This window comes from Cryptomeria japonica, chromosome 5, assembly GCF_030272615.1.
Source record: "Cryptomeria japonica chromosome 5, Sugi_1.0, whole genome shotgun sequence".
NCBI lineage: Eukaryota > Viridiplantae > Streptophyta > Pinopsida > Cupressales > Cupressaceae > Cryptomeria > Cryptomeria japonica.
Window position 1 is genome coordinate 195579578 of NC_081409.1, and position 72089 is coordinate 195651666.

Here is a 72089-nt window from a genome sequence, read left to right on the forward strand (position 1 = left end):
GATGAAGCTTTAGATGATTTTTTGAACCCTAAAGATGCCAAACCTTCATTTTACCAAAAACTCATAAACATTGTTACTATGCCATTTAGGTGTGATGAGAAAGATAAGTCGAATGATTCCTCTCAAGGGTACATTCCTATCAACTCTTCCACTAAATCTGGTAACATGGTTGTTTTCAATAATCCCCTCTATGAAGAGATGTCTCCTTTTGAATCAAAAGATAAACCTTTTAATAGCTATGATCATGCTTTGTTGGATGATGCTCTTGACGACTTTGTGGCTTTATCAAAATCTTTAAACAAGAACAAGACTTCTAAATTAGTTAACATGATAAACCTAAATGAGCATAATAAGCCTCTCTTTGAAGTCCAAGGTGCTTATCCTTCTCCCACCTTTCAAGTTCCTAAATCACCTCTCCTTACTGTCCAAGGAGGGTATGGTCATGATTCCTTTCTTACTCCAAATAAACCTATCATCACTGTGCAAGGAAGAAAACCTATAAGTCCTTATAGTTATGCCAAGTAGTTAACTGGAGAGAGGTATCATGCAGTTGCCCATACTTATCATACTAGAAATAATAGGCAGCCTAATCCTCCTCCTGTTATTCCAGTTTCTCTTCCTAATCCTCAACCAATTCGTCCACAAGCTCCATGTATTTTGCAAGTTATGGGTAAGGAATATGATCTCATAGAACAACTTAAAGCTACCCCTGCTAACATATCCCTTTGGGATTTGATCCAAACTTCTTCCGCTCATCATGGAATGTTACAAGATGCCTTGAAAGATTTGAATGTGCCTCCACCTAATACATCTAGTAATATAGTGTCTTTGGTTAACTCTGTGATGAATCCTAAAGCTCAAATTGTGTTTACTCAAGATGAATTGCCTACTAGTGAAATTCAACATCAATATGATCCATTGATGATTGTCATTATCATAAATGACACTGCTATAAGACGAACACTGGTAGATAATGACTCTGGTCTTAATGTGTGTAGCATTGATCTATTACATAAGATGAATGTGGATACATCCCTTATTGAGCTTGATTCTCGTCCCATTCGAGGCTTTGACAATGTGGCTAAGTCTTCATTAGGTACTATCACCTTACCCATCACAGTGGGACCTATTACTTTGCCTACTCCTATCCATGTTATGTCAGGAAATCTAACATACAACTTGTTATTAGGGAGACCTTGGATTCACAGTATGCAAGCTATCCCCTCTACATTGCATAGACAAGTTAAATTCATTTATAACAATAAGACATATACCTTGATAGGCGATACTAGTTTTCGAGCTTGTATGCAAACATCTACTTCCAAAGGGAGTTCTTCTGAACCTTCCTCTTCTAGTGATGACTCTTTACCTATGGATGAGTCATCCCCCTCTGATGATCAAAATTCTTTGGATGGGTCTGAAGTTCTTGAAGAAGATTCTCCTCAACTTGAATCTACACATGAAAAGGCTTTTGATCCTGAGAAGGTTCTCGCAGAAGACGATTGGGGATCTCTTGACTTTAATCCCACCTTTGTAGGTGAGTATAGGGTTCCTCCTCGAGAGCTTAAAGTTAAGAAGAAGGAAGAAACTAAAGATCAATCAACCTTACCTGGACCTATGAACAACAATTTTGTGGCCGCTTCTCAAACTTCTTCTCCTCACACCTCTAATTCTGAAGGATTTGATTCTTTGTCCTATGAAAAACCACCTTCTCTTTCTGAAATGGCTGATCGTTATGGTCATGGTTTTCATATTTTAGCTAAGCATGGGTATAATGGAAATGGTTGTGGTGCTCACGAACAAGGAATAAAAGTTCCTCTAGGGAATAATCTTTGTGATGAGACCTTTGGACTTGGTTACAATCCCTACAAGCGCACTAAAGCTTCTAAGAGACCCTGTATTAGTGTTAATGTTATTTCTACATCTCTACCAATGAGAAACCCTGAGTATATTGATAGGGATCCTTCGTGTGCCTATGCTTTGGATGTCTTCCCTACCGATGATGCTTTGGCTGAGTTCTTGGGAGCATATGACACTCTTCCTCGTTATCATCACAATAGGGGATTTCCTTATTGTTTGAACACTGAAGCCTATTTTGGAAAAGAGATTGATAATGATAAGATTGTGGAAGAATTCCCTCAGTTAAAGGATACTCCTCAACAAAGTAATCTTCTCATAAGTGACACCACTGATGTTAAGATGGATCTTTGCAATGAAGAAAAAGTTATTAAAATTGGAAAGTGTTTGGATGAAGAAGAACAAAAACAATATATAGATTTATTGCATGAATTCCCTAAGATCTTTGCTTGGACATACTCTAACATGCCTGGTATAGATCCTAAGATTGTTACTCATAATATTGTCTTAGTTCCCGATGCTAAGCCCATGAAACAAAAGATTCAAAAAATGAATCCTAAAGTGGCTCTGCTTGTTAAGGCTGAGATTGAAAAATTATTGGAGGCTGGATTTATTCGCCCTATTGATTATTCCCCATGGATTTCAAATATTGTCGTTGTGGCTAAACGGGATAATAAAATAAGAATGTGTACCGACTTTCAAGATTTAAATAAGGCTTCTTTAAAAGATGATTTCCCTCTCCCAAACATTGACATGATAGTTGATTCTACAGCAGGACATGCTCTGTTATCCTTCATGGATGGTTTTTCAGGATACAATCAAATTTTCGTTAATCCTCAAGATCAATTCAAAACTGCTTTCACCACTCCTTGGGGTACGTTTTGTTGGGTAATGATGTCTTTTGGACTTAAAAACGCCGGTGCAACTTATCAACGAGTGATGACCCTTATCTTTCATGATTATATGCACAAGATTTTAGAAGATTATGTTGATGATATTTTAGCCAAATCCATTCTTCGCATAGATCATATTAAAATCCTTCGTCAAATCTTTGAAAGAATTCGTAAATATCACATGCGCTTGAATCCCCGAAAATGTGTTTTTGGTGTGGATAGTGGAAAACTATTAGGATTCATAGTTTCGCATCGTGGGATTGAGGTGGATACTAAGAAAATAGATGCTATTGTCAACATGCCACCTCCTAGAAATGTGTCTCAACTTAAAAGCTTACAAGGAAAGATTCAAGCTATCCGTAGGTTTGTATCTCAACTCACGGATCGTACCTTTCCTTTTACTCAACTTCTCAAAAAGAATATCACTTTTCAATGGAATGAAGATTGTCAACAAGCATGCAAAGATTTAAAAGTATATTTGGCTAGTCCACCTATCCTTCAACCTGCCAAACCTTCTAAACCCTTTCTTCTTTATACAGCTGCTTCCTCTCATGCTCTCGCAACATTGTTGGCACAACATGATAAAGATGGTAAGGAATGTCTGGTTTATTACATAAGTCATACCTTACTCGATTATGAGACCCGATATTCTGCAATAGAAAGACAATGCTTGGCCTTGGTGTTTACGACTCAGAAATTGAGACATTATCTTTTAAATTCAGAAGTCCACATCATGGTAAAGTTTGATCCTTTGAAGCACCTTTTCTCTAAAACTGATTTATCAAGACGCCTAGCTAAGTGGGTTATGATGTTAACTGAATTCGACCTTAAATTTGTTTCACAAAGAGCAATTAAAGGGCAAGCGTTGACTGATCACTTAGTTGAGGCCCCTTCACCTTTCTCTTTCCCTAACCTTGAGTCTTTTCCCGATGACTTCCATCTTTGTACAGAGAAAGATGAAGCTTGGGAGTTATACTTTGATGGCTCTAAGTGTCGTACGGGATTCGGGGCAGGTGTTGTTCTAATTTCTCCTACAAAGAAATCCATTCCCTTATCTTATCGTCTCAATTTCCTGTGTACCAATAACATTGCTGAGTATGAGGCCCTTATAGCAGGAATAAAAGTGGCCTTGGCCTTGAATATAAAGCACATACATATTTATGGAGATTCTCAATTGATTATAAGACAAGTAACAGGACTGTATCAAGCAAAACAAGACAAATTATCACAATATAAAGACCTTGCTATCTCTTTGTTACAAAAATTCGATTCTTATACCATGGAACCTATTCCTCGAAAAGATAATCGACATGTAGACGCAATGGCATGTGTGGCTTCTCTTGTATCTTTAGAGGACCCTGTGGTTGATCTTAAATTTGTTATTCATAACCTCATTTCTCCAGCTATTGTAGATGATTCTAGCTTGGTGACATGTGACTTTATAGACTTAGATGAATGGTACTCGCATATCGTAAGATACTTGACTGATGGTACCTTCCCTGATTCCGCCAATAGGAACACTAGGGCTAGAATTTGCAAGTTGTCCGCTAGATATACCATTCTTTCTAATGTTCTTTACCGAAGGGGTTATAATGGTCTTCTTCTTCGCTGTCTTAACAAATCGAAAATCCCTGTTGCTCTTGAAGAGGCACATTCAGGTGCCTGTGGGGGGCATTTTGGAGGCAAATCCTTGGTTCAAAGATTGCTTCATATGGGATACTATTGGCAAACTATGCAGAAGGATTCTTTTTCATTTGTTAAGAAATGTCATCAATGTCAACAACATAATAACCTGATTCATGCTCCTGCCCAAGAACTTCGTTCTCACGTAGCTTCTTGGCCTTTCTCTGCATGGGGGTTGGATCTCATCGGTAAAATCTCTCCTCCTTCATCTCAAGGACACACTTTCATTATAACCACAACAGATTACTTTACAAAATGGGTAGAAGTTGTTCCCCTTCGCTCTACTACTGCTGAAGTGATTTGTCAATTTCTTCTCGAAAACATTATTTCTCGATTTGGGATACCTTCCACTATAATCTCAGATAATGGGACATCATTTAAGAACAAGGACGTGAAGAAATTCCTCGAGAAATATCATATCAAATATCAATTTTCTACACCATATTATCCTCAATCAAATGGTCAAGCCGAATCATCCAATAAGATAATTGAACAAATTCTTCGCAAAACTATGAATAAGCATGGTAAGGATTGGAGTACTCAGCTAATCTATGCTCTTTGGGCCTACCGAACGAGTGTATGAATTGCTACGGGAACTACCCCTTATAATCTTGTTTATGGTGTTGATGCTATTATGTCGTTAGAGTTAGAGATTCCATCACTTAGGGTTTCTCTCAAAGGTATAGTAGACGATGACTCTTACAGAGAACAACGACTTCAACAGCTTGAGATGCTTGATGAATAGCGTATAAACGCTCTTGAGCATATTCAAGCGTATCACAAAACTCTACAACGAAGCTATAATGATAAGGTTATTCAACGTTCCTTCTCAGTAGGTGACTTAGTCCTCTATGAGAATCAGCGCAATGTGAATGCCTTACCTGCAGAAAAAGGAAAATTTAGTCCTAATTGGCTTGGACCGTATATCGTTATTGAAGATTATGGATTAGGTGCTTACAAAATAGCGGATGTAGATGGTATGCCTCTTAAAGAACCTATAAATGCTATGCACTTGCGTAGATACCATGCTTAATTCCTCATTCCTTATCTTTCATTTCATCTAGCTTCTTTTCAGTTCTTCAAAATTGGGTAATATGTTAGCATATCTTGGTTAGAGCAAATAGAATTAAATGATATTGTGTTTAATCTTTATTGCTTCGTTCTTGACAAGCATGTTTCTTTACCTTATAGTTTGTCTTGAATTCAGTTATGTATATTGCAAAAGATTTACATTTCCATTGTGCTGGCATATTATACAATGTCCATATGTGTTAAGTAGAATCGTATCATGTTGTGTTTAAGTTTAAAATTAAATCACATTAGTTATATGATTCTTAGGCTTAACGCATATTTCTTCTCTATCATCAATGTAGTACTTGATTAAATATTTCATTTTAATTAAGTCACACATGTATCAATTTAATCATGGAGCATTGAGAAATCAATCACATGGAAATTAAATTCAGAACATACATGTACATCTACCAAATGTATTAACTTTAATCAAAATACACATTATTTTAGGCATTAAAGATAACACGTTTGAGACAAAGAGAAGCATGTGTGTGTATATATATATATATATATGTGGATCATGTTTTCATATACAAAAGTAGGTCACTATACATCCAAAATGTGACCTATCCTACATCATGAGATCGTCTCCTATCCCTAGGGCTAGTGGCTGGAGAGTGGCGACTAGATGCTCCCTCCTGATCTGGCCGTGAAGGTGGACCCATAGGTGTATAGTGTGAAATAGAGCGTGAATGACTCCGAGAGGAACTCCTACGATCCCTATCCATAAGGATTGTGCGATACGAGGTAGCCTCGGCCTGAGCTGCTACTAGATCACGCTGTGCCCACTGAAGGTTCTCTAATAGAACTCTCTCTCTCCCTCCATATGTCCACCTGTACTCGAAATGGGGCACACAAATCCTCATGCCGACCCGCATTCCCCTAAGGCCTATAAGCAATCTATGAGGAACTAGGGATCTGTGCCATCGTGGAAATATCTGTCACTGCTTGTTGAATCAAGGAACGTCACTCCTGCACATTAGTTGTAGCAATAGAACAGATTTTTGTATTAGTACCATTCTATATCATCAAAACATTAATCAATAAATATAAAACCTACTATACCTAGATCTCCCTCGCACCAATAGGGATCGTGATATGGTAGCATCTGCGACTGGGAACTACTAGGCTCCCCGTGCTCAAATAATTTGTGCACGATGGGTGTAGGCTGGCCCGTACTAGAAACAGGTCTCCGTATCGCCTCGGATTCCCCCTTTTTGGGAACAAGAGGAGGATCCAAGGCTATGGTGTCATCCCCTGAATGGTGGGGAGCTGCATCTGACTCCTCATCATCATCTCTATCCTCCTCCTCCTCCTCCTCCTCATCATCATCCTCATCCTCATCTGCATCCTCATCCTCGTTCTCCTCATCATCACCTCTGTCTGTGTCATCCTCCTCTCCCTCCTCCTCCTCCTCAGCACTAGGCTGATCTCCTATGGGTGGATCAGGATCTCCTGCCTCCTCATGACCCTCTCCCTCTCCTGCCTCCTCCGATCTAGATCCCTGATCCTCATCTTGGTCTCCATGTCTCCATGAACCTAGTTGGCCTATCGGGTAATCTGGTGGAAAGATAGGCCCTGGGTATGACCTCACAAACCATGAGAGATACCTGCGTTGTGCTCCGGGATCTGCAAAGTAATCAGTGACCACATCCTGATCAGATCCCTCTATATCTATAATCTCGATATCATCTATCGTAGGTCTCGCTACTGCTCTGGGTCTGGGAAGGACTCGCGAGTGTCGAGTATAGATAGGGACATCGGCTGGAACATACTGCTTTAGCCCAAACTGCCTTAGTACTCAGTCAAAGCAGAATGGAACTGTGATATGTGGGTATCGTCCTCTCATTAGGCAGTTCCTCTGTAAGCATGCGAGCTGCCTCTCCATCCCATCCCATCTGTGCATCCACAGATATGGTCTCCATACTGTCACCTCAGCTGTCAATCTATCAAATGTCACTCTCCAATATAATAGATCCCCAAATCTCCACTCACTGGTAAGTGGATAGGCAAACACCCTAGGTCGCTCGCTAGCCGTACTCATCGGATATCCAACAGGCCTGGTGCATGTGAAGTGCTCAAATATCCACACCTGCAGAAGTGTGCATGTCATCAAACTACAACATTGTCCAAACACATACTCCTCGAGGTCATGATAGAGATGTGAAAGCATACTCTGACCCCAAGCATACACTCTCCTATGTCTCTCCATAGCTCTGATGCACCATGTGAGACCCCCATGCATGTGCGTACCTCGCCCATTAGGGTAGATAGCTAGTGCAATGATGGAAATCATAAGATGTCTCACAAGGGGCACCTCTCCTATAGGATGTAAGAGCCAACTGACCATGATGCGACCTCTCGTCTCACTCGGCATGACTCTCCCTATGCAGTATACCTGCTCCCTCTGATGGTCCTCCACCGATCGATCAGTCGCATATGTCACAGTGGCTCCTCTGATAGGTAGGCGAAGTATGCGGTACACATCCTCCAGTGTAACCGTCATCTCTCCTACTAGAAGATGGAATGTACATGTGTCAGTATCCCATCGCTCCATAAGTGCCATCAGCATCATAGGATCGAATCGAATGGCCGGCATGAGGATCGCATACCATAAACCCACGATCGATAATGTATCCCTCTTTGCCTAAGTCAACCGAAGAATCTGATCTTGCAGACTGCGAACAATCTACCCCGCAGTGTGCTCTCTCATATATGGAAGACCCTGCAATACAAAAACATAAGTGTAATCAGTACTCAATAATCAAAATCATCTACGCAAACTGTCGAACATTGAATGCTAAACCCTGACATCCCTCGCCAAGTCCTGATTGGGACCATGGCCCCCTTCAGGGACCATGGCGCCCTGAGAGGACCATGGTGCCCCACAGGGACCATGGTGCCCCACAGGGACCATGGCGCCCTGATAGGACCATGGCACCCTGGGTGGGACCCACAGTCAAATTCCAGGGCACGCAATTGATCACATAAACTCAAAGTCAACAGAAATGCAGAAAGTCAAAGTTCAGTAAACTCACCTCGTCCAGTGGCTCGTCATCGATCACGGCCTCTTGCATGATCTCAATCCTCGTGGGACGCTCCGGTCATCGTGAAGGCATGATGATAGCTATGTGGGCTCCGTTGCAATGAACAATGCTCAGAAATCAACAAAGTGACAAATGCAATTGCCGCTTTCAAGGTATATATTGTTATTCCTTTATTTTCAAAACCCTAATTTTCCTCTATCACTCATTTCATCATAACTTGAGTTTGGGAGATGCAATTTTCGAACCGTTTGTTGCGTAGGAACCGTATTTTCATTCCCTTACTCCTGGGATGTTCCAAAATGTGCTCTGATGAAGCCTCTTCAGTGAACATCTCTCATCAATAACCTCTCACACAATTTGTTGTAAGTAAACATGGTATCCTGTTCCACCTCCCTAATAAGCAAGCCGAAACAGGGGGGGCATATAGCTACTCACAAATTTCATCACTTTCCTTAGTAATCATTAGGTGATTTTGTGATCTAAAGTGTGTTTTGTAGGGTGCGGTTCCTAACTGTGTACTGCAGATACCGTTGGGGGCTTCGTCTGACAACTTATGGATATATCCTTTTTCAAATAATGTTTACTTTCCTGTACTTTAGCTTGCATATGCACGTAGTACTCATATGACCGCTAAAGTGGGGGCTAAATGTAGGGTCGTAAATTGTATGCACTTGCTAGGGTGGTACAATTTCACACCTAGTTTAGCACCCGCCTTGGCACATTTTGCATTTTGCATTACATTTCCCCTTTACCACTTAATTAATGAAATTAATTAGGTCTAAGGTTCTATTTCATCATCTTCCACATCATAAAGTTGGGCCCTTTCATTAAAGTGTTCTCTTTTCATTTTATTCCTCCAATACATCATTCAATCAAAAACCCTAATTAAGTCCTATTTTGAACTTGGGGGCTTAATTTCGAGGGTCAAAACATCTCGAAATCACCTGTAACTTCGAGATTCTCTCTAAAATCATCATATCTGACGGCCCTGAAAATTTGGTGAAAAGTTGTCGGGACCGTGGCGCCCGGAGTGCACACAGTCCCTGACATTTTTCTCGAATTTTTAGGAGCGCGATCCAATCATAAAATAAAGCTTAACCCCAAGAAATTGGTGGGAGATTCAATCTCTAGGTCGGCCAAAAGTTGAAATTACGACCTAGGGTTTCATATATAAGAGCTCTCTTTCTTCATTTGAAAGGATCCAGATTTTTTATTTTCAGGACCTTATATGCAGCGAAAGAGCAGATCTTTGAAGACTTCAGCAACATTCAACATCCATCCATCAAGCATTCATCAATTTCATTCATTCATTTAGGGCTTTGAAGACATTGAAGAGTAATAAGAGATTACCGACTGAAGATTGGCTTGTACCTCTCCCTTGGCGTTGGGTATGATTTCATGTTGTTTTCATGTCTTTTGCATAAGCCCCATTATATCATTTATATTCATGCTTTAGATCACTTTGCATCTTGATTTGGAGCATTTACATTATCATTTACAAGCAATTAGGGTTTACTTTCTAGGCTGCTCTAGTTTGCTTACTTGCATTTTAGGATCTTGCACACACACAAGGTCTGCACACACATTACTTTTACAATACAACTTGGCTATTCGTGGAGGTGGAAATCACCGAAGTGGGGGTTTGACTAAGGCAAAACCCTATATAGCTGCCCACCATACCCTTTTTAGATATAAGTGCAGGTTTCAGGATTCGGATGATGCCGCAAGTTGTAGATCTGGGAGAAGCAGGCCGAGACAACACTCCACACCAAATTTCAGAGCAGGAGATCAGGACAGGGGCATGGGGCACCCTGGTCCTGCCAGGACAGGGGCATTGGGCACCCTGGTCCCAGGGACAGAGGCACTGGGCACCCTGGTCCTTCTGACAGACAGCAACTTTCATCAGTTCCGACAGCTTCCCAGGTTGCAAAACAGCAGTTTCAGGAGCAGTTTCCGGGGCAGTATCAGGACAGTGGCACCCGCGCCCCCGTCCCAAACATTTTCACTCAAATTTTGACTCTGAGTACGCATCTGCATTCTTGTTTTGTCCTTGTGCTTTCAGCTTTTCATTGTTTAATCTCAATTATGCAATCTTGTTATTAGTTCATACTTGCATTTTGGGGTTAGGACTTGAACTTGCATCATTTTATATTTCAATTACAACAAAGGAATAGAAATCCTAATAGGTATCCCGTGGCTCTCTCTTTCACAAAAAGAAGTAGCCAATTGTGTGATACCTCTAGGCTCTTTCGTATTCCATAGTGTGTGTCAAAAGGTAGGATTAGGGCATGTTAACCTAGTCTCGCTTTTTCCCCTACACAGGTATATTCATATTTTTCATATTTTCTTTTACCAGCAAATACGTCCAGGGTTACCTAGGGTTACACCAGCAGGATTATCTTTTCTAGATCAGCATGGCACGCTATGGAGATGATTTATTATTATTTTAAATTCATTAAGCTAACATGTTTAATTGGTTATTGCATCGGATATTATATTGTTTGTAAAATGTTTTTATTGTAATATCTTGTAGAGCTGACCTACTAAAATTGGTCTTAGGTTATGGTATAAATGTAAGATCTTATTTGTAAGATCGAATGTGGAATGCGAAAAAGAATTAAGTGAAGGTATATGCGAGATTAAGAAGAGCTATACATGAAGACATCATTTGAAGGTGAAGCTAGGTTTTTGTAGAAGCATATCAGCATTACACCGGTACTGAATCTAGCATATGAAGATGCTATTTTGTGTAGTACATTCTTATTGGATTTAACCATCCAACTGTAGTCAGTGTGACTCCCATTTTGTGTTTGAGCAGTGAGCTGTAGGTTGTTGGCCTTTCTGCATGTGTAGACCCCATTTATGTACACTTACTATCTGCAGTAGTATCATCTGATTATGGGTAAGGTTTCCTACCGTGGTTGTTCCCCTTACAAGGTTTCCACGTACAAATATTGGTGTTATGTGTTGTGGATGACTTTATGTTTATGTTTCATGTATTAATCTTTACCGGTATATTAATTAACTATTAACACTGTCTACTGATATACTTAACTGGTTTACTGGTATTAAGCATTAAGTTGGTTAAGTTGTTTTGAATTTATTTGACAACTGATTCACCCCCACCCCCCCCCCCTCTCAGTTGTCTCCGGGACCTAACAATTGGTATCAGAGCTTAGTCCTCTTTTGCAGAAGTTTAACAACTTGAGGAGATCCAATGACTACTAATTATTTCAAGAAAGACAGTCCTAAACTTGATGGAACCAACTATGGGATATGGAAGATCAGAATGGAAACACATCTGAATTGCATTGGTAAAGACATCTGGGAAGTTACAAAGAATGGTTACACTGCTGTTGTAGCTGGTTAGACTGCTCCAACTACCTTAGCTAAATATGAGGAGAATGATTGCAAAGCAAGAGAAGCACTTTTGAGCGCTTTATCAAATCAACAAATCATGGGATTATCAGATAGGTCTACTGCTAAAGCTATTTGGGATCATTTGGAAACACTGAATGAAGGAGATTCCACAGTCAAAATTGCAAAACTTGAAAGCTTCTGAGTCAGGTATGAACATCTGAAAATGGAAGAAGATGAAAGGATTTCTGCTTTTATGGAAAGAGTAAATGAAATTGTTTTGGGTATTAAATGTTGTGGAGGAACCTTAAGCGAGGATGAAATTGTTTCAAAAATATTAAGAGGATTGCCACCAACATATAAAATGAAGGTTACTGCTATAAATGAGTTAAGAACAATGCCTAATACATCATTAACTAGGGATACATTGATTGGAAAACTTTCAGCTTTTGAAATTGAGGAATTTGGTCATGTTGCTACTATAAAGAAAGATTTGGCCTTTAAAGCATCAACATCATCTGCTCCATCATTTGACAAATCAAATTGGAAAGCCTTTTATGCAAGAGAACTTGAAGAAACTAGGAAGGAGAATGAAGAACTTGAAGAACTTGAAACACTATTTGCAAGGAAAAAGCCTAAAGGTCCAGTTGGAAGTAAGTATGAAGGTAAAGCACCCTTTAAATGTTTTAACTACAATAAGATTGGTCATATGGCTTCTAGATGCCCTGATAGACATGCTAGACTAAGAGAAGAAGCTACAAGAACATACAAGCCTAATCCTGAACATCAGAGATACAGATTTAAGAAGAACAAAGACAAATCTTGTTACATTGTTGATGAAGGTGTGACCGATGATTCTGATGAGGATCCAGCAAACAATGGATAGGTTTTTGTTTCTATAACAGAAGATCAACTGGCACCTACTGCTCAACTGGTAGAACAAACCCTAGTAGCTAAAGTTGAAGTAAAGGATGAATGAATCATTGACTCAGGATGCTCACATCATATGATAGGAGACAAAGGAAAATTCTTGAACTTTCAAGAATACAATGGAGGTTTAGTAAGATTTGGAGATGACAAAGCCTATTCAATCAAAGGTAAGGGTACAATATCTCTTGATGGTAAGCATAACACTAACAATGTCTACTATGTTGAAGGATTAAAGCATAATCTTTTAACTGTTGGTCAATTAGTTGAGAAAAGATTTCAGTTACAATTTAAGAATGAAAAATGCAAAATCATGAATAGAACTGGTTTAGAAATTGCAACCGGTAATCAGACTAGAGGTAATATCTTTCATTTGAATAACAGTGAAAAGGCATGCTTGAATGCACATATAGATGAAAGTTGGTTATGGCATAAGAGACTCTGTCATGTAAACTTTGATTGCAAGGTGAAACTCAGTACTTCTAAGGCAGTTAGAGATCTACCTAAAATTGTGAAACCTCAGAATACAATATGTAAGGAATGTCAATTTGGAAAACAAGTTAGAGCTAGTTTCAAAAGTATTCCAAAAAAATCCAATAATGCTCTTGATTTGATTCACACTGATTTATGTGGTCCAGCTAGAACTAAAAGCTTACAAGGTGATAGATATTTCATGCTAATTATTGATGATTATTCTAGAATGTGTTGGGTTACTTTTCTCAGAGAAAAATCAGAAGCACTGGGAAAGTTCATACTATTCAAAGCAATGGTTGAAAATGAAACCGGTAAGAAAATCAAATGTTTAAGATCAGATCAAGGAGGATAATTCACATCTAAGGACTTTAATACATTTTGTGAAGTGAATTGAATCAAAAGATAGTTATCAGCACCTCAGACACCACTACAGAATGGAGTTGTTGAAAGGAAAAACAGAACTATCTTGGATGCAGCAAGAAGTATGTTATCTGAAGCAAATTTACCACATGTGTATTGGAGAGAAGCAGTTAGCACAGTGGTCTATACATTCAAAAAATTTCACATCAAAGGTGAAACCGGTAAGACCCCTCATGAACTATGGTTTGGTAATACTCCTACTCTTAAGTATTTCAAAAATTTTGGAAGTAAATGTTATATTAGAAGAGATGAGTATATTGGCAAATTTGATCCTAGAAGTGATGAAGGAATATTTCTTGGTTATTCATCTAAGAGCAAGGCATATAGATGTTTTAATAAGAGATTGCAAAAAATTGTTTAGAGCACAAATGTAAAAATTGATGAACAATTCAGAGGAACTTCAAGGTATATAGACTTTGAACCAGCAACAGAGATTGTGGCAAATGAACCTACACTATATCCATTGGTACATAATGAAGATCCAGTTACCCCAGTACCATCAAAGGATTCCACAATAATTGAAGAACAACAACAAACTAAGACACCTCGGTATGTAAAACTGAATCATTCTGAAGATCAAATAATTGGAAGCAAATTTAAAGGAGTTATGACAAGAGGAAGATTGGAAAATGAAGAGGTATGTCTTATTTCTCAAATTGAACCATCATCTGTTAAAGAGGCATGTGAAGATAAATTTTGGATTAAAGCTATGGAAGAAGAATTAGAACAAATTGAGAAAAATAATACTTGGACATTAGTTCCCCGGCCTAAGGATAAAAATTTAATTGGAACCAAATGGGTATTTAGAAACAAACTTAATGAAGATGGTAAGGTTGTCAGAAATAAAGCAAGACTAGTGTGTAAGGGATATTCTCAGAAAGGAGTTGATTACAATGAAACCTTTGTACTGGTAGCTAGAATTGAGGCAGTCAGATTATTCTTGGCTTTTGCAGCTCACAAGAACTACAAAGTTTATCAAATGGATATTAAATGTGCATTCTTGAATGAAGATCTTGAAGAGGAAGTCTATATTGAACAACCTGATGGATTTTCTTTGATAGATGACAATAATATGGTTTGCAGGTTAAGAAAAGCTCTGTATGGACTGAAACAAGCCCCAAAAGCTTGGTATGTAGGGTTGGATAAGTATCTTTTAAAGATTGGTTTTACTAAAGGAAATGCAGACATCAATTTATATTACAAAATAACTAATGATGATATCTTGATTATAGAAGTATTCATTGATGATATAATCTTTGGAGGAGAAGATGGATTGTGCAAAGAATTTTCTATTAAAATGCAGCAAGAATTTGAAATGTCTATGATTGGAGAAATAAAATTCTTTTTAGGATTGCAGATTTCACAAACTGACAAAGGTATATTTTTGAGTCAATCCAAGTACTTGAAAGAGTTACTAAAGAAATTTGGGATGGAGAACTCTAAACCGGTAAGCACACCTATGACTAAAAATGACAAATTATCTCAAAGGGATGATTCTACACCTGTTAATCCAACTAGATACAAATCTATGATAGGAAGTTTACTATATTTGACACAAACCAGACATGATATTATGAATGTAGTATGTATTGTTTCTATATTTCAAAGTAATCCTAGAGAAAATCATGAATCAGCAGTAAAAAAAAATTTCGGTACTTACAAGGCACTGCAAATCTTGGATTATGGTATCCTAGAGATGAAAATTTTGATCTATGTGCATACATAGATGCAAATTGGGCAGGAGATGTGGATGATAGAAAAAGCACCATCAGCGAAGCATTCTTTCTTGGAAAGAGATTAGTTTCTTGGTTGAGTAAGAAACAGAGTTGTACAACTTTATCAACAGCAGAATCAGAATATGTTGCAGCAGCAACTAACTGTACACAGGTACTATGGCTTAAGCAAATGTTGAAAGACATAAAGGTAAAATGCAAGGAACCTATTACTATATATTGTGATAACACTATAGCAATTGATATATCTAAGAATCCGATATTACATTCTAAAACAAAACATGTTTCTATCAAACTGAATTTTCTAAGGCAAAAAGTTGAATAAAAGGAGATAAAACTGGTTTATGTGAATACTAAAGAACATCTTGCAGATATTTTCACAAAACCTTTGCCTAAGGAGACTTTTGAATATCTCAGAGATCAGCTTGGAGTCATACCACCACCGGTAGAGACTTAGACAGTTGATGATTGTCATCAACCGGCAGAATTAAAAGACAAATCTTTTACTTCGGTCTTTGATGAGGAAGCTACTTCTCAGGGGGAGTAGTTGGTATATTGAATTGATTGGTATTTTGTATAAGAAATTGGATTTATTATTATAACTTTGGCATTTTATGTCAAAGGGGGAGAGATATCTATGGAAAAACACATTATATTTTAAGAGAAATTTGGTTAACACATGTTGCTCCCAGGGGGAGAGATTGTTGTTTGAGAGAGACTATTACTCTCTGTATTCTGGTTATGATCTTTTTGGAGAGATTATTGGTTTTTGGTTTTTGGCATTTCTGTTTTGGCACTTTGATGGTTTTTCCATCTTGTGTTGCCATCAATGCCAAAGGGGGAGATTGTTGGTATTTTGGTATGGTTTTATCATTGATGTCAACACCTACTAAAACAGTAGTACTCTGGAGATCCAGCAGCATACACCGGCAAGCAAGTAACTATTGCACAATTATTGGTATATGGTTCACTGACAGGATATAATGATCACCGGCACTTGGAATGATATGGAAAATACTTGGTAATGTTGAAGACATCGTGTGGACACTTTGTTTTGAAGAATTAATCATTGGTATATTCATATTTGCATATTTTCTTTTACCAGCAAATAGGTCCAGGGTTACCTAGGGTTACATCGGCAGGATTATCTTTTCCAGATCAGCATGGCATGCTTTGGAGATGATTTATTATTATTGTAAATGCATTAAGCTGACATGTTTAATCAGTTATTGCATCGGATATTATATTGTTTGTAAAATGATTTTATTGTAATATTTTGTAGAGCCGACCTACTAAAATTGGTCTTAGGTTATGGTATAAATGTAAGATCTTATTTGTAAGATCGAATGTGGAATGTGAAAAAGAATTAAGTGAAGGTATATGCGAGATTAAGAAGAGCTATACATGAAGACATCATTTGAAGGTGAAGCTAGGTTTTTGTAGAAGCATATCAGCATTACACTGGTACTGAATCCAGCATATGAAAATGCTATTTTGTACAGTACATTCTTATTGGATTTAACCATCCAACTATAGTCAGTGTGACTCCCATTTTGTGTTTGAGCAGTGAGCTGTAGGTTGTTGGCCTTTCTGCATGTGCAGACCGCATTTATGTACACTTACTATCTACAGTAGTATCATCTGATTGTGGGTAAGGTTTCCCACTGTGGTTTTTCCCCTTACAGGGTTTCCACGTACAAATATTAGTGTTATGTGTTGTGGATGACTTTATGTTTATGTTTCATGCATTAATCTTTACCGGTATAGTAATTAACTGTTAACATTGTCTACCGGCATACTTAACTGGTTTACCGATATTAAGCATTAAGTTGGTTAAGTTGTTTTTGGTTTGAATTTATCTGACAACTGATCCACCCCCCCCCCCTCTCAGTTGTCTCTGGGACCTAACAAAACTGACCCACAATAGTGCCACTAGCGAGGGCCACAAGCACTACCTGCCGATAGTATTGTTGTCGACTAGTAGTAGGCACTACCAACCTGTAGCGTTGTTACTAACCAGTAGTAGGAACTACCGTTCTGTAGCACTGCTACCAACCGATAGCGGTGACTACCGTCCGGTAGCACTGCTACCAACCGATAGCGGTGACTACCGTCCGGTAGCACTGCTACCATCGGTAGCAGTAACTACCGACTGGCAGTACTACTACCTGCGGGCAGTAGAGACTATCGTCCCACGTGGTGGGACTAGCCCACCACGGGGGTGGGAAAGGCAAGAAAATAAAACAAATAAAAAAACATGCTTCCTAAGGCATAAAATCCATCTACACAATCGTTTAACATCAAAACGATTCTTTACCGAAACATTTCACGGGCACACACATACACAGTGCCAAATCCAATTTTCTCAAATGGATACTTATCAGCAAGGTAAAAGATGAAATATAGTCCCACAAGAAACCCCAATTCTATGCAACATGAAACTAGAAAGCACACAGCAAGCTAAATCTAGTTCATTTTTCCAAATAGAAGAGGTAAAACAAGAAATTGATTTACAAGATCAACACACACAACAGATAGAGAAATGAACCATTTCCTTCCTAAAAGTAAACATGTGATATAGATTTCACAAAACCAACAATAATAAACACTATTTCTTCCATTCAAATCATTCCACAAACATCTACAGGACTATTGCATAAATTTCCACACATAGGAAACAAACTGAAAACTTCAAATAACAAATTCAAAACAAGAAGAGAACCTCCAACCTTGAAGCAATTAGCAAGCAAAGAGATGAAGAAATTCAAGTCTTGCAAACCAGGTCGAATTTTCCAGCTCCTCCATGAAATTTTTCCAGAATTTACTCTCCAAAAATTCTCTTCTTCTCCTTCCCGTGAATCCTTAGGAGTAGATGGAAAATTATCTTTTAACATAAACTTCTAGGTTAAAAATTTCCCAACCAATCAAATTTAAAAATTTAAAAAGTAAAAACAATCAAATTTACTCCTTTTTCAAAAATAATTCTGTAGACACCTAAAAGTTGCACAATGAATAAAGTGAATTTTATTCATTTAATTATTCTTAATTCTTCCTATTAATTAAATTAAGATTTAATTAATATACCCTTTTTCTATCTAAGCCATTTAACTAAATACCCTCCCTCTAGCCATTTTAATTAAATTTACATTTAATTAAAGATATCAATTTATCCCCTTTCCCATTTTAATTAAATCTACATTTAATTAAAATCTCATTTGCATTTAAATAAATATAAATTTATTTATAAATCCCCCCACTTGCAAAATCCTACAAATGCAAGTTGCAACCAAATTAAAATAAAGCAATTTATTTTAATTACTTCTATTTTCCCTCACCCACTTGCATTCTCCTACATTTCCCACTTGCTTCTTAAACCCCTTCCTAATTTCTTCTAGACTCTTCTAATCACTTCTAATTAGCCTAACCCATCTTCTAAACTTTGTCACATCCCTAAGCAAGGGGAGGTCACTTCTCAAAACCTTAAAGTCTTTAATAACCTTTGAAGGCTTCAAGTCTTCAACCACTTAATATCCCCAAAGTCTCCCAAACCATTAATGGTTAATTCAACCCTCTTACATGGTTAGAGACTTTTTGCCTAACTTAACCTTCATCCAACCCCAGGGTCTCATCAAGCCTTTAATGCTTTGACCATGATTATCTCTTAATCATTTGCACAAGAGTTTATCCTTGGATTAACTCTTAATCCAATGGGTAATCTTAACTTAAGCTTGACCCTTACCCTCTAGATAACCATCAGGTCTTCTAGATAACCATCAGGTCTTCTCAGGCATTTAATGTCTCCAACCCCTTTTCTCAACCAATCTTATGTTGACATTTGTCACCATTTCATTGGTGCCAAATACAAACATGGATTCCCAACTTTCAATCTTGGCCCTTGTTAAGATTATCCAATCTTGACCATCCATTGCCCTATTTTCCCTATAAATAGAGCCCATTCCTTCTTCAAAAAAATCAAGTCTTTGTGCATCAAACTTATAGTCTCATAATATTAAGCATATTATCTCTCTTTGATAGAATAGCATGTTAGATCATTTTGATAGCATTCCAATCTTAGATATATCATGTTAGCTTCATCTTAGTATCATTTTCATACTAGTTCAAGCTTCATATCAATATCTTGCATCCTATCATCATCTAGTTTCATATCTAAATCATCACTAAGATCTTGGTTGCATTCCATTTAGATCTTAGAATCATTTTAATCTCGTTCTTTAGGTTGTCATTTTAAAGAATCAAGTGCTCTTCCAAGCTAAGAGCCACCTTGAATCTTGAAGATCCTTGGAGATAGAGGAGCATGGAACGATATTAAAGAGTTTAGATTCTTTTTAACTTGCTTTGTTTGGAATTCTAACCTCTAATGCAATGTTTCATGTGTGTGTTTGAATTGTTTTCTCCTCTTGCAGGTTGATACCACATTTTTGACATACAAATTCTTCCAATAATTAAAATGAAAAAGTCAAATGGAAAAGTAAAAAGGAAAGTTTTATTTATTTTTACTTCCAAAACTACTTTCTTTCAACATGAGCATTTTTCATTTAAATGGCTAGGCAATTATTTATTTCCACAAAATATATCAATGCAACTAAACACAATAAATAAGCCATTTAACCATTTAGTCTAGCAATTCATTAATTTTAATAAATCAATGATCACATAGCATAATAATTAAATAATTACGCCAACATAAGATAGCATCATCCATTTAAATTAAATAACCATTTAAATAAACGAAAACATGCAAAACCAAGAATGATCAAGTGACAACTCTCAAATGACCAAACCAAAGCACTATGGCACGCATAACAGCCAAATGGGGAAACACAACCAACTGACAACACTCACACAAGTGTAACTGTGGTCAAGCTAGGGTACAACAACTATCTGCTCCACTCCCATCGGATATATAAGGCATGCTCAGACCTATGAAACCAGGTGGAGTCAATACCACGTACCTACCTGGTACTAGTACCTGCAATGTCTTGCACCAAAGAACCACATGTGCATATAGACCAATATATAAATACAAACATGGCACACACCGATGAAGGAGAATCGTGATGTTCCCTGTCTCACCAAAGTAAGTGAAGGAAAATCATCCCCTCACATATGAATACACTTGCAAACATGCAACATACAAATAACGCATTGCAATATAAGGGAAAAGTGTCAGTCCATGATAATGATCCATAAAATAACATTAATCATAAGCACTAAGTTACTGCATAAAATCATACACCATAAATCCAGATAAAGCATAAAATAACATTGCATAACATTTAAATCAATATACAATAATGTTCCATTGAAAAGTCATTGAAGTAAATCAAAATATACAAAAGAGGTTGATCGAGGAGGGGTAGTACATAGCTTTACCCTCAAGCTTCCATCCATAGGCTCTCGACTATGACATAATGTGGAACAAAACAAGTCACCAATGTAAATACATTGTCTAAGGAACAAACCTTAGTAACATACTGTAGATACTTGTAGATCATGTTAAACAACTGTAATAGAAGGATGATGATATTAAAAATATACTGCAATTAATCTTATCGGCATAACTTTTCACTATACTTATGGATTGTTATTGTCCATCCAGAGCTCACATGCTCAAACATAATAGTTATTGTAATAGTTGGGGCTATATAATTACATGTTGATTCAACTCTATAGTGAGATCCTTTGACACCGAATGAACTCCTTTGATATACCTTTGAAATTAATGATAGCATATTTTCAACACTACCATCATCACAAAAGGCATATTGTATATCCAAACATCAGAATGGACATTTGATCGTATTTATTAATTAAATGAAAATTCAAATATATATATATTTTAAGTTTTTAAATAACTAACAAATATGATCAAATGTCCATTCTAGATAATCATTACACACCAAACCTACCATTGTCATGACCTCCCCTACCATGTGGAACTATTGGAATCAAGGAACACTGAGAGGGGAGGGGAGAGAGTCAATGTTCTATCGATAAACAAATTTTTTAACTTATTCTCAGACCACTAGAAGAAAATACAAGAAAGTAAAATGCAGGAACACAAGATAATCAACCACAAAATTATAACACTGGGAATTTTACGTGGAAATCCAGTAAGGGAAAAACCACAGTGGGATTGGAACCCACAATATTCATATATTATGATAAGAATTACATAAATATTACAAAAGGGGAATGCACTTACATTCAGACACATTGCCTAGAACCAAAGGTTCAATTACAATATGGAAGTCTCACTGAATTAGAAATCATTTACAATGATAACTACAATTATTGAAATCCAAAATAGCATCAAACAATGCATGGATGAGTTTTGGTTAAGTGCAAAAATTATGACTCTAACCACTCTGCAACTCTGTCGTGTTCTTCTTCTTAGTCAACTACCGGATCAAGAGTGTGCATGTGAAACTATGCCAAATAGGTTTCTCGATCACTACTTGCTCATATCATACCTCAAAAAGATCTTCTACATCGGTCATATATATCTGCAATCACAAAATGAAACATTCATCAAGTCGACCATCTATATTATGTAATGTAACGTGTAACCAAGTGTTGACTTAGACCAGATCTGTAAAACATATGCAGATCAACCAAATAATGTCAAAATGATTTCTAAATGTCGGCCCTATCATCCCATGCAGGAATCTGACCACCACAAAGATTTCGGACCAAAAGTGCTCTGCTATCCAAAGATACGATGACAGATTACTAGACCACTCCTTCTGTCAGTTACTAAAACCCATAACTACTGGATAGGATTTCCATGAAGAGTTGTCATCAATGACAACCCTAATCCATTATCCATGCATTGGTATCCACCAGATGAGTGTCAATTGCCAACAATCTCCCCCTTTGGCATTGATGGAAACACTCGTCAAAAATGACTAAGTGTTGAGTCAACCTATATACCGGATCAAAATTTCTAAGGCTCCCCCTTAGACCAAATCAAAAACTTGTATCATTCTTTGTACATTTTTTACTATACTCTCCCCCTTGACAACAATGCCAAAGTTGGGGTGTTGCTCAAAAACTTATATACAAGGGTATATATTGGATATTCTATACATACTTGAAGATATCTGCAAAAAGAGTCTTCAAAAATCCTAACTGGGTATCCCACCCATTCTTCAGGTTGTCCAAAACTGTGATGAAAGCATTGAAAACATAAGCATATATCTCCACATCTTTCAAGTTTGTTAGAACTAGCTGTACCATTTACTTCATGCAATCTACTTTGTTGCTTAGCATGGTGTCCGTCTAGGGGGCAATTAGGTTTTGGAGTTCACCAACCTACCTTAGTATCTTGTCCTTTTATGTATTTAGGCTTGAGATTTGATCAATTAGGGCTAGATTCACTTGTCCTTCTATACTGCTAGTAAGGGCTACATTGGAAAAACATAAATGACTGAAATATACCGTGAAGCTTGCCCTAGCAAACACTAATTTGCTTGTCTATATCTGAAGTGAATTTGGGCAATATAATGCATGACTTATATATCTTTACTCCTTCACTCAATGCCTCAGAGATTGTATGCAGTCCTTTGTTTAATTTGACCTTGTCATCTTCAATCATCTTTCAGAATGTCTACATACTCACCTCCTTGAATCTGTCCAATACTTGCTTGGTGGTTGCCTTTTCCAATGACTCAAAATTGGTACTGATATTGTTGATTACCTGTAACAGCTTGTCCGATGGGTTAGAATTTGGATCCAATTGCAGTTCTGGTACCACCTTTTGCAAAATACTTACAAACATCTCAATCAACGTTTTCTCCTCACCCTCAGACTTAACCAAGTCCCGACTAGCTTGAGCATGAATTGTTGCAGCAACCATCATCCTTTTAGTTGGAGACATCTGTCCAATTTCAAGAGGTCCATCAAAATTGATGGAGATTTGTGGAAAAGCCCTTTTCCCTTTGTCCTTTGGTATGTCAATTTCCATGATTACTGAGACATCATCAATTTTTTGCTTTCCCTTATTCACTTCTTCTCCCTTATCATGTACCTTGTCCTTCTCTGATTCCTCTAGTTCCTACTCAGTATGTTCTTCTAATTCATCCTTATCTTTTTCTTCAACCTTTGCACCAGTGTCACCACTTGGTGCAGTATCATCTTTTGGTGTCTCTTTGGCCTTTGTCTGAGTTTCATCATTATGATTACCTAGAGCACCTGCATGTACTTTCAAAGAGGAGGTATCTTCCTTCTATAAGTCATCATTATAATTGGAGTTGATTGGAAACAGATTGTTCTTTAATAAATTTTCCTATCTCTTCAGTTTCTTTTCTGAATTCCTTAACCCTGCAAATCATAATCTTGTTTACTCTTTTTTTGCTTCGGAATTCCTTCTTGTTGGATTGCTCCATGAGTCTATCAACTTCTTCTTGTGAAATACAAGCACTGATATAGATATTTTGGAATGCTACGTTCTAACTCAATTAATGATTTACTGAAGTTATGCAAATGCAACACAAAAACTTCCTCAATTTCCCTCTAATCATTCTCATCAAGATTTGCATAGTATGCACTAATATGCTTGATATTACCATTAATAATTATTTCATCAATTAATTCTTTTGCAGTCAATACCTTCATCAAGCTTTGGCCTTAGCTTTCTTCCTCTTTTTAGCCTACGGGTTAGAACATGTTCTGATTTTGTCTTCTTGCTTGGTTGGGCACCACTAGAATGTGGTTTACTAGCCACTCTAAGAAATTCTCCTTTCTTCTTTTCTTTCTTGGCTACCTCATCTGACTCTGTCTCAGATTCAAGAGGAGATAAGTGACATAAGTTCTTTTTGGTTTCAGCTTCTGCTTCATTACTCCTTTGTTGGATGATTTTTGATCTATTGATTGAGGAGATGGCTTCACCAGAGTAGGAAAAGACTTAGTCTCCTTACGCTTTGTCTTGGAGGGAACCAGTTCAGTCTTAGGATTCTTTCATTTCTCCTCTGCTTCCATCTGAGCCTTCTTCTCCTTGGCTTTCTTGATAGCTTCTTTGGTAAATTGCATCTGTTCAGCCATAGCCTCGGCCATTTTTGTTACCTTTCTTTTCCTTTCGGTCTAAGTAAACTTCTTATGCAATTCCATATATTTTTCTTTGAATATGCCAAATTTTGGTTCTTGAGGGTCAACCAGTTTTCTCAAAAGATGTTGAGCATATCCTTCAAGAGTTTGAGAATCAACCTCATAGCCCATTGGCATTATCCATACTTTCCTTGGCTCTACTACCTCCATATGGAACTGGTCATTGTCGGCCATGAAACAAATAGTATCTACATATTTGTCCACTACTTCCTTAGGTATCCTTCCCCTACTCTTCATTATGCCTTGAAAAGTTTTGAAGAAACTCCATAGGGCAGTTGTCTGATTCTCTATATTTCCCAATCTTTACAAACCTTGTTTGATCTGAGTGGCTACCAGTAAGTCAAATGCCCATTGGACCATGCTTGTCCCAAGGATTTCATTCATGAAGTATAGTGCTAGACAAACAATTAATGAACCAAATTTGAAAACATGCTTCTTGTCTAATTTAATTTTCTTCAAATTGCTCAAGACCGCTTCAAGAATAATTGTGTACAAGTCATACTGCATATCCTCTTTCACCATCTTATAGGCTGCATATATTGCAGTAACAGAGACCGAATTCAACCTGCTAGACTGATAAACTTTGTACCCAATAATCATTGATGCAAATTTGACTTCATGCTCTAAGATATCATCAATGGTCATTGACCTATTGTCATATTGAGCACCGGTTAGTATTGTGATGGTTGGGTTTGTCACCTTCCTCAAATTAGGTTTTCCACCGGTTTGGTGCAAACATGTGACTACATGAACGGCCTACTTAGTTACCTTATAAGGTATGTCCAGCCATATAAATTCATCATCGACATGGCTCAAAATATATCTTACCCATTCATCTTCATCGAACATTGGAAAATTAACAAACTGTGTGAAACCCTTCTTTTGTAACTATGCATATTTTGGTTTGGGGTTTCCAACTTCATCCATTATGTGCTCAGTATACAAGGTTAAGATCTCCTTTCTTCCAGTTTCCTCAATTTTGTAGTGAATGTACGCCCTAATATTGTTAACCTGTAGAACTTTATATGGCACGGATGAAAAAGAACCATTGGGATTGTCCTCAATAGATTTAAATGGATGTCTTTTGAATTGTGGCCTTGCTCGATCAGAAATTTATACTACCAAAGGTGTATCAACGGAAGAAGACACCATTTCAAAAAAATTAGGGTTCAAAGGATGAACACGCTTCAGTAAATACCTTTTTCTTCTGTCGAATGCACAAGAGCTTCTTGTCAGATCGCCTCAAGCCTTTCGATCGCCTTGAAATCTGGTTTGCCTCACTCTGCAGCTTCAACTCTTTACTCACAATGTGAGAAGTGATTCATAATTTTCCCTTTTTAACTTTGCAAACCCTAACTTTAAGCTGAAATAAATGCAATTGTAAAGTTCAACTGGATGTCTTGTTCAGCATAATCCAATTCACTGGATTCCAAGATCGGTTTGATGAATTTTGAATAATAATCTCCAAGCATCTGCAATCAACCTTGATTGATCACAGATCTCTTTAGGGGGTTCTACAAGATTTTGCATGAAGATGCCACCCCCTAAGGCCAAATGCCTTAGTTACCAAATGAAGATCTTGCACTGAATTCAAGTGCAGATCCATTGGTTGCCTTGGATTCATCTTTCCTGACCCACATCTTCTCATGCTTGTTCTTGATCTCTTCTACCTTTGTCTTGCCCTTTTCATCAGCTTTGTTCATGTCTATCGGAGCATTCTTATTCATATTCTTACTTCTGTAATACTTTGCAATGTGACCAAGCTTGTTGCATGCACGAAAAAGAACATTTCTCTACATAGGTCTGAAATTTATCTAATTTGGTCTCATCCTGCATTTGTTAGAGATATGTCCAAACATCCCACAAACATAGAATCTCTTGTTCTGAAAATTATTCATTACTTTTCTGCACATGTTTGACTTGTGACCAAAATCATTGCATATGAAACACTAACTGGTAAAGGTAGGACCATTCTTTATATTGTTCATTCCATCATTCATCCTACGTTTCCATTGATTTGCCATATGACCAAATTTATTGCAAATAAAACATCTACCATTGAATTTATATGCATTAGGTTGTCTTACTGGAGTATTCTTGCTCTTTTGATGATTAGGCTTTGCATTGCTCTGTCTAGAACCAGAGGATTCTCCTTTCTCATATCCAAGACCTTTCATGTCTTTTCCATGTGTCTGACTATCCAACATCTCATCCAACCTTCCTGAGCTAGCATTCAATTTGTATTTGTATTCATTTGCAGTAGCAAGTTCATCTCTTAGGGAAACAATCTATCTTTCAAGTTCTTGACCATCATTCCTTGATTGTGTCAACTCAAGCTTCAACTGATCATTCTCATAGATAAGCCTGAAGCATTCATCTAATTTTTCTTTCAATGATTGAGTCAAACTTTCTTCATTCTTCTTCTAGTCTTCAATCTCCTTAGTCAACTTCATCACAGTGAATTGCATCTCATTCTTTAATACAACATTCTCTCTAGCAAGCTTTTCACATTCCTTAGTTTTGCTTTGATCTTCAATGATTTTCTCTCGTTTCTCTTTCATCTTGTCCATCAACTCTTTCCTCTTGTCTCTTGAAGTGTTCACTTGATCTTTCAAATCATTAATGAATTATTCAGCTGCACTCAAGTTTCTCTTTAAGGAACTTATTTCATTTCTTGCACTGCATCAAGATCCTCAAGTTCCACATAAAGTTGTCTCTACAAACTGGAGTCCCTTGATTCAATCTTCTGGACCTTCCTCAAGTGGTTAGGCTTCCTCGAAGGAACTAGGTTCTGATACTAATTGTTGGAATCAAGGAACACTGAGAGGTGGGGGGTCAGTGTTCTACCGGTAAACAAATTTTCAAACTTATTCTCAGACCACTGTAAGCAAATGCAAGAAAGTAAAATGCAGGAACACAAGATAATCAACCACAAAATCATAACACCATTTTTATGTGGAAACTAGGAAAGGGAAAAAGCACAATGGGATTGGAACCCATGATATTCATATATTGTGATTAGGAGTACATAAATATTACAAAAAATGAATGCACTTATATTCAGGCACACTACCTAGAACCAAAGGGTCAATTACAATATGGAAGTCTCACTGACTTACAGATCATTTAAAATGATAACTAAAATGATTGAACTCCAAAATAGTATCAAACAACTCCTGGATGAGTTTTGGTTAAGTGCAAAAAGTCTTACTATAACCGCTCTACAACTTTGCCCTGTTCTTCTTCTCAGTTAGCTACCGGATCAAGAGTGCACACATGAAACTGCGCCATATAGAATTCCCGATAAATACTCTCTCATACCATACCTCAAAAAGATCTTCTACATCGGTCATATATATCCGCAATCACAAAATGAAATATTCATCAAGTTGGCCATCCATATTATGGAATGTAACATGTAACCAAGCTTGTTAGAGCTTACCCGGTTAAGGGATTTCACTTTTGTTCTAATTGTTAGAAAACAACAGGTTTTCTTGATTTGTTTGAATAGCACTACATTTGCTTGATCAGATCTTTTTAAGCTTCAATCTGCCTTTACTCAAAGTGCAGATCCATTTACCAGTTAGGCAACTACACACTCAATAGGTTTCTACCAATCTTGCCAACAACATTTACAAACAACTTCATCGACCTTAAATACAAATCAATTAGGTCGGTAACACAACAAAAACCTAATTCTCATCATCAAGATTACAAACAAGACAGTACAATCTTGACCGTTAGAAATCATAACAATCTCTTCACATTCTTCAAGAAAATTCCAACCACTCCATGATCACCGCTTCATCAGACTTTGTAACTCATCACGCGCTTATGCATTAGATGCAATCCACTTTTCTCCTTCCCTAGATAACAAACAAACGCACCAAAGCAATCTAAACTTATCCTCATACAATGATCACATGTGTCTACATCATTATTGCTCATCAGATAATAAACCAACAAACTTGATTGGTTAGGGTTTAACAACTGATAGGGTCTACCGGTTACATTGCATAAAAAAGTTTAACCCACCGGTTTACCGGTTCATCTCACAAACTTAACATACCATTTTACAACATCTTCCACAAAGCTCTTCCTATCAATTATTAGCCAATATCAAAACCAACAATATCAGCAATAACATGAATACCATTACCAATTCAATTGACATCAATGACAACATATCATTAATCCAATCTATATGCAAAATTTCAAAAAACTAAAAATGCCAACAATCTCCCCCTTTGGCATTGATGGCAATACAAATATCGACACCTCTAATTGCTGCTAAGATTGGTGAATAGGAATCATGGTTTACATTACCAAGTATTGACCTTGCTTTGTCTGTCTTTAGCCTTCCATTGGTTCACCAAATCAAACACATAATTCCTCTCCCCCTTTGACAGCAATGCCAAAGTGAAAGTAAAAACGGGTAATTATGCTCTCACTGTGCATCAACATCATACTGCAACTTGATGCTCCCCCTATGGAATACATCCACTTCTTCATCAATCCATGTAAGATTCTACAAGTAATTCATGGATTGATGCAATCAAAATCATGCTCAACTAACTTCATAAAGAGTGACAACCCCCAATTGACTTCTAAGATACTCGAAAGTGGTCTTAGGTAGAGGTTTGGTAAAGATATCTGCAAGATGCTCCTTGGTAGAAACATGCTCCAAGATAACATCTTTACTTTGAAATTTTTCCCTCAAGAAGTGATACTTCAACTCAATGTGCTTAGTCCTTGCATGCAAAACAGGATTTTCAAAAATGTTTATTGCACTTGTATTATCACACAAAATCTTTATTGGTTCTGATATTTTCATCTTAAAACCTTCCAAAATGTGTCTCATCCAAATAGTTTGTGTGCAATTCATATAGGCAGTTGCATACACAGCTTCAGCAGTAGATTGTGAAGTACAACTCTGCTTTTTACTACTCCATGAAACTAGCCTTCCTCCTAGAAAGAATGCTCCACCGGTAGTACTCTTTCGGTCATCAATATTTCCTACCCAATCAGCATCTATGTATGCCTTCAAATCAAAATTTCCACCATATGGATACCATAACCCATAGTCAACAGTACCTTTTAGATATCTAAAAATTCTCTGGGTTACCATTAGATGTGCTTCCTTTGGATTCTTCTGAAATCTAGCAACTATACCAACTGCATGGGCAATATCCGATCGACTGTGAACAACATAGTGTAATTTTCCAATCATTGACCTATATTCGTTTTCATCTACGGACTTAGATGCATCTTCCTTGGACAACTGACAACTTATAACCATTGGGGTTCCAACTGGTTTACAATCACTCATACCAAAAGTCTTCAAAACCTCTTTCACATACTTAGATTGAGTAACGAAAATACCATTCTTCATCTGTTGTATCTGCAAGCCTATGAAAAATTTTATTTCCCCTACCAATGACATCTCAAACTCATTCTTCAATTCATCTGCAAAACTATTGCTCATGTCATCATTACCTCCAAATATAATGTCATCAACAAATACTTCACTGACCATTATTTCATCTCCTTCAGACTTGAGATAAATATTGTTGTCATCATTGGTTCTAGCAAAGCCTATCTTCATCAGATGTGTATGAAGTCATTTATACCATGCTCTGGGTGCTTGCTTTAATCTATACAAAGCTTTATACAATTTGCATACCATGTCTTCCTTATTTGTCAATGCATAACCATCAGGCTGCTCTATATAAAACTCTTCTTCCAATATCCCATTCAAAAATGCAGACTTAACATCCATTTGGTATACCTTGAACTTTTTATGAGCTACAAATGCAAGTAAAGTTCGGACACCTTCCAGTCTTTCTACTGGTGCAAAAGTTTCTCCATAATCCTCTCCTTTTTCTTCCACATAACCTTTACAAACAAATATTGCCTTGTTGTGAACTACAACACAATCTTTATTTAACTTGTTTCTAAACACCCATTTAGTACCTATAACATTCTTGTTTACTGGTCGGGGTACCAGGTTCCAAGTGTTGTTCTTCTCAATTTGATCCAATTCCTCCTCCATAGCTTTAACCCAATGATCATCACCAAATGCCTCCTTAGCACTTCTAGGTTCAAAGGTAGAGATCATGTAAGAGTTCTCTCTTATTCTCCTTCTAGTTAGTACTCTAGCATCCTTATCCCCAATAATCTGTTCAGGACTCTAATTCAGTCTCACATGCCTAGGAATAACATGATCAATCTCTTTAGGTTCAACTTCTTCATTATCATCTTCTTCTAAATTTATTTGTTCTGGTTGAACAAGTACATCATAATTTGCTTTACTGGTTTCTAATTTAACAGTTTCAGGTTCCAAAAGCAAAATGCAAGGATCTTCATCCTTTTTCTCTAAACCAGTTCCTTCTAAGACTTAAGGACATTCATCTACATGAACATCGGCACTCTCAACAATTCTCTGTGTCTGGTTGTTGAAGCATTTATAGGCCTTACTCTTGGTAACACAACTTCATAGACCTTAAATACAAATCAATTAGGTTGGTAACACAACAAAAACCTAATTCTCATCATCGAGATTACAAACAAGTCGGTACAATCTTGACCGTTAGAAATCATAACAATCTCTTCACAATCTTCAAGAAAATTCCAACCGCTCCATGATCACTGCTTCATCGGACTTTGTAACTCATTGCGCACTTATGCATTAGATGCAATCCAATTTGCTCCTTCCTTAGACAACAAACAAATGTGCCAAAAAAATCTAAACTTATCCTCATACAATGATCACACGTGTCTCTATCATTACCGCTCATCAGATAATAAACCAACAAACTTGATTGGTTAGGGTTTAACAACTGATAGGGTTTACCGGTTACATTGCATAGAAAGGTTTAACCCTTTACACCGGTTTATCGGTTCATCTCACAAACTTAACATACCGGTTTACAACATCTTCCACAAAGCTCTTCCTATCAGTTATTAGCCAATATCAAAAACAACAATATCAGCAATAACATGAATACCATTACTGGTTCAATTGACATCAATGACAACATATCATTAATCCAATCTATATGCAAAATGCCAACAAACTGAAAGTGCCAACACAAACATAGGTGATCTAATTGAGTTTGTACGTGAGGTTTAAGGCCTCCGGTATTGAGCTTAACCAGAGTTGTACTTGTGCATAGGAGATTCTACACTTGCAATTCAATCTTCATTCTGAATTGTAGTCTGATGTATTTTGTAGTCAGTGAGGCTCCTTTTGTGATGAGAAGTGTGCTCTAGGTTGTTGGCCTTCTTGCATGTGCAAACCCCCTTCATATTGTAATCACATACTTACTGCAGAAGTATTATCTGACTATGGGTAGGCTTCCCACCGTGGTTTTTCTCTTTACCAGGTTTTCCACGTACAAATATTGGTGTCATGTGTTATGGATGGATGATAACTGTTTTGTGATTTATGTTTATGTTTAATTTCTATATCTTCTATTCCAGTATTTGATTTATGCATTTCAGTATTGAGTTTATGTGTTCCAGTAATAAGGATTTAAATGCTTAAAGTTCTGTAATCCGGTGACAACTAATTCACCCCCCCTCTCAGTTGTCTTCCAGTTATCCGAGTTGTCTAACAATTGGTATCAGAGCTTGGTCCTCTCTGCAGAAGCTTAACCACCTAAGAAAGATCCTATGGCATCTAACAGTGCAAGTTCATCTGCAACTATTTTCTGAAGAGAAATTCCTAGGCTTGATGGAACAAATTACAGGGTATGGAAAATTCAGATGGAGACTCATCTGAGATGTCGTGGAAAATAGATTTGGGAGATCACTGAGAATGGTCTAACATTTTTTAATTTGGAATCTAGCAATCCTCCTTTGGCAGGTCTGGATAAAGAGCTTGAGAATGATTGTAGAGCTAGAGAAGCCCTTTTGTGAGCATTCTCTGATCAGCAAATAATGGGACTAACTAACAAATCAACTACAAAGGCTATATGGGACAAATTAGAGACTCTGAATGAAGGTGACCCTACTGTTAAAATTGCTAAACTTGATAGTTACCAGGTGAGGTATGAGAACTTGAAGACGGAAGAAGATGAAAGGATTACTGCTTTTATAGAGAGAGTTAATGAGATTGTTCTGGGAATTCAATGTTGTGGTGGAACTTTGAGTGAAGATGAAATTGTTTCTAAAGTATTGAGAGCTTTTCCATTGGCTTATAAGATGAAGGCTACTACAATTAATGAATTTAGAACTATGGCAAACACTTTTGTTAATAGGAATACCTTGGTTGGGAAGTTATCTTCTTTTGAGCTTGAGGAATTTGGACCTTCTGGAGCTATAAAATTTGAACCTTCTTTTTATGCATCTACATCATCTATCGGCAAGAGTGATTGGAAAGCTTATATGCGAAGGAACTAGAGGATATGAAGAAAGAAGATGAAGAATTTGAGCAACTTGAAGCCTTATTTTCTAGAAGAGTACCTAAAGGACTGACATGAAGTAAATATGAAGGAAAATCACCTTTTAAATGCTTTCCATGTAATAAGATAGGTCATTTTGCATCTAGATGTCCTGAAAGAAATTCAAGAATTGAGGAAAGAGCTAGAAGATCTTTTAGGCCTAACCATTATTATCAGAACAAGTATAAGTACAGGAGAAACAAAGATAAATCATGCTACTATGCGGATGAGGAAGGTGTGACCATTTTTGATGATGAACCAGCACAAGATTCAGCTAGTGTATCTGGCAATGGAAAGGAATGGATATTTTTGGATATCAAAGAAAATGATGTGGTACCTGAAGAGAAGGCCCTTGACGCTAAAATTGAAGACAAGGATGAATGGGTGATTGACAGTGGATGTTCACATCATATGACTAGAGATAAAATGAAGTTCTTATCTTTGCAAGAATTTGATGGTGGTCTGGTTAGATTTGGAGATGACAAAGCATGTATGATCAAGAGAAAATGAACAATATCATTGGATGGTAAGCATAACACTGATAATGTTTATTATGTTGAAGGTTTAAGGTATAATCCTTTGAGTGTAGGATAGTTGGTGGATAAGGGATTTCAGTTACAGTTCAAGGATGGAAAGTACAAGATCATCAATAGATCTGGATTGGAGATAGTAACCGGTACATAAACTAAAGGTAATATCTTTTATTTGAACTCCGGTGAGAAGACATGTTTGATTGCACAAATTGATGAGAATTGGCTATGGCATAAGAGGTTGTGTCATGTGAATTTTGATTGCATTGTGAAGATTAGTTCTACTAAGGCAGTCAGAGATATACGTAAGATTGTAAAGCCCTATAATCTGATATGTAAGGAATGTCAAATGGGAAAGCAAGTCAGAACTAATTTTAAGAGTATACAAGATAAATCTAATGATGTTCTTGATATTATTCATACTAATTTGTGTGGTCCTCTTAGAATCAAAAGTTTTCAGGGTGATAGATATTTCATGCTAATCATTGATGACTATTCAAGAATGATGTGGGTTATTTTTTTAAGGGAGAAATCTAAAGCATTTGAAAAGTTTAAAATATTTAAAGTTAAAGTTGAGACAGACACGGGATTGAAGATTAAATGTTTAAAGTCAAATCAGGGTGGAAAATTCACATCTGGTGAATTTAACAGCTTTGTGAGAAGAATGGGATAAGGATACAGTTGTCTACACCTCGGACATCTCAGTAAAATGGAGTTGTGGAAAAGAAGAACAAAACTATCTTGGATGCAGCTAGAACCATGATGATAGAAGTTAATCTATCTCATGTCTACTAGAGAGAATTTGTGAGCACAGCAGTATACACATTCAACGGAGTTCATATCAAAGGAGACATTGGTAAGGCACATTATGAGTTATGGTTTGGTCATACACCAACAATTAAGTATTTTAGAATCTTTGGTACTAAATGCTATATCAAGGGAGATGATTTCATTGGAAAGTTTGATCCTATATGTGATGAAGGAATATTTCTTGGTTATTCTAATGAAAGTAAAGCATATATATGTTATAACAAAATATTGCAGAGAATTATGGAGAGTGCAAATGTCAAGGTGGATGAGCATAACAGAAGTCAAATCAGAACTTATGAGAAGGAATCGGTAGTGGAAATAATCATAATTGAACTGGTAGCACGTGAACTGGAACAGAATGTTGAACCATTCACTTCAACAGTATCAGAAAATTCAACAGTAATTGAAGATCGGGATAGAGGAGCAGAAAGTCAGAAGACTCCTAGGTATGTAAGGTTGAATCATTCAGAAGATCGGATCATTGGAGACAAAAACAAAGGAGTGATGACAAGAAGAAGATTGACAGCTAATGGGGCATGTTTAATTTCTCAAGTTGGACCAACATCAGTAATTGAAGCTTGTAAAGATGAATATTGGATGAAAGCTATGGAAGAAGAATTAGATCAGATAGAAAAAAATAACACATGAATTTTACTTCCCTGACCTAAATATAAGAATGTTATTGGAGCTAAATAGGTTTTTAGGAATAAACTAAATGAAGATGGTCAAGTGGTGAGGAATAAAGCTAGATTGGTTTTTAAAGGATATTCTCATAAGGAAGGAATTGATTATCATGAAACCTTTGCACCGATAGCTAGGATTGAAGCTATGAGATTATTTCTTGCTTATGTTGCACATAAGAACTACAAGGTTTATCAGATGGATGTCAAATGTGCATTTCTAGATGGAGATCTTGAAGAGGAAGTTTATACTGAGCAACCTGATGGATTTTCACTTTTAGATGATAAAAACATGGTTTGCAAGTTAAAGAAAGCTTTATATGGATTGAAAAAATCCCCTAGAGCTTGGTATGCAAGACGGGATAAATATATTTGAAGCTTGGTTTCACTAAAAGTAATGCTAACATTAATTTATATTATAAGATCATTGATGATGACATATTGATTATTGAAGTCTTTGTTGATGATATCATTTTTGGAGGTGAAGATAAGTTGTGTATGGAATTCTCTAACAATATGAAGAATGAATTTGAGATGTCTATGATTGGGGAGATGAGATTTTTCTTAGGTTTGCAAATTAATCAAACTGATAAAGGTATTTTCATCTGTCAAACTAATTATTCTAGAGAGTTGTTGAAGAAATTTGGTTTGAAAAATTCTAAATCGGTCAGTACACCTATGGTTACAAGTGAGAAATTGACAAAGAATGATGCATCTACACCGGTAAATCCTACAAGGTACAAGTCTATGATTGGAGGTTTGTTATATCTGACTCGGACTAGACTGGATATAATGAATGCAGTTTGTATTGTATCAATATATCAAAGTGGTCCTAAAGAAAATCATGTGAGTGCAGTGAAAAAGATTTCCAAGTATTTGCAGGGAACAACTGAATATGGTTTGTGGTGTCCTAAGAATGATGGCTTTACATTAAGTGCATATACAGATGTGGATTGGGCTGGAGATGTTGATGACCGGAAGAGCACATCCGATGTAGCTTTCTTTCTTGGAAAGAAACTTGTTTCATGGATCAGTAAAAAGCAATCATGTACATCTTTATCTACTCTTGAAGCTAAGTATGTTGTTGCTGCTACTGATTGTACACAAGTTCTATGGATGAAGCAAATGTTGAAGGATATAAAGGTGGATTGTAATGAACCAGTAGTTATTCACTATGATAACTCTACTGCTATTGATATATCAAAGAATCTCATATTTTATTCTAAGACAAAGCACATATCTATCTGTTAGGATAACCAGTGAACAATTGAGAGGGGGGGTGAATCAGTTGTTAACAAATTATATCAATCAAACCACTTAATAATCTTTAACCGGATTACATAAACATTGAATACCGGAATAGAAGAAACAGATACCAATCAGCAATAAAACTTAAGAATGAAAAAAAGAATTAACACAATGAAACCATACCACATAACACAATGATTTGTACATGGAAAACCGAGAAAGGGAAAAAAACACAGTGGGAAGCCTACCCACTGTCAGATGATACTTCTACAGAAAGTATGTGATACAATAAGGGGCATGCACATGTAGGAAGGCACACCATCTAGAGCGTACTACTCATTACAAAAGAATTTCACTGATTACAGAGAGGTTATAACCACCTCAAGATAATTGGACAACAATCCAAAATAATGAGCTGCCAAAGATAGCATCTACCATACCTTATTACAGTCCTGGTTAAGCTCAATACCGGAGGATTTTGACCTCTTCCTTAAACCTAATTCAATCACCTATGATCGACCAAATCTCCTTTGCATATGATATTGCATTCCACGACCACAACACACTTATTTCATTCTCATACCGTATCCCATGATCTACAATGAGATCTTACATCAATTTATATAAACCCTAAGGCCTAAACCAATTAGGTCATCCACGTAAAAGATATTACAATAAGATCATTACATACATCCATATTAGAATGATATTCCATGTCGGCTTGAGACTAAAACAACAATAAGCAATCCATAAAACATCCCAGTAACGTGTAGAGAACACGTTAACATGATACCAGTCTGTAACCTAGATAGGCACCAAACCTAATCTGGGTCCACCATGCCAAATCAATGTCTTCAATTAGTTGAGGCGTGATCAAGGATCACCTTCTACATCCTAAATTTCATCTAGAAGCTACACCAACACCACTTAGCATTTTGTCAAGGTTCTCAGTGAAATCTCTATCAGTTAAACCTTAAACTCATATCGGTAACACAAGATCTTCTATCGGTAACCAAAACATGTCTGTCGATAACCAACCATATCAACTAGTGTTGACATCGATGACAAAACATCAATGCAACACATAATAAATTCATCTATATTGCCAACAATCTCCCCCTTTGACATTGATGGCAACACTAGATGTGAAAAACATCTAAGTACCAAGAAATGTCAAACAAGTCTCCCCCTATGAATAATATCTTTATAAAGTTCTGAAATTATTTTTCACATCACTATCTCTCCCCCTTTGACATTAATGCCAAAAATCTGACAAACATATCAAAGCAAGAATATAAGCCTATGAGTCTCAAAGTTGACTACTCCCCCTAAGTAGTAGCACCACTCATCAATATCGGAATGAATAGTATCTTTGATAATGCATGTCGGACTGATGCCAAACCGCATCAATCAAGTCTCTGCCAGAGGGGCAGAAACCCCAAACCTATCTCTCAAATACTCAAATGATTCCTTAGATAGTGGTTTAGTGAATATATCTACAATCTATTCTTTAGTGTTCACATAAACCAGTTTTCCTTTTCTTCTACCTTGTCCTTCAAAAATTTATATTTTATTGATATGTGCTTAGTCTTAGAGTGAAATATCAGATTCTTAGACATGTCCATAGTTGCAGAGTTATCACAATAGATAACTATCAGTTAACTACAATTTACCTTGATATCCTTCAACATTTGCTTCATCCAAAAGACTTGAGTGCAATTAGTTGTTGGTGCAACATATTCAGCTTCTGCAGTAGATAAAGAAATGCATGACTATTTTTTGTTGATCCATGAAACCAATTTCTTTCCAAGAAAGAAAGCTTCACCAGAATTGCTCTTCCTATCACCAGTATCTCCTGCCCAATCTAAATCTGTATATGCACATAAAGTGAATTTATCATCTCTAGAATACCATAAGTCATATTCTGTTGTTCCTTGCAAATACCAGAATATCCTCTTTATAGCACATTCATGATTTTTTTTAGGATTACTTTGATATCTTGAAACAATACTTACTGCATTCATAATATCTGGTCTAGTCTGAGTTAGATATAACAAGTCGCCAATCATAAACTTATACCTTGTCATATTTACCGATGTAGATGTATATTTGATAGATAATTTCTCACTTGTCACCATAGGAGTACTTATCAGTTTGGAATTATCCGTACCAAACTTATTCAACAATTCCCTCAGATACTTAGTTTGACAAATAAAAATGCCTTTATCAGTTTGAGTAATCTGCAAACCTAAGAAAAATCTCATCTCACCAATCATGGACATTTCAAATTCATTCTTCATATTATTAGAAAATTCCATGCACAATTTATCTTCTCCTCCAAAAATGATATCATCAACAAATACTTCAATAATCAAAATATCATCATCAGTGATCTTATAATATAAATTACTATCAGCACGACCTTTAGTAAAACCAAGCTTCAAAAGATATTTATCCAATCTTTCATACCAAGCTCTAGGATCTTGTTTCAATCCATATAAAGCTTTCCTTAATCTTCAAACCATAGCTTTATCATCTGTCAGTGAAAATCCATCAGGTTGCTCAATGTATACCTCTTCCTCAAGTTTACCATTCAAGAATGCACATTTAACATCCATTTGATTGACCTTATAGTTCTTATAAGCTGCATAGGCAAGAAATAGTCTAACAGCTTCAATTCTAGCTACAGGTGCAAATGTCTCACCATAATAAATTCCTTCCATTTGAGAATATCCTTACAAACTAATCTAGCCTTGTTTCTTACAACTTGACCATCCTCATTTAGTTTATTTTTAAAAACCCATTTAGTTCCAATAACATTCTTATTTTTAGGCCGGGGAACTAAAGTCCAAGTCTCTTTCTTCTGTATCTAATCTAATTCATCTTTCATAGCCTTTAACCAATGTTTATCTTTACAAGCTTCAATAACAAATGCCGGTTCAATTTGAGAAATAAGACATACCTCTTCATTTGTCAGTCTTTTTCTTGTCATAACTCCCTTGTTCCTATCTCCAATGATTTGATCTTCAGAATGATTTAACCTTATATACCTTGGTGTCTTATGAACTTCAACATCACTGTTCTAATCATCAGTCACAGTTGAGTTTTTTGATTGTGCCGGTGTAATTGTCTCAGTATCTTGTATCGGTTGAGGCATTGTCGGTTCAGTTATGATTATTTCCACTGTCGGTTCACTGTCATGTGATATAGATTGATTTTTGTATTGCTCATCCATTTTCACATTAGCGCTCCCCACAATTTTCTGCAATATTTTGTTATAACATCTATATGTTTTGTTTTGAATTGAATATCCAAGAAATATCTCTTCATCACATTTAGGATCAAACTTCTCATTTGAATCATCCCTTTTGATATAACATTTACTTCCAAAAATTCTGAAATATTTAACAGTAGGTGTATGTCCAAACCATAATTTATAAGGGGTCTTACCGGTTTCACCTTTGATGTGAACTCTGTTGAATGTGTAGATTGTTGTACTCACTGCTTCTCTCCAATAAATGTGAGGCAAATTGGCTTCCATCATCATAGATATTAAGGCATCCAAAATGGTTCTATTCTTCCTTTCCACTACCCCATTATGTTGAGTAGTGCGAGGTGCAAATAACTGTCTCCTAATTCCATTTGTCTCACAATAATTGTTAAATTTCATGAGAGGTGAACTCACCGCCTTGATCTGATTTTAGACATTTGATTTTCAATCCAGTTTTTGTTTCTAACTTTGATTTAAAGATCTTGAATTTCTCAAAGGCTTCAGACTTCTCCCTTAGAAAAGTCACCCACATCATCCTAGAATAGTCATCAATAATCAGCATGAAATACCTATCACCCCGAAAGCTTCTAGTCCTTGTTGGACCACATAAGTCAGTGTGACTCAAATCAAGTACATCATTAGATTTATCATGTATTCTCTTAAAATAAGTTCTAACTTGCTTTCCCAATTGGCATTCCTTACATACTGGATTATGAGGCTTCATAATCTTAGATATATCTCTAACTGTCTTTGTTGAACTGATCTTAACAATACAATCAAAATTAACATGACACAACCTCTTATGCCATAACCAACTCTCATCAATATGAGCAATCAAACATGTCTTATTACCAATATACAAGTGAAAGATATTAACTCAAGTCTGAGTACCGGTTGCAATCTCCAAACCAGTTTTGTTAATGATTTTGCATTTTCTATCTTTAAACTGAAGTTGGAAACCCTTTTCCACCAATTGACCAACACTTAAAAGATTATGCTTTAAACCTTCTATATAATAGACATTATCAATATTATGCTTATAATACCTCTACCTTTAATCATACATGTTTTGTCATCCTTAAATCTGACTTGACCGTTGTTTATGGTGAAAAGTGGATAATGGAAACAACAATATTGAAAGACTAAAATAGATTCAACCACAAAACCCTAGCCTAACAACAACAAAGATCCACCATAACATATGAAGATTACCTAAGACAATGCAAATCAACAAAATTACAAAGATTATACCATCACATGTCCAATAGGGTTTGAATCTCCATTCTTTTTATCTCCATTGATCTTGCTTGATATATTTGCTCTCAGATTTTATGTGTGCACAAGAGCTCAACAAAGAATGGAAATGTGGTTGATAGATTGATCGTATATGAAAGTTTGAATGCTAGAATTCTTGGAAGGCTTGATAATGAAAGAGGCATCCTCTTATATGGAAGACACTATAAGAAATGAAGGGTTACAGGGTAGGTAGAGAAAATAAGAAAATAATGAGAGGGTAGGTAGTGTAGGAATTAAGAGATGAATAACATGTATCATTGGTCGAAAAGGTTAATGAATTAATTAAATAAATAAAGATTTATTTAATTAATAGAAGAAGTGGGATCAATTAAATATATAAAAAGTATTTATTTAATTTAGGGGAAGGATAAAATAAGGCTAGAAGAGGATAAATGAATTAATTAAATAAATAAATATTTATTTAATTAATAGAAGAATTAGACTTAAAATAATTAAATAAATAAAAATATTTATTTAATTAGACAGGACAATTTTAGGTGTCTACAACCGTCATTGTATTCTTGCAGGGACATAAATTTTCTTTTATCTCCAGTCATATGATGCGAGCATCCACTATCAATTACTCATCCATCTTTGTCTTCAACTTTTGTTGCCGTGACCTTTTCTTCATTCTTGATAGATGGTTCTGGTTCATCTTCCTTTAAAGCATAGAACACCCATTCCTTTCCATTGTCGGACCCACTAGCAAAGTCTGTTGTCGGTTCATCCTCAAAGTCATCACTTACTCCTTCCTCATCCCCTATGTAGCATTGTTTACTTTTCTTGAATCTATATCTGTTATGATTAGGCTCAGATGATTTCTTAACTCTCTTCAAATCTTGCATCTTTTCAAGACATCTAGATGCAAAATGACCAATCTTATTACATGCAAAACATTTAAAAGGTGTTTTTCCTTCATACTCACTTCCTGTTGGTCCTTTAGGTACTCTTCTAGCAAATAAGGCTTCAAGTTGCTCAAATTCTTCATCCTCTTTCCTCATATCTTCCAATTCTTTTGCATATAAGGCTTTCCAATCACTTTTGCTGGTAGATGATGATGCATTAAAAGCAAGTTCAAATTTTGCAACTCCAGAAGATCCAAATTCTTCAAGCTCAAAAGCAGATAATTTCCCAATCAGAATATCTCTGTTAACTGAAGTGTTTGTCATTGTTCTCGGTTCATTAATTGCAGTTGCCTTCATCTTGTAAGTCGGTGGAAGGGCTCTCAAGACTTTGGAAACTATTTCATCTTCACTCAAAGATCCTCCACAACATTGAATTCTCATAATAATCTCATTTACTCTTTCCATAAATATAGCAATTATGTCTTTATCTTCCATCTTCAAGTTTTTATACCTTATCCAGTAACCATCAGGTTTAGTAATTTTGACAGTAGGATCACCTTCATTCAGAGTTTGCAATTTATCGCACATAACCTTTGTCGATGATTTATCAATCAATCCCATGATTTGTTGATCAGTAAGTGCCCACAAGAGGGCTTCTCTAGCTCTACAGTCATTTTCAATATTCTTGTCCAGGTCCGTTAGGATTCCCAAAGATACTGAGAGGGGGGGTTGAATCAGTATCTAACCGGTTTGTGAATTTACTTGATTTAAAACATGTAAAGCATATCAATACTGTGTACCAGTAAACCAAAAATAATGCAGTAAACAAGAATAACAACAACCACATGAAAAGCACACCATAACACAGTAGTTTAATGAGGAAACCCGATGTGAGAAAAACCTCGGCGGGATTTGTGACCCACAATATTCACTTACTGGCCAATAAGGGAATATTATTGTTTTACAAGAGGGGAATGCACATGCAGGAAGGCCAAGTGCCTAGAGCTCACTACTCAATTACAAAGGAAGTCACACTGACTTACAAAAATGGATTATACAAATCCAATGTCTTGTACTGCTTCAAATTAGCATATGCTATGCCAAATCCAATACCGATTATAGCTCTGCTTCATACATAAACCCTTAACCTATATTTCGCATATTAGGTCTACATAATTTCGCCTATCACATTATTACTAAATGTTCTACAATGATCTCATACATATATGACTCATATTACAACTCGCCATGTTGGCTTACAATGATTTTATAATTAATTACAAAATATATTATCAACAAAATTCTTGTTGGCCAGAGTGTCGGTATACATCCTTTCACTAGCGGTGTTTTGTGTGCCGGTGTAGAGTTTGTCATTGTCGGTGCCGGTATATTTTTCTTGCCGGTATCATACAATTGCAAGGTTGCCATCAATGACAAAACCTTCAATCACCTACAATTTCTCATTGGAGTGTGCATTTGCCAACAATCTCCCCCTTTGGCATTGATGGCAACACTCATGAGAAAAATCGAAAAGTGTTCAAAAATGATATCCAAAAATAGTCTGCCAAAAATGTCTTACCAAAACTGTATGCTCAAAACAGTGTGCTCCCCCTAAGCAGATGAACAATTTTTCTCATTCCTCCACTCTCCATTTGACATCAATGACAAAGTTTGTCATTCACTATCAGTGGAGTCCTACCTGGTTTCTTGTAACTGGTGGGTTACAATCTGAAAAATGTCTGTCAAAACTAGATTTATTCCATTGCTGAATGTTTTGCAGTCTTTTATGGCTTCTTGAGTCCTTTGCACTGTACCGGTGAGTATGTGCATTTTCTCTTCCGGTGTCTTTAATCTGGGAACCAGAGCCTCAAATATTTCTTTTTTCAAAGAAATAAGATACACTAGTCTTGAACCAAGTCTGTATTTTAAGTCATTTGCTTTGTCCTTTATTCTTTGTTTTTCATTTTCCAGTTTCTTGATTTTTTCTTCCTACTCTGCAATTTTCTTCTCTAATTCCAAAAATGAGTCTAATGTTCCAATCAGATTATTAGCAATATTATTAATCTTATCTTGTGCTTTTCTGATTTCTTTGTCAAGATCCTTTGTTAATACATCTGTTTTGCAAGTGTCCATGTACAATTTCTTGAAGTCAAAAATGATTTCACTGAGTTCCGGTAAAAGAGTATCCATTTCCTCTTTGTTCTTATTCACAATTTCCATAAAGAATTTTTCTTTCTCTTTTATCATTCTTTCCTTAAATGTATGCTCATTTATTTTGTCTAGTGTTATTAGGTTGTCAGTTATATACTTATACAATGTGTCTAATTGGCTTGAAGAACCTTTATTCTCAACACTGCACTTTGGTGCTATCATTTTCAAAATTGGTAAAGTGTCATCTATAGCCTTATAGGCTTGTGCATTGCACTCTGTTATTTTCTTTATTGAATCTAATAAGACCTCAGTTACATTAGTAGGTCTGAATTCTGTCATGGTTGTACCGGATGTTTGTCCAACAGTTTTTACAATCCGTAATCTGTTGGTTGTAGTTATAGCTTTGCTTTCCTCTTTCTCTGGAGGATTTGTTTGAGTTTGCATTTCTACAAACAAAATTTTAGGCTTTTCATTTTGGGTCGGTGGCACTATCTCTGTCTATACCTTTGAAGGAGCTTGTTGCTCTACCTATTTCTTTGTGTTGTCCACTGTCGGTTTTTCCTCTATGTCGCTTGTTGTTGGTGACTCAGTTGGTTTTTCAGTTTCAGTAGTTGTCGGTGGCTCAGTGGATGCATCAGTATGCACATCTATGGTTTTTGCCTTTCCGGTGTCTGGGGGTTCACTTGATCCTTCAGTTTGTTTTATTTCCCCAATTTCAATGTTTTCTACTACAATATTTCTTGTCGGTGGCTTTGTTCCCACATCTGATTTCTCAGTTGATTCCTTATCCACCACAATATTGACTTCCTAAGTGTCAATGTTCATTGTATATAACACCTCAGAATCAGGATTTGTATCCTCATGTGATGTGTCCATACTCTCAGTTGCCGATTGATTGTCAGTAGTGTCTGTCGGTGGAGTATCTAGAGGCAGTGGGGGTAAGTTGTCTATTATCTTTATACTGGGAGGTCCACCTACCTTACCTTTTTCTTTGTCCTTGTCCTTTTGATATACCTTGAAGGTTTTAGGTTTTTGATACTCTTTCTGTTTCTCTTTTTTCTACCAGGAATATGTCCCATGCATATATTGTTTCCTCTATTACCTGATTCACTCTTCCTGCCATCAGTGCTACATGTCGGTGAGCAATTGAGAATACTGACCGATTAGCCTCAAAGATTAATTGATCTATCTCATCAGGTGAGTTAACAGGATGCACTGCAAGTAGTTTTTCAATCTTTATTTTCTTATCTAGCTCAACAATAGCTACTCTTCTAGCTTATAGTCTATTATATAGATCTGTTGGTATTTCATCAACAAATTGCATCAAAAATTTCTTGAAAATATCTAAGTGTAAGATTACACTGTTCTCTACTTTCTCTGTCATTGGCGGATAGTGTGTCATATAATTTGTTGATGTCTTTCAACTTTCCATCCTCTATAATTTCACTGAGAAGTTTATTAATGGGAGCAATAGCTGTTAGCATTTGTGCTGAGTATGTTGACATGATGATATTATGTTGTCATTGATGTCAATATGTTGGAGAGTGAACCGGCAAAATGCTGAAATGTGAACTAGTACAATGTGGTGAACCGGTATATTGAGCAATAGGTGAAGTGGTATGTTTGTCCATGAGAATCAGTATGATGAAATGTGAACCAGCATATTGAATTTTCTCTATGAAGACTTAACATGATATGACTACCGGTTGGTAGTCTTAGCTTAAGGGTTTCCGGTTGAAGTGTTCCAAGTCTGTGTGACTCAACCGATGATATAGTGTGATGAGTTAGCATTGTAATGAAGATCCGATCATGTTGCCACGTTAGCTTGAGCACGTGAAGGATCTTGCATGAAGGAGATCGATCCTATCTACCTTGGGAACATACGAAGTCTCTATAAATGGTGGAGAACGCGTGATGGGTTACAAGCCACCATGAAAGCGGTGAAGAATGAACGATGGAGAATGTCTTGAGATATGTTCAAGACTTTTGTATTCAAATACAAAATGTTCAATGGCCAGGATTGAACCACCTGAATTGCTTAACCTAAATATTTAGAGTTTAGGGTTTATGCTACCGACCTATCTATTTCCTATAAGGTCGATGTTGTGTTTCATGTTGAGGTTGTTAGAAAATGGTGTGTGTGTATCTAAGTGAAGAGATACATGATTCTTGCCAGACTAGATGAGATAAGAGGATTGATTCCTGCATTGTGTGTGTGCAAAAGGAAGCAACTTAAGCGGATCTGCATTAGGCATTGAGTGTTATTATCAGATCATTATAATACCTGTTGATCTTTAACCACTTCAATAGTTGGAAAATCCCTTAACCGGGTAGCTTTAATCAACTTGTTGTAAATCCTTTAATAGGGTGACTCAAACTAATTGAGTTCTTAAAATCCTTTAATAGGGTTTAACCCTTAACCAGGTATTTAGCCATCCCTTAACCAAGTGATCTCTAATAGGATTAGTTCCTAGTAGAACCTGTTGTAACAGTCTTTAACCAGACTAGGCTCCTAACAGAGTGGACTTCTAAAGAGTTCAAAATCAGCTTGTGGGTATTCATCCCCACCATGGTTTTTCCTAGTCAGGTTTCCACATGAAAAATCTATGTGTCATGTGTAGTATTTTTCATGTGATGATTTAAGTGATTTGTGTTTGAAGGTAAATCATGCTAAGCTAGTTGTTATTATATTTCTGATGATAGATTACCTATTCATGCATAAGGGTGAAATGGAAGTGTAGTATTAAGTCAAGTGGAAAGCTAAGTAATCAACTGGTTAATGCTTGTCACAGTTATTCTTAGCTTTACCGGTTGCACTCTATTTCAAACCGGTGTTACTGTCTGTTAAACATTTGCAGTGTTTGCAGTCAAACCGGTTCGAGAGAAGTTTTTGTGACTGTACTGATTCAACCCCCCTCTCTCAGTACCGATTTGGTGTTTATTGTTCATCATTGAGTTATCAATTGGTATCAGAGTGTCCTCCAGGTCCTCTGTGTTGTAAGCTTAACCGCTTGAGGGAAAGATCCTATTGTAATGATGAAGACAGAAGGTCCAAAGTTCAATAGAGATAACTTCAAAATTTGGAAGGATAGAATGAAGATTTACATCAAAAGCATTGGTGCTCAATACTGGAGCTATTTTAAGAATGTTTTGGTATTCCCACCGATACTCTCACCGATGATCAAAAGAGAGAAATACAGGAGAATGGGCAAGTCATGGAAGCCCTAATTAGCAGCTTATCTGACATTGAGTTTATTGATGTCCGAGATAAAGATAATCCCAAAGAAGTATGGGAGACTCTTGAGAATATCTATGGAGGTGATGAGCATTTAAAACAAGCTAAGGAAGAAAGCCTTAGAGGGAAGTTTGAAGACATGTGGATGGTTGAAGGTGAGACCATTCAATAGTATGGAATAAGGATCAAAACTATTGTTGGAGATATCAAGAGTGCAGGTGGTCAAATGGAAGATTCCACTGTGGTAAGCAAAGTTCTGAGATCCTTATTACCGGTCTATGCAATAAGGGTTGATGTTATTCAGGAGTTGAGATCAATAGACAAGACTAAGGTATCCCTAGACTCCATCATTGCAAAGTTGACAGCCTATGAGATAAATAGTTTTGATGGTAGTGTTCAAAAGACTGAATCAGCTTTTAGAGCTTCTACAGCACCATCCAGAAAAGGAAAAGAAACAAGCACCAGTGGTGAACCAAGACAGAGCAAAGAAATGGATGATGAGGAGATACTGATGGAATTTGAAGCTCTTCTTGCAAGGAAAATTCCTAAAGGAACTGCTAAATACAGAGGTAAGCTCCCTTTGAAATGTTTTTCTTGTAATTGGATAGGATATATTGCTATAAACTGTCCTAATGGTGACAGCAAGGACAAACCAGAGAGGTTCAAGAAATTCAAAGGAGGAAACCGGAGAAATTGTTTTGTTGCAGTTGATGAAGGTGTCACAGATGAGGAATCAGAAGATGAAGAGAATGAAGATATTGTGTTTGTTGCAGTAAAGGAATATGTGTCAGACAAGAAGGCTCGTGTCTCCCACTTTGATAATTCCAATGAGTGGATTATTGATAATGGTTTTTCTCACCATATGACTGGTGACCGGAGCAAGTTTCTATCTTTGGAAGAATATGATGGTGGTGTGGTTCGCTTTGGTAATGATGCACCATGTATGGTTAAAGGAAGAGGGTCCATCTCTCTGAATGGAAAGAGCGATCCTGACAATCTGTATTGGGTGGAAGGTCTCAGACACAATCTATTGAGTGTTGCCCAGTTGAATGATAGTGGACTCACTCTGGAATTCAAAAATGGAGTGTGCAAAATCAAAGGAAATAATGGTGAATTAATGGCCACCGGTATGTAGACCAAAGGTAACTTATTTCAGCTGAATGCAAATGTAAGCATGTCTTATGGCTAAATTTGATGATAGCTGGATATGGCATAGGAGACTCTGCCATGTAAACTTTGATAACATTGTAAAGGCCAATAAGACCAAGGCAGTCAGAGGATTGTCAGTGCTAAGCAAACCGGAAAATCCTTTGTGCAGAGAATATAAACTAGGGAAAATGTCTTCCTCTACTTTCAAAGGTAAATCCTTCACAGCTAACAACTTACTTGATCTTGTGCATACTGATTTGTGTGGTCCTATGAAAACTAGGAGTGTGCAGGGAGATAGGTATTTTATGATTCTGACTGATGACTGCTCAAGAATGATGTGGGTCACATTCTTGAAGGACAAGTCTGAAGCCTTTGAAAAGTTCAAAGCTTTCAGAGCATTGGTAGAAAAGGAAAGTGGTAGAAAAATCAAATGCCTTAGAACTGATCAAGGAGGGGAATTCACTTCCGATGAATTCAACAAATATTGTGAAGAGAATGGCATCAAGAGGCAACTGTCTGCCCCCCAGACTCCACAACAGAATGGCTTAGCAGAGAGAAACAACCGGACTGTGGTTGAAGCGGCTAGAACTATGTTGATCCAAGGAAAAGTTGCTCACACCTTTTGGAGAGAAGCGGTGAGCACTGTAGTATACACAATGAACCGGGTACTCATCGAGAAAGGAAAAGATAAGACCCTTATGAGTATTGGACTGGTAAAACACCAGTGGTAAGCTACTTTAGAATGTTTGGTAACAGATGTTATATCAAGAGAAGTGAACATCAAAGCAAGTTTGATGTAAAATGTGATGAAGGAATATTCATAGGATATTCCACCAAGAGTAAAGCTCTCAAATGTTTCAACAATAGGATTCAGAGAATTGTTGAAAGCATCAATGTTAGAGTTGATGAAAGTTCTGGAAAACTTGAGGAAACCGGCAGTAAGCAAGTAAGAGATGAACCAGTAGTAACTTTCTGGGAACCAGTTGCTAATCAGCCAAGTACCGGTAACAGTGTTCCTACACCGGTAGATGTTGATGCTGATGAAGATGAGGATGAAGAAGAAAAGCAGGAGGAATCAGTCAAGAGTATTCCTCGATATGTCAAACTAAATCATGATCCAAAGCAAATCATAGGAGATAAGGATGCAGGAATCCTTACAAGAAGAAAGGTCAAAGAGAATTCGTGTATGATCTCTGAATTTGAGCCTAAATCATTCAAAGAGGCACACAAAGATGAAGACTGGATCAAGGCAATGGAGGAGGAACTTGATCAGATAGAGAAGAATTATACATGGTCTTTGGTACCCAGACCGGAGCATAAAAATGTCATTGGTACCAAATGGGTTTTCAGAAACAAGCTGAATGAGGATGGCATAGTGATATGGAACAAAGCCAGACTAGTATGTAAAGGATATGCTCAAGAAGAAGGAGAAGGCTATGGAGAAACCTTTGCCCCAGTAGCCAAATTGGAAGGAGTTTGTATGCTTCTTGCATATGCAGCTTTTAAAGGATTCAAGGTATACCAAATGGATGTAAAATTTGCATTCCTAAATGGAATACTTGAAGAGCAGGTGTATATAGAGCAACCAGATGGGTTTGCCCTATCAAAAGACAATGACATGGTGTGTAGGCTACATAAAGCCTTGTATGGACTAAAGCAGGCACCTGGAGCATGGTATGAACGCTTGCACTCCCATCTTGTGAAGATTGGATTTGAAAGAACAAGTGAAGATAGCAATATCTACTTGAAATCAGAAGGAGATCAGATTCTAATCTGTGAAGTATTTGTTGATGACATCATCTTTGGAGGTGATGACAAGATGAGTCATGAATTTGCTGATGAGATTAAAAAGGAGTTTGAAATGTCACTCATAAGGGAGATTAAGTTCTTCATTGGACTATAGATTCAACAAATGAAAGATGGAATCTTTATTACTCAGTCCAAGTATGTCAAAGAGGTGTTGAAGACCTTTGGCATGGAAGATAGTAAACCGATTGGTACACCAATGGTGACCAGTTGTAAGCTATCAAAAGAAGATGACTCAGCGGTGGTAAATGAGAAGGATTACCGATCAATGATTGGTAAGTTGCATTATGTAGTGCATAGCAGACCGGACATTGCACATGCAATGGGTATTACTGCTCGGTTTCAGCAAAGCCCTAGAGAATCCCACTTGGTAGCAGTCAAGCGGATTCTTAGATATTTGAAGGGAACTATTGACTATGGGTTATGGTATCCATACAATAATGATTTCAACCTGAAAGTGTTCACAGATGTTGATTGGGTTGGTAATGTAGATGACCAGAAGAGCACAACCGGTGGTGCATTCTTCCTTGGTGGTAGACTGGTCTCATAGATGAGTAAAAACCAGAGTTGTATCTCTTAGTCTACAGTAGAAGCGGAGTATGTTGCAGCTTTTATGAACTGCACCCAGACTATTTGGATGAAGCATGTATTGAATGGCTTCAAAGTTCCTGTATCTGAACCGGTAAGCATATTTTGTGACAATACAAGTGCAATTAACATTTCTAAGAATCTAGTTTTGCATGTTAGAACCAAGCACTTTGAGCTCAAGTATCATTTCTTGAGGGAAAAGGTTCAGAACAAGGAGGTTGTGTTGGAACATGTTTCCAATAAGGAGCAGTTAGCAGATATATTCACCAAGCCTCTACCAAAGGCTTCATTTACCTATTTAAGAGGTGAATTAGGGGTGTTGCCCCTTCAAGAGGTGAACTGAAAGTATATACTCCACATCAGTCAGGTATTGCAGTGTCCAAATTTTTTCAGATTGATGTGTTGAAGGATACTACTCCTCAGGGGGAGCATCATAGTGGAACAGGAAAGCTTGTGCCTCCACTTTGGCATTGTTGTCAAAGGGGGAGAAGATGTGAAGCGGAGAAGATATCTGCAGCAATGGGGAGAAGATGTGATGCAGAAAGAGAGATCTTTGTATATTGCCATCAATGCCAAAGGGAGAGATTGTTGGCATTTGTGTTGAGTATGTTGACATGATGATATTATGTTGTCATTGATGTCAATATGTTGGAGAGTGAACCGGCAATATGCTGAAATGTGAACCGGTACAATGTGGTGAACCGATATATTGAGCAATAGGTGAAGTGGTATGTTTGTCCACGAGAACCGGTATGATGAAATGTGAACCAGCATATGGAATGTTCTCTATGAAGACTTAACATGATATGACTACCAGTTGGTAGTCTTAGCTTAAGGGTTTCCAGTTGAAGTGTTCCAAGCCTGTGTGACTCAACCGATGACATTGTGTGAAGAGTTAGCATTGTAATGAAGATCCGATCGTGTTGCCACGTCAGCTTGAGCACGTGAAGGATCTTGCATGAAGGAGATTGATCCTATCTACCTTAGGAATATGCAAAGTCTCTATAAATGGTGGAGAACGCGTGATGGGTTACAAGCCGCCATGAAAGCGGTGAAGAATGAACGATGGAGAATGTCTTGAGATATGTTCAAGACTTTTTTATTCAAATGCATAGTGTTCAATGGCCAGGATTGAACCACCTGAATTGCTTAACCCAAATGTCTAGGGTTTAGGGTTTATGCTACCGACCTATCTGTTTCCTATAAGGTCGATGTTGTGTTTCATGCTAAGGTTGTTGGCAAATGGTGTGTGTGTATCTAAAAGAAGAGATATGTGATTCTTTCTAGACTAGATGAGATAAGAGGATTGATTCCTGCATTGTGTGTGTGCAGAAGGAAGGAACTTAAGTAGATCTGCATTAGGCATTAAGTGCTATTATCAAATCATTGTAATACCTGTTGATCTTTAACCACTTCAATAGTTGGAAAATCTCTTAACTGGTTAGCTTTAATCAACTTGTTGTAAATCCTTTAACAGGGTGACTCAAACTAATTGAGTTCTTGAAATCCTCTAACAAGGTAACCTCTAACAGGGTTTAACCCTTAACCAGATATTTAGCCATCCCTTAACCGAGTGATCTCTAACAGGATCGGTTCCTAGCAGAACCTATTGTAACATTCTTTAATCAGACTAGGCTCCTAACAGAGCGGACTTCTAAAGAGTTCAAAATCAGCTTGTGGGTATTCATCCGAACCGTGGTTTTTCCCAATTGGGTTTCCATGTGAAAAATTTGTGTGTCATGTGTAGTATTTTTCATGTGATGATTTAAGTGATTTGTGTCTGAAGGTAAATCATGCTAAGCTAGTTGTTATTATATTTCTGATGATAGATTACCTATTCATGCATAAGGGTGAAATGGAAGTGTAGTATTAAGTCGAGTGGAAAGCTAAGTAATCAACCGGTTAATGCTTATCACAGTTATTCTTAGCTTTACCAGTTGCACTCTGTTTCAGACCGGTGTTACTGTTCGTCAGACATTTGCAATGTTTGCAGTCAAACCAGTTCGGGAAACATTTTTGTGACTGTATTGATTCACCCCCCCCCCCCACTCTCAATATCGGTTTGGTACTTATTGTTCATCATTGAGTTATCAATAGTTTGTTGTGTCTTCTTCTTAGGAGTCATCTTCTTTTTCTTTGGAGTTAATTTCTTTTCTGGGGGCCTCACTGCCTGTTGCTTCTATCTTGTCCTCTTTGGTGTAGGAGAAGGTGCCGGTGAAGTTTTTCTTTTCCTTTCAACTCTCCTAAATACAATAGATATGTCACTTTCTGAAGAGGTTCCAACCGGTGAAAGGTGAGTTTCCAGTTGAAGTGCTTCCAACTCACTTTCAGTTATACCGGTTTGTTTTAGCACATCTTCTTTAATAGCTTTTGTCTGTCGGGTTCCTTTTCTAACAGTTTCCTCAACCTTCTTAACTCTTTTCCTTGATTGAATTTGGCTTTCTATAGTTTCAGCACTACCAAATACGTTTTCTTTCAGTTCCTTATGAGCTTCCAGGAGGGCTTTTGCATAAGTTTCTATTATGTTGTCATCAGTCTCATACCCCATTTCAGTAACCCAGATGGTTCTAGGAATAACTGCCTCCATCTAAATTTCATCTTTCTTTACTACAAAATAGATTTCCTTTTGGTACTTATCCACAATAGCTTGTGATAACCTTAATCTTGTTTTCATTCGAGTCTTTAGTGCTTGAAAGTGCTCATTTATGGTTTTCTCCCTATTCTCTCTCATATTGTTCAGCAATTCTGATAGTTGTTTTCCTACCAGTATATCAAATCCAAAATCTTTGGCACCAATATCGGGTACTTGTTTGGTTATGTATAGCATCAGACAAACAAGTAGGTTTGCAAATCTGAATGTTCCTTGCTTTTTCCTTTTGATCTTTCCTAGATTGTCTATTAGCTCATCTCTAAGCCATTCACATATGTCTATCCTTGCATTATCATTTACCATATCATAGGCACTCTTAATACATAGGCTAGAAACTGAGTTTAACCTGTTTGCATATGTAGCCTTGTAACCTAAGATCATACTGATAAATCTGATATTTACATCCTTTACATCGTTTACCCTTAGTGATCTCTTATCAAATGTTGCACCAGTTAGGTTTGTCACTAAGTCATTTGAGACCTTCTTAGTTTTGTCAGGTTTGTTGTCGGTGGAGGGTAACCCTGTTACTGCCCTTACCGCTTCTTTTGTGATCTTGTGAATACAGTCTAACCAGAAAAATTCACCATGTACTCTGCTGAACACAATCCTTATGATATCCTTGAGGAAATCCGGGATACTAAGAATTTCAGTGAAACCTAGGGTTTCTATTATCTTGTGTTCAGGTTTGACGTTTCCGGATTCATCACAGATTACAGTCTCATACATATTTTTAATTTCATCATCACCTAGTTCATCAATATGACAATGTATATACATTCTAGGGTCTTCAGCATATACTACTCCTTTAGGGATTTGGGAGAATGCACCTATGCTATCATCTTTCTTAGCAATTTTGGGAACTAGCTGAAAAACAGGTCTAGGTCACTTAACAACTCCAACAATAGTAGGGTTTGCAATAAATTCAGGAGTGGATGAACATGCCATAGCTATAAATACCTCAATCTACCTTAAGGATGAATGCTTTGATGAATTTCTTCACTTCTTCGCTTGGAGTACCTTCACTCGAGAAATTTCGCGCTCTCAAAGATTTGAATGCTCGGTGAATGAAAAAGAGCCATAACACTTGCTTTATAATGTCATTTTCACCAACTACCACATTTAATGCTTGCCGGTTAAGTCACAACTTAAGTCATCTGCCGGTATAGAAGTAATTTCAACTTCTCACCATCAACCGAGGGAATAATAGCATGTATTTCATTTGTTGCTAAACCCTCAAAGGATTTTTCTTTAGTTAGATGAGGAGTCTCCTGTCGGTGGAGTGTTACTTTGTTCTGTCGGTGGAGGAGTAATCACATCAACATTCTGATCTGACTTTCTGACCCATTGTTTTGAAAATTCTTGCTTTACCTTTTCAACTTTTTATTTACCTTTCAAACTAGGAACTTTGTTATTTGTCGGTGATGCCTTACTTCTGCAAAATTTAGCAATATGTCTGATCTTGTTACAAGAATAACAAGTCACATTGTTCTTTTGAATAGCTTTCTCATATCCTATGTTGGTATGTGTTCTACATTGATTAGATAAGTTCCCAAATCTTCTACAAACATAACATCTCACACTCATTCTGCAATTTTCTGAATTATGACCAACTTTGTTGCATTTAGAACATTGATCGGTGGGTGTATTAGTGTTCTGATAATTTATAGATCTACAGTGATTTTCTCTATGACCATACTTATTACAGTTAAAGTGTTTGCCATTAAACTTGTAAGTAGTAGGTTGTCTTGCCGGTTTGCTATGATCACGATTGTTTGCAATACCGAAGCTTTCACCAACTTCAAAGCCAAGGCCATTTGTATCACCATTAGGTTTATGATTCTTCAGCATGTCACCAAGTTCTTATAAACTTTTCTTGAATTTTTCTTTGTGATGATTTGCAACAGTTAGTTCACTTTCTAAGATTCATTTCTATCTTATGAGTTTAGTTCTGTCATTTTGTGTGTGCATTAGATCTGTCTTCAACATATCATTTTCATGACTAAGTCTTATGTTTTCATTTCTAGCATCATTTAGTCTTCTAGCCAAGTCTTCTTCATTCTTCTTCATTCTTCTTCCTATCTTCAATTTCTTTACAAAATCTCATAGTCATATCTGCATCTCATTCTGTGTTGTACTGATCTCTTGTCTTAGCTTGTTTACCAGATCATTAAGAGTTTCTTTTTCATCATTCTCATTCTACATCTTTTCACAAAGTTCTCTTCTCTTATTTCTTGCAATGGTAAGATTTTCTTGAAGTTCTTGAATGATATCCTGAGCAGCCTTTAGATCATCTTCAAGTTTGGTATTCTTCACCTTTTCTGCATCATAGTTTGAAAGAGTTGTTTTCAATTGTTCTCTCAAGTTTTCCATCTCTACCAGTGACAAGATCTTCCTCGAGCTGTTAGGCTTCTGAAAATAGAGAACCAAGCTTTGATACCAATTGTTAGGATTCCCAAAGATACTGAGAGGGGGGGTGAATCAGTATCTAACCGATTTGTGAATTTACTTGATTTAAAACATGTAAAGCATATCAATACTGTGTATCGATAAACCAAAAATAATGTAGTAAACAAGAATAACAACAACCACATCAAAAGCACACCATAACACGGTAGTTTAATGAGGAAACCTGGTGTGGGAAAAATCTCGGTGGGATTTGTGACCCACAATATTCACGTACTGGCCAATAAGAGAATATTATTGTTTTACAAGAGGGGCCTGCACATGCAGGAAGGCCAAGTGCCTAGAGCTCACTGCTCAATTACAAAGGAAGTCACACTAACTTACAAAAATGGATTATACAAATCCAATGTCTTGTACTGCTTCAAATTAGCATCTACTATGCCAGATCCAGTACCGATTTTAGCTCTGCTTCATACATAAACCCTTAACCTATATTTTGCATATTAGGTCTACATAATTTCGCCTATCACATTATTACTAAATGTTCTACAATGATCTCATACATATATGAGTCATATTACAACTCGCCATGTCGGCTTACAATGATTTTACAATTAATTACAAAGTATATTATCAACAAAATTCCTGTCGGCTAGAGTGTCGGTATTCATCCCTTCACTGCCAGTGTTCTGTGTGCTGGAGTAGAGTTTGTCATTGTCGGTGCAGGTATATTTGTCTTGCCAGTATCATACAATTGCAAGGTTGCCATCAATGACAAAACCTTCAATCACCTACAATTTATCATTGGAGTGTGCATTTGCCAACAAGGTCTGCAGAGCAAGATTGCCAGATGTCGGATCATAAGATGTATATCCTTTCTCAGTGATCTCCCAAATATCCTTGCCAAGACATCTAAGATGAGTCTCCATTTGGATTTTCCATATCCCATAATTTGTTCCATCAAGCTTAGGGATTTCTCTTCTGAAAATAGTTGTTGGTGAATTAGAAGTATTAGTTGTCATAGGATCTATCTCAAGTGGTTAAGCTTCTAGAAAAGAGGACCAAATCTCTAATACCAATTTTTAGGATAACTGGTGAACAATTGAGAGAGGGGGGGGTTGAATAAGTTGTTAACATATTATATCAATCAAACCACTTAATAAAATTTAACCGAAGCACATAAACATTGAATACCGGAATAGCAGAAACAGATACCAGTAAGCAAAAAAACTTAAGAATGAAACAAAGAATTAACACAATGCAACCATACCACATAACACCATGATTTGTACATGGAAAACCCGGAAAGGGAAAAACCACGGTGGGAAGCCTACCCACAGTCAGATGATACTTCTACAGAAAGTATGTGATACAATAAGGGGTCTGCACATGCAGGAAGGCACACTGCCTAGAGCGTACTGCTCATTACAAAAGAGTCTCACTGACTACAGAGAGGTTATAACCACCTCAAGATAATTGGACAACAATCCAAAATAATGAACTGCAAGAGATAGCATCTACCATGCCTGATTACAGTCTCGATTAAGCTCAATACCGGAGGCATTTGACCTCTTCCTTAAACCCAATTCGATCACCTATGATCGACCAAATCTCCTTCGCATATGATATTGCATTCCATGAACACGACACACTTATTTCATTCTCATACCATAGCCCATGATCTATAATGAGATCTTACATTAATTTATAGAAACCCTAAGGCCTAAACCAATTAGGTCGGCCACCTAAAAGATATTACAATAAGATCATTACATACATCCATATTACAATGATATGCCATGTCGACTTGAGACCAAAACAACAATAACCAATCCATAAAACATCCCGGTAACGTGTAAAGAACACGTTAACATGATATCAATCCATAACCTAGATAGGCACTGGACCTAATCTGGGTCCACCACGCCAAAGCAATGTCTTCAATCAGTTGAGACACGATCAGGGATCACTTTCTGCATCCTGAATTCCATCTAGAAGTCACACCAACACCACTTAGCATTTTTTCAAGGTTCTCAGTGAAAGCTCTGTCGGTTAAACCTTAAACCCATACTGGTAACACAAGATCTTCTACCGATAACCAAAACCTGTATGTCGGTAATCAAAACCTATCTGTCGGTAACCAACCATATCAGCTAGTGTTGAAATCAATGCAACACATAATCAATTCATTCATATTGCCAACACTATCAAGTATAACTTTTTGAAGGAAAAGGTGGAAGCAAATGAAGTCAGACTAGTTTATGTGAACACTAAAGAGAAGATTGCAAACATTTTCACTAAACCATTGCCTAAAGAATCATTTGAGTACTTTAGAGATAGATTGGGGGTTTCTGCCCCTCCGGTAAAGACCTGAATGATGTTGATAGGCATCAGTCTGGCATGCATTTACAGAGCTACTATTCATTCTGAATTGATGTGGTGGTGCTACTACTCAGGGAGAGTAGTTAGCTATGTGGTTTAGTGGATTTATGATTTCTTTGATATTTATGTCAGATATTTGACATTGATGTCAAAGGGAGAGAGATATATGTGAAAAATAGAACTTAACAGAATATCAGTCAAAGGGAGAGTTTGGTTCAGAGCTTCATTGTAATATCATCTTATGGGAGATTGTTGGCTATCTTCCTTTGGGGGAGACTTGTTTGGCATTTCTTGGCACTTGGATGTTTTTCACATCTAATGTTGCCATCAATGCCAAAGGGGGAGATTTTTGTAAATTTGAAGGAATTGATTATGTTTTGCATTGATGTTTTGTCATTGATGGCAACACCAACAGTTTTAGTTGTTTACCGGTTTCTGGTTGGTTCCGGTAGAGTGATTGGTTTATGATGTTGATCTGGTATGCTCCGGTATGCTTTGGTTTATAGATTTGGTTTGTATTTTTCATTTATACTATGCAGATGTGTATTACGATCAGTCGGTTTGGAATTTGATGACTTAGAGCTATCATTTGTTCTAGTAAGCCTTTTGGTCACCAGTAAGGGTTTTACCGGAAGAGCTTTGTTGAAGATCTTTTGATGCACGTGATAAGTGGTGTTGGTGTGGCTTCTAGATGGCTATCAGGATGGTTTTGGTTATCTTGTTCATTTTCCTTTTGATCGATGGTGTTGGATTTCATTTATGGCAACCTATTTTGGGTCCGATGTTATCTAAGTTATGGATCGGTCTATGTAACATGTTGGTGGATGTTCCTAATGCATTACTGACAGGATTTAATGATTGGTTTACATTTTTTTCGGCCTAAGCCGACTTGGTTGATCATTGGATTGTGGGTTTATGTTATGAATTTATTGTATTATCTTTTAGGTGGCCGACCTAATTGTCTAGCTCCCGGGTTGTGATAGGGAGACTCTCTCAAAAGAGTTGCAATTTGGTTTATAGATTAGGAAAAGGTGTTATTGTGGGCTTCCTTGTTTGTTTTATGCCCTACTCTCTTTGTGAAACAATTCCAACACCTAAACCCCTTTGAAGAACTCTCTACCAACTAGATTGCTCTAGTTACTCAAATCCAAGGCTAGAACTCACTTGAGTAAGTTCAACCTCCAACATGCCAAATTCAATGCTCTTCACTTACAAGGGACTAGGAAGGATTTGAGAAGGTTTATCAACTCCCTCCATGTGGTTTTAGTGTTTTCTCCATTTCATTTCCCTATCGCTTTCATGGTTCCTATATTTTAGGCCTTGTAGCCCTATGAGCTCCTTTTTAGCCCTCCTTCCATGGTTTTTGTTCTTTTGCTCTAAAAACTTCCAAAGGACCCCCCAGAAGATTTGGTGATATGGATACCCATTTGGACACTCTTCAAGATTTAAGAGGTTAGGTGGTCTGACATGTTCATACAGGTATGGTCCCCAAAATGGCACTTTTCAAGGGTTTTAGGCTTATGTGTTTACATCCATGGGGTTTATAGGTTTCCACGCCCTTTCAAGCTTCCATACTCACAGTGAATCTCTACATAACATCCATCCTCCATGCCAATCACTTGTCGCTATCAAATTTGATCACCCCTGCAAGCAATAAGATAAAGAGCAGTCATGTTCCCTAACCGGGCTATGGCAGAGCTCGCGTAGGCCATGATTGTGAAATGATCCAATGCAACTTCCATGACATAAAATTGAGTATTTACACTATACATAGACTCCATTACTTGAATCCCAAAGTCCATTGAGAAACCACAATGGGAATTCAAGTTGGAGCCATTTTTAGGTCCTTAACCCCTTTACTCGGACTGAGAGCAATGAAAACAAGAAAGAATTTCAATACACCAATTAAACCTGCACAATGAAGGGAAACAAATACTTCTTAAGCACCAAAACAAAAATTACTAATCATCCATGAAGGTATAGTATGAAAACTAATCCATCTAGTACGGACTGCAATAAACAATTTGACCAAATTTCGTGAAAACCAGGAAATTGCTTCAAGTTGCTTATTGAGAAATTCAATTTTAGAGCTTCCAACCCCTCTACAATGTTTTGAGTTGCCTTATATATGCCTAATCCATCAAATCCAACCACCAATCAAACCTCTAACTACCGATTTTAGCATTTTTCCAAAATTGTTCACATTTTTGCAAAATGTTGTCAAGCCACCATGACAACTTTTACTCTACAATGCATTTTGACAAATATTGCACATCTTCACACTCTTGACCCCCTAGGATGATTTCCTAATCTCAAATAAACATCTTTTAAAGCCTTATGAGGCCTTACAAGGAGTTTTACAAAAAAATTCTATGCGATGCCATTTAAGGCTCACAAAGGCACATAGGCCCAAAACAGAGTAAATAAGCCAAGATAAATGACAAGAAAACTACAATCAAACTCAAGCACACTTTTGGACTCTTCAATAGTCCTTTATTCAATCATTGACCCAATGAGGATCATTCACACCAAAAATTTGAAAGTTCACTAAGAAACCTCGGGTGCTCCTGTACCATACTCCCCCAATGAGAAAGAAGTCAATTGACTCCTTTAGGAAACAAAGAGAGGTCAATTCAAACCTTGGAAAAGTCTTCTCCAAGTACCCAAGTTGCCTCAAATTCTTGAAGATGTTTCCTGTAGACGTATAAAAATGACCATATTCCTAAATGAATATTTTATGTTCATTTCCCTATTTGATTAAATCTAATTTAATTAAATTATCCACATTCTTCTATTTTATTAAATAAATTACTCAATTTATTTAAATAAAATTCACTATACCATTTAATGAACAAATCATTTTATTCAATTAAATCCCCCTAGCCACTTTTAATTAAATCCAAATTTAATTAAATAGTTATCTCAAATTGAATAAATCATATTTATTTAATTTCTCCAAATTGCAACCAAATTGAATGAAAATCATTTAATTCAATTAAATCCTATTATCCCCCCATCCACTTGCAAAATCCCAAACCCCTTCCTAATCCCTTCTAAAATCTTCTAATCGATTCTAATTAACCTAACCCTCCTCTAAACTTTGTCACATCCCTAAGCAAAGGGAGGTCACTTCTCAAAATGGCCCAAAGTCTTGGATAACCATTGAAGGTTTTCAACCTTCAACCACCAAAAACCCCAAAGTCTTTGAAAACCATTGAAGGCTTCCAACCTTCAACCACTTAATCCCCAAAGTCTCCAATAACCATTAATGGTTATTTCAAACCCTCCCACATGGTTAAAACATTTGTTTTGACTCAACCTCTATCCAACCCAAGGGTCTCATCAGACCATTAATGCTTTGACCATGATTATCTCTTAATCATTTGCACAAAGGTTTATCCTTGGATTAGATCCTAATTCAGTGGGTAACCTAACTTAGACTTGACCCTTAGCCTTTAGATAACCATGAGGTCTCCTCAGGCCTTTAATGCCTCCAACCTCTTCTTTCAACCCAATCTGGTGTGGACATTTGTCACCATTTCATTGGTGCCAATTGTGCACATGGATCCCCAACTTTCAAACCTGGCCCTTGATTAAACCTTTCAATCCTGACCATCCATTGCCCTGTTTGTGCTATAAATAGAGCTCTCATTCCTCCATTTTTAACAATCATCTTTCAAATTTGTAGCATTATACTTATGCTCAAATACTTTCAAGCTTTTCATCATCTTTATGCTCATCATTTAGCCTCTCTTTAGATCAGAATTAATCATGAATATGCATGTTTAGAATAAGTTCATTATCATTTTAGTTCAATTATAGATTAAATATAGTATGCTAGGATAGTATTCATACTAACCTTGTCATCTTATCATTTAATTTGTTGCATTTCTAGCATCTCATCTAGCTTATAACACATCTCATCTTAAAATCAATTAAAAATCTCTCTCGTTCTCATATTTGCCATCCCTAAGCCATTTTGCTCAGTAATCTGAGAGCAAAACATTGGTTTGAGGGACATTGTGAGATAGAGAACCATGGGACCCTCCTTGGGAAGCTGAGTAACACATCGTTACTCCATAGCTTACATCAAGAAGTCCTGTGTGTGTGTGTGGATTGGTATTTCTCATAATTTTCACGTTTTAAATTCTAACAACCCACTTTTCCCACATACATTTCTAAATGGAGGAATGAGAGCTCTATGACAAGATTAGTATGAATACTAACCTAGCATACTATATTTAGTCTATGATTGAGCTAAAATGATAAAGAAAATAATCTAAGCATGCATATTAGTCTAATTTATGATCTAAAAGAGGCTAAATGAGGAGCATATATAAAATGAAAGCTTGAAACAATTTGAGCATAAGTGTGATGCTTCAAATTTGAAAGATGATTGTTAAGAATGGAGGAATGAGGGCTCTATTTATAACACATACAGGGCAATGGATGGTCAGGATTGAAAGGTTTAATCAAGGGCCAAGTTTGAAAGTTGGGGATCCATGTACATAATTGGCATCAATGAAATGGTGACAAGTGTCCACACAGGATTGGGTTGAAAGAAGAGGTTGGAGGCATTAAAGGCCTGAGAAGACCTCATGGTTATCTAAAGGCTAAGGGTCAAGTCTAAGTTAGGTTTACCCAATGAATTAGGATCTAATCCAAAGATAAACCTTTGTGCAAATGATTAAGAGATAATCATGGTCAAAGCATTAATGACCTGATGAGACTCTTGGGTTGGATAGAGGTTGAGTCAAAACAAATGTTTTAACCATGTGGGAGGGTTTGAAATAACCATTAATGGTTATTGGAGACTTTGGGGATTAAGTGGTTGAAGGTTGGAAGCCTTCAATGGTTTTCAAAGACTTTGGGGGTTTTGGTGGTTGAAGGTTGAAAACCTTCAATGGTTATCCAAGACTTTGGGCCATTTGAGAAGTGACCTCCCTTTGCTTAGGGATGTGACAAAGTTTAGAGGAGGGTTAGGTTAATTAGAATTGGTTAGAATATTCTAGAAGGGGTTAGGAAGGGGTTTGGGATTTTGCAAGTGGGTGGGGGGGGTAATAGGATTTAATTGAATTAAATGATTTTCATTCAATTTGGTTGTATTTGGAGAAATTAAATAAATTAGATTTATTCAATTTAGGATAACTATTTAATTAAATTTGAATTTAATTAAAAGTGGATAGGGGGATTTAATTGAATAAAATGATTTATTCATTAAATGGGTATAGTGAATTTTATTTAAATAAATTGAGTAATTTATTTAATAAAATAGAAGAATGTGGATAATTTAATTAAATTGGATTTAATCAAATAGAAAAATGAACATAAAATATTCATTTAAGAAGATGGTCATTTTTATATGTCTACATTTTGCCCCTCTTTGAAGTGACGTGTGTGCACATGTTATTTCAAAGAAAATGATGTGTTTTGTGATGATTTATGATCAAATGCAATTTTTGTTGTGTCGCTCTTTGATTTGCAAGTCATGCCCCAGATTTGATGTGATGCCCCAAATTCGAGATTTGATGTGTGATGCCCCAGATTCGATATTTGATGTGATGCCCCCTCGGGAGATGAATCAATTTACACACTAACTACACAAGGAGGGTCCCATGGTTCTCTATCTCACAATGTCCCTCAAACCAACATTTTTGCTCTCAGATTAGTATGAATACTAACCTAGCATGAATACTAACCTCACACCAAAAATTTGAAAGTTCACTAAGAAACCTCGGGTGCTCCTGTACCATACTCCCCCAATGAGAAAGAAGTCAATTGACTCCTTTAGGAAACAAAGAGAGGTCAATTCAAACCTTGGAAAAGTCTTCTCCAAGTACCCAAGTTGCCTCAAATTCTTGAAGATGTTTCCATTTAACCAAATGCTTCATGTAGGTGCTTTGCCTAGTCTTCTTGAGAATCCTTTAATCCAACACCTTCTCAGCTTGTAGCATGTTTGGAGGTGGAAAAGGCAGATCTGAAAGTGACTAAGAGACATCTGAAACTCTATTGTAATCCTTTGGAATTGTGCCTTTGTATTGCACCAAATCTGCAACATTGAAAATAGGATAGAAAGCTATGTCCCCGGGTAGATCAATCTTGTAAGCATTTTGTCCATACTTAGCCAAGACCTTACAAGGTCCAATCCTTCTCATTTGAAGCTTGTTGGGTACACCTTTTTGTAGTATTTCTTTGTTCAATTGGACTATTACCAAGTCACCAATAGAAAATTGCACATTCTTCCTCTTTTCATCCACTTTGTCCTTGATTCTTTGAGAGTTTTCTTGTAAAGCTTTCCTTGCCTAACTTTCTCATGAATCTCCTTCATGGACTGAGCCATATCAACAACATGTCCACTCCTCTGCTCCATACTTCCAAGGTCTCTAAGCTCCAACACACCTCTTGGATGAATCCCATAAACTACTTCAAAAGGACTCTTGTTGGTTGATCTATTCACACTATCATTATAAGCAAGCTCGGCTTGATGGATGATCTGATCCCAAGCTTGCCCATACTCTTTTGTCAAACATCTGAGAAGGTTCCCAAGTGTCCTATTTACCACTTCTATTTGGCCATCCATTTGGGGATGGTATGCTGAGCTAAAAAAAAAGTTAGTGCCCAATCTATGCCATTAAGTTTTCCAAAAATGACCAATGAACATGGTATCTCTATCTAACACTATGTTGATTAGTAAACCATGAATCCTAATGACCTCTTTTAAAAACAAATGAGCAATATGGCTAGCATCATGAGTCACCTTATATGGAATGAAATAGGCCATTTTACTGAATCTATCTACTACAACATAGATGCTATCAAATCCAATTTTGGTCTTGGGTAAACCAACAACAGAATTCATACTTACACACTCCCATGACCAGTTTGAGATAGGTAACAGTTGATTGAGCCCAATATTGGAAGAGGTTCCCTTTGCCTTTTGACAAACAACACATGGTTCAACATATTTTCTGATATCCCTTTGCATCTTTGGCCAATAATAGAATCTTTGAACAAGTTCCAAGGTTTTATTCAACCCAAAATGACCACTTAAGAAACCATTGTGCTTCTCTTGCATCAATTTCTCTCTCATGGACCCTCTTGGCACACAAAGTTGTCCTCCCTTAAACAAAAGACCATCTTGCAAAGTAAAATCTTCATATTCACTATGAAAATGATTCCTAAACTCTTGGCAAACCTTGTAGATGCCAACAAAATCTTTATCATCTTGATATAGCCCTTTGAAACTATCAACTCCTATGCTCTTGAGCTGCACTTCTTGAACTATTAGTAACCTTCTACTCAATGCATCAGCAACCTTATTACATTGACCTTTCTTATGCTTATTGGTAAAAGTATAAGATTGCAAGTACTCTACCAATTTGATATGCCTATGATTCAACTTTTCTTGGGAGTTGAGGAAACTAAGAGCTTGATTATCAGCATAAACCACAAATTCTTTAGGCAATAAGTAATGCCTCCATTTTCTAAGTGCTTCAACAAGTGCATATAATTCCAAATCATATGAAGAATACCTTTTCTTGGCTTCATTGAGATTTTCATTGAAGAATGCCACCGGTCTATTGTCTTGGCTTAGGACTGCTCCAACTACTATGTTGCTTGCATCACATTCAATGGTGAAGAGTTTGTCAAAGCTTGGAAGAACAAGGATAGGTTGAGTAGCTAGCTTTGTCTTCAAGAGTTCAAATCCTTTATGTGCCTCTTTTGTCCATTGAAACTTAGTCTTTACACCTCCTTTGATTGTATCAAGCATAGGTGCACATATCTCACTGAACCCTCTGATGAACTTCTTGTAAAACTAAGCCAAACCATGAAAACTCCTCACTTCACTTGTTGTTTTGGGTGGAGGCCAACTGATTATTGCTTCCACCTTTGAGGTATCCATCTTCAAATCTCCACTTGAGATTGCAAACCCAAGATATACCAACTCCTATTTCATGAACTCACATTTCTCCAAATTGATAGTTAGTTGTTTATCACATAATTTCTTCAATACAATCTCTATATGCCTAAGATGTTCTTCTTTAAAATTACTAAAAATCAAGATGTCATCTAGATAAACAACAACAAATTTACCAATGTAATCTTTGAGCACTTCATTCATGAGCCTCATGAATGTGCTAGGGGCATTTGTGAGTCCAAATGGCATAACAAGCCATTCATAAAGACCTCCAATGGTTTTGAATGTTGTCTTCCACTCATCTCCCTCCTTGATTCTGATTTGCTGGTAGCCACTCTTGAGGTCTATCTTGGTGAAATACTTAGCACCCCCTAAACAATCCATCAAATCTTCAATTCTTGGAATATGAAATCTATATCTGATTGTAATCCGGTTGATGGCTCTTGAATCAATACAAAGTCTCCAAGTACCTCCCTTCTTAGGTGCCAAAATGGTGGGAACTACACATGGGCTGATGCTCTTTCTTATCAGACCATTATCCAAAAGTTCTTGAATTTGCTTAGCCACTTCTTTGTTCTGCTCCAGTGTCATTTTGTAGGCTTCTTTATTAGGTAATGAGGCTCTGGGTATAAAGTCAATCCGATGGCTAATGGCTCGTTGAGGAGGCAAAGTAGCAGATGTTCCATCACTTATGATCTCCCTAAACTGTTTGAGTATTTGTTGCACTTCATCAGGTATACAAGCCTTCTTGTCCTTCTTTTCCTCTTTTGGTTTCACAACAAGTGCAAACCCCACTCCCTCTCCTTCTTTGAGAGTGTTTATGAACTCCTTCTTACCGACTAGTAAAATATTTGAACCTTTAGATTTGTCCTCTTCTTCATCTCCTATAGACTGAATTTTGTAAGTAACTCCATATTTTTGGAAGGTGCAGGAGTCCTTTTCTCCATGGTGTATTGTTTTTCTATCAAATTACCAAGGCCTACCTAGGAGTAGGTGGCATGCATCCATTGGCAATATATCACACAAAATCTTGTCTTTGTAGCCTCCTACGGTGAACTCCACCCAAGTTTTCTCATTCACCAAAACATGTTGCCCCTTGTTGAGCCAAGTAACCCTATAAGGATCACTATGTGGGATTCTTTGTAGTTTGAGTTTGCTTACTGGTTCTTCTGAGACTATGTTGTCAGTGGATCCTGAATCCACCACCACTCTACACACATTACCCATGATCTTGCACTTTATCCTAAACAAGGATCTTCATTGACTAGGTTCCTCCTTTACTAGTTCTTTGATCAAAACTCTTCTTATCATGAGGTTCTCTCCAACCTCGGAGTCTAAGCTCGCCTCTGGTGACTTCACACTTGTTGCATCCTCTTGAATATAACTCATTCTCCTTCACCTCATTGGGATGAAGAAGACTTCTCAGGGCATCTATAGACAGGGTTCCCAAGTTGATGACAGTTGTAGCACTTCATTGCGGAGAAATAGGACCCTCTTCTTGGTCCACTAGACCTTCCTCTACTAGACTTGATAGATCCCCTTCCTCTATAGTTTCTCTTGCTATTGGAATCGCCACTTTGCTCTACCAACTTGGATTCCCCTTGGGATCTTTGGTCTACACCTCTTCCACCATAGCTACCTCTATGACCTCTGCCATCTCTTCCCCTACCTCTGCCTCTATTACTTTGTTCTTTTTTTTTTTTACTCTGCTCTTCCACCTTGAGTGCCAATTGATAGCACTTGTGGACAATACTAGGACACAACAAGTTGAGCTCTTCTTGTATATTCCACCGCAAACCATTCAAGTACCTGGCAACCTTGATGCTTTCATCTTCTACCACCTAGGATCTTAGACACAACTTCTGAAATTCTTCAGTGTAGCTGCTCACATCTAATTCTCTTTGTCTCAAATTATGTCTCCTTTTGTGTAGTTGGATCTCATAGTCTTCAGGGATATAGGCTTCTCTCACCTTGGCTAACATTCATTTCCAAGTGGCAATTAGATTCTTACCCTCCTTTTGTCTCTCCTCTTGGATGAACTTCCACCCAGTCAAGGCTTCTCCTCTCAATCTAGATTTGGCTACCTTCACCTTTTGAGCTTCACTAACTCCATCACACTCAAAGTGATTCTCTAACCCTTCAATCCACTTCATAACCACTTTTGGTTCCATTTTTCCACTAAAAAGTGGCACTCCTTCTAGGGAATTACCCCCTAAGGATTTGATGGCTCTACGAAAAGGTTCTTTTGGAAAAACAGGATCTGGTTCAGGTGTACCATCCTCCTCTACCACTTCTTTACCCTTTTCTTCATTGACTTTCATAGTCACCTTCTCGATTTTGTCTTCTACTTCACCTAGTTTATTCTCCAATCATTCCAACTTTTCCCTATCTCTTCCTCTTGGTCTTCTACCCTGTTGGCCAACTCTACATTAGTCACCATACTGAAACTATTTTCAACCACTGACTCAATCTCTGGCATAAACTAGTTCCTTCCCAAATCTTCTTGGGCTCTGATACCACTTTGATAGGGAGATTCTCTCAAAAGAGTTGCAATTTGGTTTATAGATTAGGATAAGGTGTTATTGTGGTCTTCCTTGTTTGTTTTATGCCCTACTCTCCTTGTGAAATAATTCCATTACCTAAACCCCTTTGGAGAACTCTCTACCAACTAGATTGCTCCAGTTACTCAAATCCAAGGCTAGAACTCACTTGAGTAAGTTCAACCTCCAACATGCCGAATTCAATGCTCTTCACTTGCAGGGGACTAGGAAGGATCTGAGAAGGTTTATCAACTCCCTTCAGCGGTTTTAGTGTTTTCTCCCTTTCATTTCCATGTCGCTTTCATGGTTCCTATATGTTAGGCCTTGTAGCCCTATGAGCCCCTTTTTAGCCCTCCTTCCACGGTTTTTGTTCTTTTGCTCTAAAAACTTCCAAAGGACCCCCCAGAAGCTTTGGTCGTATGGATACCCATTTGGACACTCTTCAAGATTTCAGAGATTAGGTGGTCTGACATGTCCGTACAGGTACGGTCCCCAAAATGGCACTTTTCAAGGTTTTTAGGCTTGTGTGTTTACATCCATGGGGTTTATAGATTTCCACACCCTATCAAGCCTCCATACTCACACTGAGGCTCTGCATAACATCCATCCTCCATGCCAATCACTTGGCTCTATCAAATTTGGTCACCCCTGCAAGCAATAAGATAAAGAGAAGTCATGTTCCCTAGTTGGGCTATGGCAAAGCTCGCCTAGGGCATGATTGTAAAATGATCCAATGCAACTTCCAGGACACAAAACTGAGTATTTGCATTGTACACAGACTAGACTCCATTACTTGAATCCCAAAGGCCCTTGAGAAACCACAATGGGAATTCAAGTTGGAGCCATTTTTTAGGGCCTTAACCCCTTTACTCAAACCGAGAGTAGTGAAAACAAGAAAGAATTTCAATACACCAATTAAACTTGCATAATGAAGGGAGACAAATACTTCTTAAGAACCACAACAACAATTACTAAGCATCCATGAAGGTACAGTACAGAAACTAATCCATCTGGTAAGGACAGCAATAAACAATTTGACCAATTTTTGTGAAAACTAGGAAATTGCTTCAAGTTGCTTATTGAGAGATCCAATTTTAGAGCTTCCAACCCCTCTACAATGTTTTGAGTTGCCTTATATATGCCTAATCCATCAAATACAACCACCAATCGGACCTCTAACTACCGATTTGAGCATTTTTTCAAAATTGCTCACATTTTTGCAAAATGTTGTCAAGCCACCATGACAACTTTTACTCTACAATGCATTTTGACAAATATTGCACATCTTCACACTCTTGACCCTCTAGGATGATTTCCTGATCTCAAATAAACATCTTATAAAGCCTTATGAGGCCTTACAATGAGTTTTACAAAAAAATGCTATCTGGTGACATTTAAGGGTTACAAAGCCACATAGGCCCAAAACAGAGTAAATAAGCTAAGATAAATGACAAGCAAAATACAATCAAACTAAGCACACTTTTGGACTCTTCAATAGTCCTTTATTCAATCATTGACCCAATGAGGATCATTCACACCAAAAATTTGAAAGTTCACTAAGAAACCTCAGGTGCTTTTGCACCAGGTTGGTATAAATATTATATAAGATCTCTTTGCAAATCATGAATGAATGTACAATTATGGGATATAGGATTATCTGTGTGCGAATAATGTTGTAATCATATGCAAAGGTTTCGGTCAATCATAGGTGATTGAATTGGATTTGTAAGAGAGGTTTAAGGCCTCCGATATTGAGCTTAACCGAAACTGTAGTTAGGCATAGGAGATGCTATACTTGCAGTTCAATCTTCATTTTGGATTGTAGTCCGATGTATTTTGTAGTCAGTGAGGCTCCTTTTGTAATGAGAAGTGTGCTCTAAGTTGTTGGCCTTCCTGCATGTGCAAGCCCTTTCATATTGTAATCACATACTTACTGCAGAAGTATTATCTGACTGTGGGTAGACTTCCCACCATGGTTTTTCCCTTTACCAGGTTTTCCACATACAAATATTGGTGTCATTATGGATGGATGGTAACTGTTATGTGATTTATGTTTATGTTTAATTGCTATATCTGTTATTCTAGAATTTGGTTTATGCATTCCGGTATTGAGTTTATGTGTTCCGGTAATAAAGAATTAAATGCTTAAAGTTCTGTAATCCGGTGACAACTGATTCAACCCCCCCCTCTCAGTTGTCCTCTAGTTATCTGAGTTGTCTAACACTTTCAACCACTCCTTACTATTAATTAATCCAATCTCAAACATTAAAGCTTACCCATTCCCAAACCATTTTCAAGGGTCCTTAATCTAAAATGTACTTTCACAAGACTTCAATGAGCACCTACACCTCGTTATTTTTAAAACAACAAATTTTAAACCACGATAGTCTTTGTGATGTAACATGAACCTTTTGATGAGATCTTTGATATTTTAATTAATTAATACTAGTAGTTTCTTGCTCTATTGGAAGTGTGTGTTAGATGTGAAGTAAGATTTAATTTTAAAAATATTCTAATCCTATTTTCATTTCACATGTTTGTGTTCATACTTTTATAATTCATTTTCAGCTTGTACATAAGTGTACTTTCTATACTTCATAATTTGTTTTCATAAGTGTACTTTCTATACTTCATAATTCATTTTCAGCTTGTACATAAGTGTATTTTCTATAATTCATAATTGCATGTTGATGTGTTCATATTGTAAAGTTGGAATGTTGGAATCACTCTCTAAAAACTTAGGCTATCTAAAATCCCTTGCTTTTAAGCCATCTTAAAATCTCTTATTTCTCTTATGATATTTCTTTTGAAAAAGAAGTTATGGTTGTGAAGTTAGATTAAGATTAAAAAATAGCTTTAAAATAGAGAATTCTCTTATCTAAATTAGTTATTCTTACTTAATCTTGTTATTGCATATGAAGAAATAGAGAATTCTCTCATCTAAATTAGTTATTCTTATTTAATCTCGATATTACGTTAGAAACTAGGGATTGTGTGAGAAAGAAAATTCTCTTATCTAAATTAGTTATTCTTTCTTAATCTTGTTATTGCATATAAAGAAATAGAGAATTCTCTCATCTAAATTAGTTATTCTTATTTAATCTCGATATTACGTTAGAAACTAGGGAATTCTCTCATCTAAATTAGTTATTCTTATTTAATCTCGATATTATGTTAGAAACTAGGGATTGTGTGAGAAAGAAAGTTTTATTGAAAGATTTTTTAAAAATTCAATCTAAGATTTTTAAAAATATATATATTGAAACAAGCCCGTTGACATTTGAGTTTATTTTAGTAAACCAAGTTCTATTTATATAGATTTTGATAACTATTTATATATATTTTGACAATATTTATATCCATAATTAGTGATATCAAGATTTTTATCCATAGAGGTAGGGTATATTTCAAGAAGGTTTATTGTTCCAAAGTTGATCATGTCATTTTGACCATCAATAGGTCTAACAACCCTCGTCTTTTAGGAAATGCCTAACAAACATCATAGTTGTCTTGGGTCTTCGAGTAACCAAACATTAATCCTTAATTTTGTGG